This window comes from Triticum aestivum, chromosome 1A (assembly GCF_018294505.1).
Source record: "Triticum aestivum cultivar Chinese Spring chromosome 1A, IWGSC CS RefSeq v2.1, whole genome shotgun sequence".
Classification (NCBI taxonomy): Eukaryota; Viridiplantae; Streptophyta; class Magnoliopsida; order Poales; family Poaceae; genus Triticum; species Triticum aestivum.
The window spans coordinates 239094134-239166222 of record NC_057794.1 but is presented as its reverse complement, the minus strand read 5'-3'; positions in this window follow the sequence as shown (position 1 = coordinate 239166222).

Here is a 72089-nt window from a genome sequence, read left to right as displayed (position 1 = left end):
CGAAGCCTGCGTAACACTGACGACGCTTGTGTAGATGGAGTTGGCTGGGCCTCAAAGTCATCTTCTTCTTGTGCTTGTGGGTGATCAACCCATGTTGTATCCTGAGCAATTGGCGTCAAGGGACGACCAATGCTGATGAGTTCGCTGTGCGTAAGCACAGGCGATGTGTCAGGACCCCGACTCAATGCCACATCGATCTAGCATGTAACACCTCATATCACTTTGCGGCCTCACGCACGGTATCCCCACGGGTGTCGCCTTACCTTTTCCCGGGACCGTTTGCGCCTTTTGGCACATGTATACGATGGTGTCGCTAGCATCCATATGATAAAGAGCCCGGGCTGACATGGCTAGTCGTAAACCCAAAGTGGCACTAACTTACAGGGACAGGCATCCATGACCCAGCATTGAACGTGTCGGTCATCAGCGAGTGAATCTAGGCTGTAGCACTGGGCTAACAGGACTCCGGTGAACCGGGCTGTAGCGGGCTAACAGGACTCCGGTATTCATTGCGTGACATTTCCCCGAAGGGACAGACACAGGATCAAAGAAGGACACATGCCGGCCAGCCTAAGTGTTCCGGAGCAGTAGCAAGCTACCAGGGCTCAGTGGAAGCACTAGGAGACATTTCCCGGTAAGAAAGACTACTAAGGATAAACAACTAGATAGTCAGATCCCACACATAGCAATACACATTACACGTACGCATAACATGCAAGTATGTGTTGTACAACATGGCATCACAGCATAACTCAACAACTCATATAGATAAAGGCTCAGAAGAGCCATCATAGCATTATTACGAACATGGGTCACATGACCCAACATTCAGAGCAATCAAGCAACAAACGGAAGCATTACATGTCTGAGTACAGACATCTATAAATGAAAAAGGCTGAAAGCCTGACTATCTACAACGTCCGATCAAGATCGTAGCTGAGGTACAAGCTACTTGTCGAAGTCCATGAGAACACTAGTAAGACCGAAGTCTCCGCTGCAAAAACATAAATAAAGCAACATGAGTACAAAGGTACTCAGCAAGACTTACATCAGATCCTATCATACATGCATTTGTATCAAGGGGGTAATGTGGGGTTTAGTTGCAGCAAGCCAGCTTTGACTCTGTGGCTATCCTGTTCTACGACTACCAGAACTTCTTGAGGTGATATGGCGCACACGAGTCCACTAATCACCACACAATACACTACTATGGATTCATCCCCGTCTCCCTACGAGAAGGCCATCCATAGCACTCACACTTGTCTTGAGCATTTTATAGTATCCACTTCAAGTTGTCTATGTACCATGTAAGCATCCAAGAAGTCCATAACCGCGGACCCGGCTATTCGAATAGATCATGTTAACCCTGCAGGGGTGTACTTCTTCACACACGCTCTCGCCACTTACCGCCATGTACACGTTATGTATCTCGGCAACCTTCAAGCGGAAGCCTGGCGAAGGTGTCGGCCACGACCTGACTAACCACACAAGACTCTAGCCCAGGTTTATCGCCTATTCGGGTTCCATCCGCAAGGAGATCCGGCCGGGGTGTCGCTCACGGCCCCAAACGATGTGAGCAGGGTTCCCGAGCCCACCATCCGGGTGCCACTCGGTACACCAGGCCACGTGTGCCTAGTCTGTCCCAAGCCCACCCTGCCGGGTGCCACTTGGTAGAAAAATAGCACTACCTACAAACACCAGAAACTAGTTGCGACTCTTGGACAGAGATCAAGTCGGTTAATAAGTCGAGAGGGGCACTTAAGCATTCCAATGTGTGGTAGTATCGAGTCATTGGACAACATACATAGAACTCAGTGCTTAAGGACGGTTCCAGTGAGACAACCCACCATGTACTCCTACATGGCCTCTCACCGCTACCTTTACCAAATCGTGTTCACACACTTCACTCTCAGCATCAGAACATATCGTAACACTCCAATTCATTCCCAATGAACCAGACCTGACACAACTCTAAGCAATAGCAGGCATAGCATGGTAGGAACACAACATGGCTCAATCAACTCCTACACATGCTAGTGGGTTTCAACTATTTACTGTGGCAATGATAGGTCATGCAGAGGAATGGGTTCAACTACCGCAGCACAAAGTAGCAGATGAATCGTTGTTGTCCTAATGCAATAACTGAGAGCAGGAGCGAGAGAGTAGGGTTTTATCGAAATGAACAAGGGGGTTTGCTTGCCTGGTAAATCAACAAGGGAGGCACTGCTTCACGGACAGGTACTCTGGAACGTCTCCGGAGCAAGACCTATCGAGAAGGAACAGTGTCGGCAATCAATAAACAAACATATGCAACAATATGATGCATGAACATGGCATGAAGATGTGATGCTGTTTGGGCTAATGCAACTAGTACTCATTTGGTTTGAAGTCCATTTGAACCATAAGCTCAAATGCACTTCCAAAGTAGGCTCTTATATATGCCATAATGTGTTTTCCCATATTCAGCATGTATAAGTTGGTTTGTCATGCATGAAACTAGTACAGATGGATAGATTACATTTTTCTGATAATTTTTCATACATAAATTATTTTAATGTGAGCTACGGTTGAATTGTTATGAATTTTTGAAGTTTAAATCAATTTCTGGAATTTCCTGAATTATTTTAATTCCAGAAAATATATATTGCGCCAGCATGACGTCAGCAGTCAACTGCGGCTGACTGGGGTCAAACCTGACGTGTGGGGTCCACACGTCAGTGTCATAGTTAGTTAACAGGGGGTTATTTGCTTAATTAAAGGATTAGGGGGGGTCGGGGCCCACTGTCAGCGCTAACTAAACTAATACCTAAACTAAACAGGGGCATGGCCCACGCGTCAGTGACCCTGGGGGGGTCAAACCCCAGGTCAAACAAGTCAAACCCGCCGGCGGTTAGTCGCCGGCGAGGTCCGCGGCATACTTGTGCCCCGGGTTTCCTCTGTGGTGCTCCAAATGGCGCGCGGCTAGGCGCGTTGGAGAGCTAGCTCGATGGCGCGTCGGGCGGTGGCCGTGGCTGGGCCTGGGGTGGCCGGAGTCGACGACGGCGAGCTCGGCTGCGGCCGCCGGAGTTCGGTCGTGCACGAAAACGCGTTTGGAGCTCGAAGACAAGCGAAGCAAAGCGCTAGGGATGCTCTACGGGGCCTTACGAGTGTGTTGGCTCGCCGGGGTGACCAAATGGTCACCGGAGCTGCGTCGACGGCGAGCTCGGCGGCGGCGGAGGTTCGGCCTTGGTGGAGAAAGGGCTACGGCATGCGGGTGACTAAGCGGAGAGGGGGAAACGGTGGCGGAGCTCACCGCAGTTGCAGCGGGCGTCGAAACGGGCTCGGGGACGCACTGGAGACGGTGGGGCGGCGATGGGGATCCACGGCAGCCGGCGATGAAGAAGACGACGGTGTCGGCGATGGGGCGCGTCCCTGGTCACTTGGCTCGTCGAGGATGATGCGGACGACGAGGCGGAGCTTCTAGGCTCGGGCGGAGGGCGAGGGGAGGCCGGTGGCCGCGGCAACAACGAGGGGCGGCGGTGATGGCGCTCGGGTGTGCGAGGGAGAGAGCAGGGGGAGAGGAGGAGGGCGAGGGAGAGTGCGAGAGAGGTCGGGGTGGCTGCATGGCGTCTCCGGGGCATGCAGACGAGGAGGGGAGAGGGCAGGCAGGCAGGGAGGCTGGTGGCGTGGCGCGGCGGAGTGCGCACGCGTTGGGCACGCGCCCACCCCCTGTCGAGGACGAAGACGACAGAGGAGGGGCCCAGTGGGCTGGGCCGGCGCTGGCTGCTGGGCCGGCCAGGCCGCACAGGAGCTGGGCCGCAGGTAAGTTTCTCCTTTTTATTTCTTTTCTAATTTTTCTGACATATGTTTTGATTTAATTAAAATACTAAATCATTTTATCACCTTATGCCAATTTTTGCAGGAGCTAACTATATTATTCCAGAGCTCCTTAATAAATGGCATAGTTTTGGACCATATTTTATATATATAACAATATATATCCAAGGCAAATAATTATCGGATTAATCCAAATGGCCAAAATTAAATATCCATGAGCTCCTAAAATATTGGTTTGATTTTTATCTCTGTCCAATATTTTCAGAGGGCAACATGAACATTTTCTTGGACCCTTTTGGAGCAATTTTTATTTGGGGTTATTTTCAAAAATGATTCTGAGGGTTCCACCAATCCTCATTTCAAATTAAAATGGAATTTAAAAATGATGCACAACTGACTAGCTAGTCTAGGTCATACCAGACTAGGGATGTGACAACTCGCCCCCACTTGAAAGAATCTCATCCCGAGATTCAGGGGTCGACGAAAAGAAAGCGGGGTACTCCAGTCGAAGACGATCTTCTCGCTCCCAAGTAGCTTCTCTCTCGGAATGATGAGACCACTGAACTTTGAGAAACTTGATGTTCTGACGTCGGGTAACACGCTCTGCTTGATCAAGAATGCGAACCGGGTACTCTCGGTAGGTGAGGTTATCTTGGAGATCAAGCGTTTCGTGGTCCACTCCGTGGATAGGATCCGAGAAGCAACGCTTGAGTTGAGAGACGTGGAAGACATCATGAACTCGAGAAAGATGTGGGGGTAGTTCCAATTGGTAGGCAACCTCTCCTCGTTTAGCGAGAATGCGAAAAGGACCAATGTAACGAGGAGCCAACTTGCCCTTGATACCGAAACGATGGGTACCCTTCAAAGGAGTAACCCGAAGGTAAGCCTTGTCGCCAATTCCATAAGTCATATCCTTATGATGACGATCATACTGACTCTTTTAACGAGACTGGGCTGTTTTGAAATTCTCACGAATGATGCGAACTTGCTCTTCTGCCTCCTGGATCATGTCCGGTCCAAAGAATTGTCTTTCACCGGTTTATGACCAGTTCAAAGGTGTTCGACATCTTCGTCCATAGAGAACCTCAAAAGGAGCTTTCTTGAGGCTGGATTGATAGCTATTGTTGTAAGCAAACTCGGCAAAAGGAAGACATTTCTCCCAATCCATACCAAATGAGATAACGCAAGCTCTAAGCATGTCTTCGAGAATTTGGTTGACCCGTTCCACCTGACCACTTGACTGAGGGTGGAAAGCGGTACTGAAGGAAAGATGGGTTCCCATGGCAGTTTGGAAACTCTCCCAGAAATGAGAAGTGAAAAGACTGCCACGGTCTGAATTGATCTCTAGTGGAACACCATGAAGTGACACTATTGGAGAAATGTATAAGTCAGCAAGCTGACTAGCAGTGATACTCTCTCAAACAGGAAGGAAGTGAGCCACTTTGGAAAGACGATCAATGACTACGAAGATAGCGTTATTCCCTCTCTTGGTCCTGGGAAAGCCGGTGATGAAGTCCATACCAACTTTATCCCATTTCCATTCAGGAATAGCTAAAGGATGAAGGGTGCCAGCAGGTCTTTGATGCTCTGCCTTAACGCGACGACAGACGTCACATTTAGCAATGAACTCAGCGATTTCTCTCTTCATCCTAGTCCACCAGAACCTCTGGCGTAGGTCCTGATACATCTTAGTACTACCGGGATGAATCGTGAAAGGAGTTTCATGCGCCTCCTTAAGAATCAATTGTCGCAGATGTTGACTCTTGGGAACCACCAAGCGATTCACAAAGAAGACAACACCTCGATCATCCATAGAGAAACATCCACCAACTCCCTTCTTAATGTTTCTCTTAATGCGGATAACACCCCTATCAAACTTCTGGTCAGAGATGATCTGATCCTCAAGGGTAGGTTTCGCCACCAAGGTAGAAAGGAATCCATGAGGAGCCATGTGAAGGTTAAGCTTACAGAATTCCTCATGGAGAAGTGGTTGGCCTTGCTGCAACATGAGATTGTTGCAATAGGATTTATGGCTTAACGCATCAGCCATGACATTGGCTTTACCTGGGGTGTAGGTAATCCCTAGATCATAATCTGTGATTAACTCCAACCAACGTCTTTGCCTAAGGTTCAGATCCGGTTGGGTGAAGATATACTTGAGACTCTGGTGATCGGTGTAGATCTCGCAACGTTTACCAAGAAGGTAATGTCGCCAGGTCTTGAGTGCATAGACTACGGCTGCAAGCTCTAGATCATGTGTAGGATAATTATCCTCATGTGGATGCAACTGTCGAGATGCATAGGCAATCACATGACGATCCTGCATAAGAATGCAACCTAGTCCCTGTCGTGAGGCGTCACAATAGATAACAAAGTCCTTTGTGAAATCCGGTGGCACAAGTATGGGAGCAGAAGTCAGGCGTCTTTTCAATTCCTGAAAACTGTACTCACACTGTGGGGACCACTCAAACTTTTTATCTTTCTTGAGAAGTTCCGTGAGGGGTTTGGCTACTTTGGAGAAATTTTCAACAAAGCGGCGACAATAGCTGGCTAGACCAAGGAAACTTCTAACTTGTTTAACGGTCTCAGGTGGAGTCCAATCGAGAACGGCCTTGACTCTCTCGGGATTGACAGCAATGCCCTTACCAGAGATTACGTGGCCTAGGTAGGTCACTTCTGGCAACCAAAATTCACACTTGGAGAACTTGGCATAAAGGCGGTGCTCTCTAAGTTTTTCTAAAACAAGTCTAAGATGTTTGGCATGCTCTTCCTCGTTCTTCGAGTAAATAAGAATATCATCGAGGTAAACCACGACGAACTTATCTAAGTACTCCATGAAGATCGAGTTCATCAAGCGGGAGAAAGTAGCTGGAGCATTGGTAGGCCAAAGGACATGACGGCGTACTCGTACTGGCCATAACGAGTGACAAAAGCTGTCTTGGGAATGTCCCCGTTTCTGATCTTGATTTGGTGGTAGCCTAACCTTAAATCCATCTTGGAGAAGACTGAGGATCCAGCGAGCTGATCATACAGATCGTTGATTCTGGGGAGCGGATATTTGTTCTTTATCGTGACCAAATTAACGGGACGATAATCTACAACCATCCGGTCCGTACCATCCTTCTTCTTGACGAAGAGGACGGGGCAAGCCCAAGGAGAAGAACTAGGACGGATGAAACCCTTTTGCAAGGACTCATCAAGTTGTTTCTTAAGCTTGGCTAGTTCTAAGGGTGCCATCTTGTAAGGTCTTCTGGAGATTGGAGCAGTTCCTGGAATAAGATCTATGGCGAACTCTACATCTCTGTCAGGTGGAACACCTGGCAGTTCCTCTGGAAAGACATCCGGAAAGTCACGGACTACCGGGATATCTTCAAGGTCTGGAAGAGGGCTGGCATTAAGAGAATAGAGCTGACGCTTTGCAACTCTAGTGGAGACAGTGACTATCTTGCCAGATGGGTGTGTAAGCTGAACAGATCTGGTGTAACAATCAATCTTGGCATGATGAGCTGTCATCCAGTCCATACCCAAGATGATGTTAATATCTGAGGACTTGAGGGCTACAAGTGATGCAAGGAATACAAGTCTATCAACAAGGATTTCATTACCATAGCTGATTCTGGTGGTCTGCCATCTAGACCCTGGGGTTTGGATTTCAAGCGGAGTTGGCATATCACAAAATGATATGTCGTGCAAACGAGCATAGCCTTCAGAAATGAAGGAGTGAGATGCTCCAGTATCGAATAGAACTGATGCTGGGTGACAATTGACAAGGAGTGTACCAAGAACGACATCCGGATCATCATGAGCGTCTTTAGCTGAGACGTGATGCACACGTCCATGTTCAGTGGGGGCTGACTTGACACTGATCATCTTGCGTGATGGCTTAACACAGCCAACAGTCTTCTCGGGCTGGGGTGGAGCATAACTAGTCTGAGGACAGTCACGTGCGTAGTGTCCTGGCTTCCCGCATGTGAAGCAAGTCCCTGAGGTTGGACGGGGACCCGCACTAACAAGCGGTCTACCAGTAGGCCTGGGTGGAACATATGGCTGAGCTGGGGGAGGCACCACATGGGATGGCCTCGGTGCATATCCGGAAGGAAGAACGGAGTTTGGAACCCAAATCCGGCGCTTTTGAGAACTAGAACCGGAAGAAGATCCCAAATCACGGGCGTGCTTACGAGACTCCTCGTAAGTGAGCTGAGCTGTCTCTGCATTGATGGACTTGTTCACAAGAGCTTGGAATGTATCACAATGATGCAGGTGGAGATCACGACGCAACTTGGGGTTGAGACCCTTCCGGAACCTAGCTTGCTTCTTGGCGTCCGTGGACACTTCTTCTGTGGCATAGCGGGCAAGGTTCTCGAACTCTCTGCTGTAAGCATCAACAACCATCTTACTCTGGGTGAAACTACAGAACTCTTCTCTCTTGCGATCGATGAGGGCTTCAGGAATGTGATGCTCGCGAAAAGCCTCAGTGAAATCTCTCCAGGTAGGATTCTGGCCAGCTGGAAGCATAGCCTCATAGTTCTGCCACCAAAGACTAGCAGGACCTTCCAGGTGGTATGTGGCATAAGTGACCTTGTTATCTTCAGCTACGCTCGCGGAACGCAGCTTATGAGTGATGCTACAGAGCCAGTCATCTGCATCGAGTGGCTCGATGGAATGATGAAAGGTAGGTGGGTGCAAGCGAATGAAATCATGAATGGTCGCAGACTTATCGGACTGATGTGCGGTGTTCTCCTCGATACGTGCCAACAAACGGTTAGACTCACGCTTGTTCCTCTCCATTTCTAACATGAACTCTGTCAACGAAGGCGGGTCGGGAGGATCCTCATTCCTACCATCTTCATGGTTCTGGCTACGAATAATAGAACTTGATGACATCCTGAGAAACAAAACCAGGGACGGAGTCAGCATCAACTATAGACTGTAGAATGTAGGACAAGGAATTAGTATCTCTCGAACTCCTAGGAAAATTCCGGCAGCATAACGGCAGTAAAATGCTCAGAATGAGACATCCTACTAAAAATGGGGTGGTAACATACTCATCAGCATTACTCAAGGTTCTGAGATCATACTAAACAGACTACACCGGAAATACTCGAAACTGGGGTATGACTCTGATCAACCATTCCTATGGGACTACGGAGTAGTAACACGTGATCCTGATAGACGGAAGAGAAAGCCTAGTTCCTTAACCCCGTAGGAAAGATAGGATGACTCAGATCAGAAGGCCATGAGGTATAAGGAGTAAAAAGAGCCTTACGTTCCTTCCCACAATCAATTCCCTTATATAACTAAAGAATTTCTAGACTCAACTTCGACCAGTTTGGCTTGGTAATCCTACAGGCAGTCAGGCTCTGATACCAACGCTGTCAGGACCCCGACTCAATGCCACATCGATCTAGCATGTAACACCTCATATCACTTTGCGGCCTCACGCACGGTATCCCCACGGGTGTCGCCTTACCTTTGCCCGGGACCGTTTGCGCCTTTTGGCACACGTATACGATGGTGTCGCTAGCATCCATATGATAAAGAGCCCGGGCTGACATGGCTAGTCGTAAACCCAAAGTGGCACTAACTTACAGGGACAGGCATCCATGACCCAGCATCGAACGTGTCGGTCATCAGCGAGTGAATCCAGGCTGTAGCACTGGGCTAACAGGACTCCGGTGAACCGGGCTGTAGCGGGCTAACAGGACTCCGATATTCATCGCGTGACATTTCCTCGAAGGGACAGACACAGGATCGAAGAAGGACACATGCCGGCCAGCCTAAGTGTTCCGGAGCAGTACCAAGCTACCAGGGCTCAGTGGAAGCACTAGGAGACATTTCCCGGTAAGAAAGACTACTAAGGATAAACAACTAGATAGTCAGATCCCACACATAGCAATACACATTACACGTACGCATAACATGCAAGTATGTGTTGTACAACATGGCATCACAGCATAACTCAACAACTCATATAGATAAAGGCTCAGAAGAGCCATCATAGCATTATTACAAACAGGGGTCACATGACCCAACATTCAGAGCAATCAAGCAACAAACGGAAGCATTACATGTCTGAGTACAGACATCTATAAATGAAAAAGGTTGCAAGACTGACTATCTACAACGTCCGATCAAGATCGTAGCTGAGGTACAAGCTACTTGTCGAAGTCCATGAGAACACTAGTAAGACCGAAGTCTCCGCTGCAAAAACATAAATAAAGCAACATGAGTACAAAGGTACTCAGCAAGACTTACATCAGATCCTATCATACATGCATTTGTATCAAGGGGGTAATGTGGGGTTTAGTTGCAGCAAGCCAGCTTTGACTCTGTGGCTATCCTGTTCTACGACTACCAGAACTTCTTGAGGTGATATGGCGCACACGAGTCCACTAATCACCACACAATACACTACTATGGATTCATCCCCGTCTCCCTACGAGAAGGCCATCCATAGCACTCACACTTGTCTTGAGCATTTTATAGTATCCACTTCAAGTTGTCTATGTACCATGTAAGCATCCAAGAAGTCCATAACCGCGGACCCGGCTATTCGAATAGATCATGTTAACCCTGCAGGGGTGTACTTCTTCACACACGCTCTCGCCACTTACCGCCATGTACACGTTATGTATCTCGGCAACCTTCAAGCGGAAGCCTGGCGAAGGTGTCGGCCACGACCTGACTAACCACACAAGACTCTAGCCCAGGTTTATCGCCTATTCGGGTTCCATCCGCAAGGAGATCCGGCCGGGGTGTCGCTCACGGCCCCAAACGATGTGAGCAGGGTTCCCGAGCCCACCATCCGGGTGCCACTCGGTACACCAGGCCACGTGTGCCTAGTCTGTCCCAAGCCCACCCTGCCGGGTGCCACTTGGTAGAAAAATAGCACTACCTACAAACACCAGAAACTAGTTGCGACTCTTGGACAGAGATCAAGTCGGTTAATAAGTCGAGAGGGGCACTTAAGCATTCCAATGTGTGGTAGTATCGAGTCATTGGACAACATACATAGAACTCAGTGCTTAAGGACGGTTCCAGTGAGACAACCCACCATGTACTCCTACATGGCCTCTCACCGCTACCTTTACCAAATCGTGTTCACACACTTCACTCTCAGCATCAGAACATATCGAACACTCCAATTCATTTCCAATGAACCAGACCTGACACAACTCTAAGCAATAGCAGGCATTGCATGGTAGGAACACAACATGGCTCAATCAACTCCTACACATGCTAGTGGGTTTCAACTATTTACTGTGGCAATGATAGGTCATGCAGAGGAATGGGTTCAACTACCGCAGCACAAAGTAGCAGATGAATCGTTGTTGTCCTAATGCAATAACTGAGAGCAGGAGCGAGAGAGTAGGGTTTTATCGAAATGAACAAGGGGGTTTGCTTGCCTGGTAAATCAACAAGGGAGGCACTGCTTCACGGACAGGTACTCTGGAACGTCTCCGGAGCAAGACCTATCGAGAAGGAACAGTGTCGGCAATCAATAAACAAACATATGCAACAATATGATGCATGAACATGGCATGAAGATGTGATGCTGTTTGGGCTAATGCAACTAGTACTCATTTGGTTTGAAGTCCATTTGAACCATAAGCTCAAATGCACTTCCAAAGTAGGCTCTTATATATGCCATAATGTGTTTTCCCATATTCAGCATGTATAAGTTGGTTTTTCATGCATGAAACTAGTACAGATGGATAGATTACATTTTTCTGATAATTTTTCATATATAAATTATTTTAATCTGAGCTACGGTTGAATTGTTATGAATTTTTGAAGTTTAAATCAATTTCTGGAATTTCCTGAATTATTTTAATTCCAGAAAATATATATTGCACCGGCATGACGTCAGCACGACGTCAGCAGTCAACTGCAGCTGACTGGGGTCAAACCTGATGTGTGGGGTCCACACGTCAGTGTCATAGTTAGTTAACAGTGGGTTATTTGCTTAATTAAAGGATTAGGGGGGGTCGGGGCCCACTGTCAGTGAGACAACTAATTATCTGAGTTACTTAGCGCTAACTAAACTAATACCTAAACTAAACAGGGGCATGGCCCACGTGTCAGTGACCCTGGGGGGGTCAAACCCCAGGTCAAACAAGTCAAACCCGCCGGCGGTTAGTCGCCGGCGAGGTCCGCGGCGTACTTGTGCCCCGGGTTTCCTCTGTGGTGCTCCAAATGGCGCGCGGCTAGGCGCGTTGGAGAGCTAGCTCGATGGCGTGTCGGGCGGTGGCCGTGGCTGGGCCTGGGGTGGCCGGAGTCGACGGCGGCGAGCTCGGCTGCGGCCGCCGGAGTTCGGTCGTGCACGAAAACGCGTTTGGAGCTCGAAGACGAGCGAAGCAAAGCGCTAGGGATGCTCTACGGGGCCTTACGAGTGTGTTGGACTCGCCGGGGTGACCAAATGGTCACCGGAGCTGCGTCGACGGCGAGCTCGGCGGCGGCGGAGGTTCGGCCATGGTGGAGAAAGGGCTATGGCGTGCGGGTGACCAAGCGGAGAGGGGGAAACGGTGGCGGAGCTCACCGCGGTTGCAGCGGGCGTCGAAGCGGGCTCGGGGACGCACTAGAGACGGCGGGGCGGCGATGGGGATCCACGACGGCCGGTGATGAAGAAGACGACGGTGTCGGTGATTGGGCGCGTCCCTGGTCACTTGGCTCGTCGAGGATGATGCGGACGACGAGGTGGAGCTTCTAGGCTCGGGCGGAGGGCGAGGGGAGGCCGGTGGCCGCGGCAACGGTGAGCGGCGGCGGTGATGGCGCTCGGGTGTGCGAGGGAGAGAGCAGGGGAGAGGAGGAGGGCGAGGGAGAGTGCGAGAGAGGTCGGGGTGGCTGCATGGCGTCTCCGGGGCATCCAGACGAGGAGGGGAGAGGGCAGGCAGGCAGGGAGGCTGGTGGCGTGGCGCGGCGGAGCGCGCGCGCGTCGGGCACGCGCCCACCCCCTGTCGAGGACGAAGACGACAGAGGAGGGGGCCAGTGGGCTGGGCCGGCACTGGCTGCTGGGCCGGCCGGGCCGCACAGGAGCTGGGCCGCAGGTAAGTTTCTCCTTTTTATTTCTTTTCTAATTTTTCTGACATATGTTTTGATTTAATTAAAATACTAAATCATTTTATCACCTTATGCCAATTTTTGCAGGAGCTAACTATATTATTCCAGAGCTCCTTAATAAATGGCATAGTTTTTGGACCATATTTTATATATATAACAATATATATCCAAGGCAAATAATTATCGGATTAATCCAAATGGCCAAAATTAAATATCCATGAGCTCCTAAAATATTGGTTTGATTTTTATCTCTGTCCAATATTTTCAGAGGGCAACATGAACATTTTCTTGGACCCTTTTGGAGCAATTTTTATTTGGGGTTATTTTCAAAAATGATTCTGAGGGTTCCACCAATCCTCATTTCAAATTAAAATGGAATTTAAAAATGATGCAAAACCGACTAGCTAGTCTAGGTCATACCAGACTAGGGATGTGACACGATGATACCTATTGGTGCTCGATATGAGGAAGGACTACATTATCTTCAACATTGTCATGGTGACCAATGTCTTCAGTAGTGGTAGGATCAGCTGCTGGAAAGTCTTCAGTTGTGTGAGGCTCTGTGAAAGCAGGCTCATGGACAGTCAGTTGGCGCTCTTGAAGTTCAGTGGCAGGGCGAACCATGGAGATGGGTTCAACAATTAAGGGCTCTATGGGAGCAGCCCGTTCCTTCTTGGTCTTCCGCTTCTTCTTGGAGGGAGCAACATCAGAGGCTTCATAATGTTTCCTCTTTCTGGCTTCAGCCTCAGCAGTCCTCGTCTTCTTCAGTTCTGAAGCGGTTGACCTGGCCTTTGGCTTCGAGCTAGTCATGCTAGTTGGGAAGACAATGGGATCCGCTTCCTGCCTTTGTGCGTTGGGTTCAACCATAGTGGGCTTCTTCTTCTGCTTAGCAGCCATCCTAGGATCAATGCCAGGGTGCCCAAGGGCCTTGCGTTTCTCAGCCTCATTGTAGGCTTGCACACACTTGTCAGCCAAGCTCTTCATGCGCTCACGAGAACCCTGAGCTTCTGCACGTTTCTTGAGAAAGGCTTCTTTGAGCTCGTGCAGCATAATCTTGAAGTTTTTCACCTCTTGCACGCTGAGCTTGGCCATATGCTTCTTGAACTGAGCTTTCTCAAAGTCAATCTTTTGCTTCAGTTCAACGATGCGCTAAGCTAGAGCTAGCTCTGAAGCAATGGCACCATGGAAGGCGACACTGAGGCCAATTGGAAGTTGCAGATCTTCGAACCTGAGGTTGGGCGTGTCAAACCACTCATCAATGAAGTTGTGGATGATTGCCACGTCAAAGAGAGGCAGGTCATTGAAGATTTCTGCTTCTTCTTTGCTCTTGATCAGTTGCTCAAGAGCGTCATCTGCAAGATCTTCATCACTGGACAGATCAATGGCATCGTTGCGCAGAATAGCAGAAGTAGTCAGTTCTTGGCCGGTGTGTGGCAGAGGCATCTTGACTTTTTGGGGCTTGGAGATGCGTGACAAATCTTCAGACTGCACACTGTCTTCAGGAGGTGCAGTAGCCAGTGGCTTCGCCCGTGAGATTTTTGGTGCAGAGGCAGGCTTTGAAGCTTTAGGCCGCTTCAACTTCTTTGGCTTCGGCGCTGCAGGCGCTTCATCTGATTCAGCTTCATCTGCAGGCTCATTCACGGCTGTCCCTTGAACCATGATATGAGTGATGAGACCTTCCAAGTTGTAGAAGGGCCCAAGAAGATTGGGTTCAGCTTCGCGAGTTCCATCGGCACGGGGAGCAGAGGGACCAGGGTTGAAGTCTAATCCCAAAGACTTCTTGTTCTACTTCGCTGAGTTCTTGGCAAACTGGAAGTTGTGCTTGAACAGATTGTCGTCACGACACCATAGTAGTGACGATGGGTGTGCATCTGCAGGCTGTGGCCCACAGACTATGCGGGGATAGAAGCCTTGTTCAATGGCTTCTTCTCTGGACCTGGGTTGAAGATTCTTGTATAGGATGTCTCCCCATGGTCGCTTGATGGCATTTTTCTCAGCATATTCCTGGGTCACAAACCGGTATTTGAACCATTGTTCTACCCAATATCTTTGAATCCATTGGATTCGGGTCCTGCGCTGATTGTAATCCTCTTCAGGATATGTCTTGTAAAGCTCTGAGAGGTCATCAGGCAAATCTCTTGATGTTCCCCCACGACGCTGTCTGCCACCCTTCCTTACTGATTTCTCTGCAGCCATGAACTTCAAACTGAATGGCTTCAACACGTTCAAATGCTTCAAAGGCTTTCGCTTGCTGGACAAACAGGAACTGGCTTCGGGAGAATTTATATGATACTGTAAGAATTCTGCAAATGAATGCAGACTATGAGAACCAAGGGATTCTCCCACGGACATGTACCTGTGACAGCATTAAGGTGCGAGGGAAGGGGAAGAGGTCATATGCATTCTGAGAAGATTTTGAAGATAAATCAGTTTAGAAGACATTGACCTCATCGTGCGAAGACATTCACTCATAGATACGGAGTTGGTTCCAGATTTGTACGAATCCACGGATCAGTACAAGTGAGGAATCTAACTACTTTGTGAAGCATAAGTGAATATACTAGGCATATTATGAGATGCAGTATGAAGTGGATCCAACATGTGTGAACAAAAACCACTTGTGGTAGAAAGTGACGAATCTGTAGGATCAAAGGGGCAGTAAAAAGGAGGTTTTTATTTACCACACAAGGAACTGCTAGACGGAGTGGAAGATGAGGCCGAGCAGTTCGATCGTCCATGCCCTAACTTGGCGGTGGAGGACACCTACGGCGACGGCGGAGAAGACGATGTGCGCGGTCGGCGTGAAGACGGCGTCGGAGAGGTTGCGGCAGCTAAGCGCTTCATCGCCGGCGTCGTCGAGGGCTAGCGGTGGCGCTAGGGTTCGTGCGAGAGTGGAAGAAGAGATAAGGACTTTGGTGTGGCATGTATTTATAGGGACAGGGGCGGCTCGGTGTTATTACACAGGTGCCCCTGGCGATTCACATCTGAGGAACACGTGGCCATCATGCTGCATATCGGAGGTTGTTCCACGTCCCACGCACGCCTGGATTGTCGGGTGGTCGTTCCCACTTCTCCGGGTTTCAGGTGAAGGAATTAGCATTGAAAGCGGACTTAATGTTTGTCTCTGTATCTTCTGCTGACAAGGACGCAGAGAAGACATTTGACAGTTTCAAAAGAATGCATATGATTTGGAGAGATAGAGTTTGAGATAGAAAGCATAGAGAGGTTAGGGTCCGATCACATTCACTTAGTTCAAAAGATTCAACAAGAAGACATAGCTATAAGTGAATGCTGTAGAGGATAGAACACTAGTATATATATATAATCAACATAGTGAAGATAATCATGAAGACATGTTGAGATTGAAGCCAGACCAAATGTGAAGACATAGAAAATGTAACGCCATGAGTGAAACACTTCAAACAGAACATTTGGTGGTGGCGTTACCCACCGTATAGGAAGTATTAGACCCAGACACGGCGCACAATTATCGTGGCATTCCGAAGTCAAATTCCTCATTAATGTATTCACACTTAGAATGCATGTCTTCATTGATTGAAGATATACTTTACTTCGTGTGTTGCACATCTAAGTCATCAATATGCATAAGTGTTAGGATGTGTGCCTGATCACAGGACATTTGAGGATTCCAAGATATTTAGCTCACACCGTAACTTGCAAAATCTCTTCTCATCCAAGGGCTTGGTGAAGATATCTGCCAATTGCTCTTCAGTGTTGACGTGTATGATATCAATATCTTCCTTCACAACATGATCTCTGAGAAAGTGATGACGAATCTCAATGTGCTTTGTCTTCGAGTGCTGAACTGGGTTGTTGGCAATCTTGATGGCGCTTTCATTGTCGCAGTAGAGTGGCACTTGCTTCAGATGAATGCCATAGTCTTTGAGTGTTTGCTTCATCCACAGAAGCTGAGCGCAGCAAGATCCAACAGCAATGTATTCAGATTCAGCAGTGGAGAGAGATACACAGTTCTGCTTCTTTGAAGACCAACATACAAGTGATCGTCCCAGAAAATGACATGTGCCTGATGTAGACTTGCGATCCACCTTGTCACCAGCATAATCAGCATCTGAGAATCCAACCAGATCAAACTCTGAGCCCTTTGGATACCATAATCCTAGAGTTGGGGTGTAAGCCAAATATCGAAGAATTCGCTTCACAGCTAAGTGATGCGATTCCTTTGGTGCCGCTTGGAATCGAGCACACATGCAAACACTAAGCATAATATCTGGCCTAGATGCACATAGATAAAGTAAAGAACCAATCATGGAGCGGTATACCTTTTGATCGAACTCTTTACCATTGTCGTCAGGACACAGATGATGTTTGGCTGGCATTGGCGTCGTGAAGCCTTTGCAGTCTTGCATACCGAACTTCTTCAGGCAATCTTTGAGATACTTCTCTTGAGATATAAAGATGCCATTGCATTGCTTTCGTATTTGAAGACCAAGGAAGAACTTCAGCTCTCCCATCATGGACATCTGGTATTGCTCTTGCATCATATATCCAAACTCTTCACTGTATTTCTGATTGGTGCAGCCGAAGATAATGTCATCCACATATATTTGGCACACAAACAGTTCACCATCATATGTCTTCGTGAAGAGAGTGGGGTCGAGGGAACCAGGTGTGAAGCCTTTGCTCTTCAGGAAGTATTTGAGTGTGTCATACCAAGCCCGAGGGGCTTGTTTGAGGCCATACAGTGCCTTGTTGAGCTTGTATACCATGTCAGGATGTTTTGGATCTTCAAAGCCAGGCGGTTGTGCAACATACACTTCTTCTTCAATCTTGCCATTGAGAAAGGCGCTCTTCACATCCATTTGATATAGAAGTATGTTATGATGATTTGCATAGGCCAGCAGTATGCGTATGGCTTCAAGTCGAGCCACAGGAGCAAATGTTTCATCGAAGTCAATCCCTTCCACTTGAGTATATCCTTGAGCAACGAGACGAGCTTTGTTTCTGACAACTTGACCATGCTCATCTTGCTTGTTGCGGTATATCCATTTGGTGCCTATTATATTGTGCTTCCGAGGATCAGGACGCTTAACCAGTTCCCATACATTATTCAGCTCAAACTGTTGAAGCTCTTCTTGCATAGCTTGAATCCATTCAGGTTCCATGAAGGCTTCTTCAACTTTCTTGGGTTCTGTTATTGAGACGAATGCGAAGTGCCCACAGAAATTTGCTAGCTGTGTTGCCCTTGAACGAGTGAGCGGACTGGGTGCATTGATGCTATCAATTATTCTCTCAATCTGCACTTCATTGGCAACACGAGGATGTACAGGGCGAAGATTTTGCTCTTGCTGATCATTGTCATTGTTAGAGGGATTGTCTTCAGGCTGAGCATTGTCTTCAGGTTGATCAGGTGCGGAGATGATAAGTTCCTCTTCAGGTTGAGCTTCAGAGGGTATGATTTCTCCAGTTCCCATAAGTTTGATTGATTCACTGGATGGAACTTCATCTAGCACATTTGGCAGGTGCTCTCTTTGTGAACCGTTAGTCTCATCGAACCGCACATCCACTGTTTCAACCACTTTATAATGAAAGAGATTGAAGACTCTGTAGGAGTGCGAATCCTTTCCATATCCAAGCATAAAACCCTCATGTGCTTTTGGTGCAAATTTTGAAGTGTGATGTGGATCCTTGATCCAGCACCTGGCGCCAAATACTCTGAAGTAACTGACATTTGGCTTCTTGCCAGTAAGGAGCTCATAAGATGTCTTGTTCAGAAGCTTGTGAAGATAAACACGATTGATTGTATGGCATGCAGTATCAATGGCTTCAGGCCAGAATTTTCTTGGAGTCTTGTATTCATCAAGCATCGTTCGGGCCATCTCAATGAGTGTTCTGTTCTTGCGTTCGACGACGCCATTCTGCTGTGGCGTGTACGGAGCTGAGAATTCATGTGTGATGCCCAAAGTATCAAGATATGTATCAAGGCCAGTGTTCTTGAATTCAGTGCCATTGTCACTTCTGATGTGCTTTATCTTGGCGCCATAGTTGTTCATTGCTCGATTGGCGAAGCGTCTGAAGACATCCTGCACTTCAGTCTTGTAGAGGATTATGTGCACCCAAGTATATCTAGAATAATCATCAACAATGACAAAGCCATAGAGACAAGCAGTAGTAGTAAGAGTTGAGTAATGAGTGGGACCGAAAAGATCCATGTGGAGCAGTTCGAAGGGTCGAGTTGTTGTCATGATTGTCTTCGAGGGATGCTTTGGCCCTCGTCATCTTTCCTGCTTCACAGGCACCGCATAAGTGATCTTTCTTGAACTTGACGCCCTCGATGCCTATGACATGCTTCTTCTTTGCAAGGGTGTGGAGGTTCCTCATGCCAGCATGCCCTAGCCTCCGATGCCAGAGCCAGCATTCTGAAGCTTTTGCCAGAAGACATACGGCAAGTTGTGGTCCTGCTGAGAAATCTACCACGTACAAATCATCTTTCCTATACCCTTCAAACACTAGAGACTTGTCAGATTCCATTAGAACAAGGCAACGATATTTTCCAAACATCACGATCATGTTTAAATCGCAAAGCATTGAGACAGACATTAAGTTGAAGCCAAGGGATTCAACAAGCATGACTTTATCCATGTGTTGATCCTTTGAGATTGCAACTCTACCTAGACCCAATACCTTACTTTTACCAGTGTCAGCAAATGTGATGTGACTCTTGTCGGATGGACGTAAGGTTGAGTCCATAAGAAGGCTTCTCTTGCCAGTCATGTGATTGGTACACCCACTATCAATAATCCATTCTGAAGCCGCTGGTGTCGTACCCTACAGTGCAGTTAGGGGGATAGGCTTCACGAAGAGAATTGTGAAGCAAAAACATTTGACGAACCAGTGGGTTATGAAAGCTTAGATCGAGATTTGGACTGATAGGGCGAGTAGCAAGCGATTCAGGAACGAAGTACATAATAAGACCATTTGGGCATTTGATCTTGCGCCCTACAAGATGTTTAAGGTCCCCAGCAATAGCGTCAGACGATTTTGGTTTTCTGCTGGAGACCCTTCCCTGCAAAAGAGAGTTAAGCTTTCTTAGCCACCCACATCTTCAAGGGTGGCTTCGAAGCAATGAGTCTAAGTGCAGCATCTGAGAACTTTGGCTTTGCAGCCCTAGCGAAAAGTCTTGCAGGAGGACAATAGTATTCATAAGAATAAGCAGAATAGTTCTTGGTCTTATGAACATGGCGGTTTGATGAACCACACTCATATTCATAGGCCTGAGTATGGCTTCCCTGCAAAACATTTGCGTTAGTTTGACTCCGGTGAGTCCTCTGTCTGTATGAAGCCTTTGGACCGTATGAAGCCTGTGGTCTGGGGTTTGTCTTCTTCACCTGTGGTGTCATGATGACATTCACAGGAAGATTCTCCAAACACTTTTTGGGCACCCAGATCTTCTTCATAGACGATCCATTCCTGCAGTTAGTACCAATATACCTGGCAAACACTTTACCATTCTGATTCTTAAATAGTTTATAGTTTGCATCAAAGGATTCATCAATGACAATGGGGTTAGCACAAGTGAAGCCAGATAGAGTGGATGGATCTGCTGAAGGTTCCTTTGCAGCAACCCATGTGGTTTTGGGGTACTGCTCAGGTTTCCAGTAAGAGCCATCAACATTCATTTTCCTTACGAACCCAACACCCTCTTTCCTAGGGTTTCGGTTCAGGATCTGCCTTTTGAGGACATCACATAGTGTCTGATGCCCTTTGAGACTTTTGTACATCCCTGTTTCAAGCAATGTCTTCAACCTAGCATTCTCATCAGCAATAGCAGTGGTATCCTCAGCAGAGGGGTTAGTTCCCACATCAACAGTTGAAGATATTGCAACAGTAGCAGCAGTAGAACATTCAGCAACAGAAGTAGCATTATCACGCTCAATGCATTTAAGACATGGTGGTTCAAATCCTTCCTGAGCTGAACTGATCTGTTCGGCATGAAGCGACTCGTTTTATTTTTGAAGATCTTCATGAGCCGCTCTCAATTTCTCAAGATCTTGCTTCCTTTGAAGATAATCATAGGAAAGCCTTTCATGAGCTGTTGAGAGCATTTCATGATGACTTTCAAGTTCCTCATACTTAACGTGAAGATTTTTTATGTCTTAAATTAAGGACCGAGATCGAGTCATTTCAGCGTCTAACAGATCATCGCTTTTGTCTAACAGTTTTTGAATGTGTTCCATGATTTTCTGTTGTTCAGTTGCAATTTTAGCGAGTGTTTTGTAGCTGGGTTTGGAACCACAATCAGAGTCATCGTCACTGGATGTTTGATAGTGAGTAGTGCGTGTGTTTACCTTGGCACCGCGTGCCATGAAGCAGTAGGTAGGAGCGGAGTAGTCCTTGTCATTTGCATCGGTGTTGGTGATGGAGTCATTGTCTTCAGTGTTGAAGATGGACTTGGCAACGTATGCTGTAGCCAGACTCGCAACACCAGAATCGGACTCCTCCTCGGACTCCACCTCCGCCTTCTCAAAAGCGGACTCCTCCTCTGAATCCATTTCCTTGCCAACAAACGCACGTGCCTTGCCAGATGAGATCTTCTTGTGTGATGAAGACTTTGAGGAGGACTTGTAAGAAGACTTTGAGTATTTCTTATTTTTCTTGTCATCAGAATCATACTCCTTGCTCTTCTTTTTCTTCTTGTTCTCAATGTCCCACTGCGGACACTCAGAGATGTAGTGGCCAGGTTTCTTGCACTTGTGGCATGTTTTCTTCTTGTAGTCATGAGCAGAAGCTTCATCATTCCTTGAGCTTGATCGTGAAGACTTTCTGAAGCCTTTCTTCTTGGTGAATTTTTGGAACTTCTTCACAAGCATAGCAAGCTCCTTTCCAATGTCTTCAGGATCATCAGAACTGCTGTCAGATTCTTCTTCAGATGAGGAGACATGTTTTGCCTTCAAGGCACGAGTTTGCCCATAGTTGGGACTGTAGATATCTCTTTTCTCAGAAAGCTAAAACTCATGTGTGTTGAGCCTCTCAAGTATGTCAGATGGATCGAGTGTCTTGAAATCAGGACGTTCTTGAATCATCAGGGCTAGGGTGTCAAACGAACTGTCAAGTGATCTCAGGAGTGTCTTGACAACTTCATGCTTGGTGATCTCAGTAGCGCCGAGGGCTTGAAGCTCATTTGTGATGTCAGTGAGTTGATCAAACGTGAGCTGGACATTCTCATTGTCATTTCTCTTGAAGCGGTTGAAGAGGTTGCGAAGGACACTGATTCTCTGATCTCTCTGGGTTGAGACGCCTTCGTTGACCTTGGAGAGCCAGCCCCAGACTAGCTTAGATGTTTCCAAAGCACTCACACGGCCATACTGTCCTTTGGTCAGATGACCACAGATGATATTCTTGGCAGTAGAGTCCAGTTGAACGAACTTCTTGACGTCAGCAGCAGTGACACCTTCTCCAGCCTTGGGAACGCCGTTCTTGACGACATACCATAGGTCGACGTCAATGGCTTCAAGATGCATGCGCATCTTATTCTTCCAGTAGGGATATTCAGTTCCATCGAAGACGGGGCACGCAGCGGAGACTTTAATTATCCCTGCAGTTGACATAGCTAAAACTCCAAGTGGTTAAACCGAATCACATAGAACAAGGGAGTACCTTGCTCTGATACCAATTGAAAGTGCGTTATATCGACTAGAGGGGGGGTGAATAGGCGATTTTTATGACAATCTTCAAAACGTGGAAGTTTCAAAGACAAACGATAGAAATAAACCTATTACCATGCAGCGGAAGGTAGACTACACTAGGCAAACCATAGTCAAGTATTCAATGAAGTGAAAGCACAATGACTAATAGCAGCTAGGTAGTAAGGATCAGGTAGGAAGATATTATGAAGCCAATCAGAACAAGCAGTCACTCAGTGAAGACAAAAGATAGTGCAATCATACAATGACTTCACAAGGACCAACAGTAAGTAAAGGAAAGGGAAGGATGAAACCAGTGACTCGTTGAAGACAATGATTTGTTGGACCAGTTCCAGTTGTTGTGACAACTGTACGTCTGGTTAGGGCGGCTAGGTATTTAAACCTGAGGACACACAGTCCCGGACACCCAGTCCTGAACACGCAGCTCAGGACACCCAGTCCTCACCGTATTCCCCTTGAGCTAAGGTCACACAGACCTCGCCCAATCACTCTGGTAAGTCTTCAAGGTAGACTCCCAAACCTTCACAGACTTCATTCACCGGCGATCCACAATGACTCTTGGATGCTCAGAACGCGACGCCTAACCGGCTGGAGGATTCACAGTCCTCAAGTGTAATAAGTCTTCAGATCACACAGACAGGAAGACTTAAGTGATGCCTAACACTCTTTGGCTCTGGGTGGTTAGGGCTTTATCCTCGCAAGGAATTCTCTCTCAAAGGCTTCGAGGTGGGTTGCTCTCAAACGACAAAAGCCGTACTCTAACTCTGAGCAGCCAACCGTTTATGGTTGTAGGGGGTGGGCTATTTATAGCCACTAGGCAACCCGACCTGATTTGTCCGAAATGACCCTGGGTCACTAAGGAACTGACACGTGTTCCAACGGTCAGATTTCAAACACACACGACAACTTTACTTGGGCTACAAGCAAAGCTGACTTGTCCGACTCTGGACAAGATTTGCTCTCATAGTCTTCACTCGAAGACATAGGTTTTGGTTAAGCATCACTTCAATCATTCTGACTGTTTCTCTTGGACCCCACTTAACAGTACGGTGGTTCCTACGACTCAATAAAGAAGAAAAAGAACTACGAAAGATCTGAGTCTTCAAGCTCCATAGGCTTCATGCGATGTCTTCTCTTGTCATAGTCTTCAATGTGAATATCTTCACATACCACCTTTGACATCAATGTCTTCATACATTTTAGGGGTCATCTCTGGTAGGAAAACCGAATCAATGAGGGACTTCTACCTATGTTATCCTACAATTCTCACAAACACATTAGTCCCTCAACTAGGTTTGTCGTCAATACTCCAAAACCAACTAGGGGTGGCACTAGATGCACTTACAAGAACCCTTTCTTTGACTGATCCATTTTGAACTCCTTCAAAATCTTGTCAAGGTATGTGCTTTTGTGAAAGTCCTACCAAGCGTCTTGATTTATCTCTATAGTTCTTGTTGCTCAATTGAAAGTGCAACTATCCCTAGGTGGTTTTGGTAATTCCTAACAACATATAGCTCATTGAGCTAATGCTATTCCAAGATTAATATTTCAGGAAAAGCTCAATGAATGGCATGGCATGGATGAGGAAAGTGGACCCCTCAAAATACTAAGGACAAAAAGATTGGCTCAAGCTCAAAGCTCAAGATTCTACATTTTATATTTTAGTGATCCAAGATCACACTGAGTCTATAGGAAAAGCCAATACTATCAAGGAGGGATGAGGTGTTGCTTGATGAGGTTCTTGCTTCATAGTGATTAGTGATATGCTCCAAAACCCTCAACTACCTTCCCACATCCACATATGACCTAAACCAAAAGTCAAACTTGGCCCCACCGATTCTTTCTATCCGGCACCACCGAGTTTAGATGTCATAGCCACTGCCACAAACCCTAGGCAAATCGGTCTCACCAATAGGGATCTCAGTCACACCGAGATGGGGTTGTAATCTCTCTGTTTCCCATCGTAACGTTTCGGTCCTACCGAGATGAGAGATCGGTCCCACCGAGATTGCAATGTAAACTCTTTGTTTCCCTTTTGTAACATTTCGGTCCCACCGAAATGAGCGATCGGTCCCACCGAGTTTACCTGACCAACTCTCTGGTTAGCTAATTACCAAAATCGGTCCCACCGAGTTTGTGTAATCGGTCATACTGAGATTACGTTATGCCCTAACCCTAACCATATCGGTCCTACCGAGTTGCATCTCAGTCCCATCGAAAATCCTAACGGTCACTAGGTTTGCTAAATCAGCCCGACCGAGTTTCTCAATTCAGTCTCACCGAGATTGGTAAATTATGTGTAACGGTTAGTTTTTGTGTGGAGGCTATATATACCCCTCCACCCACTCATTCGTGGAGAGAGCCATCAGAACATACCTACCCTTCCAATACACATTTTCTGAGAGAGAACCACCTACTCATGTGTTGAGGCCAAGATATTCCATTCCCATCATATGAATCTTGATCTCTAGCCTTCCCCAAGTTGCTTTCCACTCAAATCTTCTTTCCACCAAATCCATATCCTGTGAGAGAGAGTTGAGTGTTGGGGAGACTATCATTTGAAGCACAAGAGCAATGAGTTCATCATCAACACACCATTTGTTACTTCTTGGAGAGTGGTGTCTCCTAGATTGGCTAGGTGTCACTTGGGAGCCTCCGACAAGATTGTGGAGTTGAACCAAGGAGTTTTTAAGGGCAAGGAGATCGCCTACTTCGTGAAGATCTACCGCTAGTGAGGCAAGTCCTTCGTGGGCGATGGCCATGATGGGATAGACAAGGTTGCTTCTTCGTGGACCCTTCGTGGGTGGAGCCCTCCGTGGACTCGCGCAACCATTACCCTTCGTGGGTTGAAGTCTCCATCAACGTGGATGTATGATAGCACCACCTATCGGAACCACGACAAAAACATCCATGTCTCCAATTGCGTTTGAATTCTCCAAACCCTTCCCTTTACATTCTTACAAGTTGCATGCTTTACTTTCCGCTCATCATAGACTCTTTGCATGCTTGCTTGAATTGTGTTAAGATTGCTTGACTTGTGCTAAGATAGCTAAAATCTGCCAAAGACTAAAATTGGGAAAAGGATAGATTTTTAATTGGTCAAGTAGTCTAATCACCCCCTCTAGACATACTTTCGATCCTACAAGTGGTATCATTGGTCTCCATTTGCTTTGATTTTCATAGCTTTTGGAAGTCATAGCCTTGGTTTCACAACCTAGGAGAGTACGGCGTCTAGCGAGGGAAATTACCACCATAGAGGTCCTTACTTTGATGGTACTAATTTTTCTAGTTGGAAGCATAAGATGAGTATGCATATTCTTGGACATAACCCCGTCGTTTGGGCTATTGTGTGTGTTGGCTTGCAAGGTGAATTCTTTGATGGGAGAGAACCGAATCGTGAAGTCACCGCGGAAGAGTTGAAGATGCTACAATACAACGCTCAAGCTTGTGATATCCTCTTCAACGGATTGTGCCCCGAAGAATTCAACAAAATCAGCCGTCTTGAGAATGCAAAGGAAATTTGGGATACTTTGATTGACATGCATGAAGGTACCGACTCCGTCAAGGAATCCAAGTTGGATGTGCTTCAAAGTCAACTTGACAAGTTCAAAATGAAGGATGGTGAAGGTGTTGCTGAAATGTACTCTAGGCTTGCTCTTATCACAAATGAGATTGCCGGCTTACGAAGTGAAGAGATGACCGACAAATTCATCATTAAGAAGATCCTAAGAGCCTTGGATGGAAAATACGATACCGTATGCACATTGATCCAAATGATGCCAAATTACAAAGATCTCAAACCAATGGAAGTCACTGGAAGAATTGTTGCTCATGAGATGTCACTCAAGGATAAGGAGGAGCTCCATAACAAGTCAAGTGGTGCTTACAAAGCCTCATGTGAAGCTCCCACATCATCAAGTGAGAAACAAACCTTCAATGAAGAATTGAGCCAAATGGTGAAGAACTTCAACAAGTTCTACAAGAATAGAAGCAAAGAGAGAAGTTCCAAGTCAAGGTCCTACAATGACAAAAGATCTTCTAGTCGAGAGCGAAACTGCTACAATTGTGGAAGACCCGGGCACTACTCCAATGAGTGTACGGCTCCCCACAAGAGAAGAGAAGATTCTCCCAAAAGAAGAAGTAGAAGAGAAGAATCACCATCAAGGGATAGAAGGAGTAGGTATGATCGATATGAACGAAGGCCCTCTCAGAGAAGCAAGGATTCAGAAAGGAAGGACAAGTCATCAAGGAGCTACACAAAACGAAGACATCAAGCTCATGTTGGTGAATGGGTATCCGGCTCCGACTCCGACAATGACTCCGAGAGAAGCTATCACTCTGACTCTGAATATACTCAAGATGAAGGTGTTTCCGGTCTAGCACTTGTGTCAACCAACTCCCACTTGGAAGATGCTTCATGGCCAAAGGTCCAAAGGTATCACACCCCGAGTATGTTGATTTCAATAGTGATGAATACTATGATGAAACGAATGACAATGATAAGGAGAAGATTGAGTCTCTAACTAAAGAACTAAACACTCTTAAGTTAGCTCATAAAACTATCTTAGGAGATCATCGAGAACTTTTAAGGACTCATGAGAAATTACGTTTTGAGAAGCTCAACCTTGAGCAAGAGCATGAGTTCTTAAGGCAATCAATGATGATCTTCACAAGAAAAGTTCTTCTTACATTGACAAGCATTTACTCTTGTCCACTTACATGCCTCAAGTCAAGTCTAGTAACAAGAACAAGAAAGATTCTTCCTCTAGTAGTAACAATAATCATGCTAAATCCAATGTTGTTGCTTCTAGTAGTTCTCTTGATTCCACTAATGATTCTCTTAGCCAAGTTACACTTGAGCAAGAAAATAGCTTATTGAAGGGAATTATAGAGAAAGGTGTTTACAAGAGCCTTGCCGGGAGTAAGCAATTCGAGGAAATTGTACGCAAGCAAGGAAGGCACCGGAAGAATCAAGGTATTGGTTTTGAACGAAAGTTCAATGCCAATGGAGTTGAGTGGGAAGAAGATCAATACCCCAAGACGAAGTTTGTTCCTCAACAAGAGAAGTATGATCCTACTTCTTTCAAAGGGACACAAGCTCAAGATGATCTTCCACCACAAGACCACAAGCAAAAAGGCAAGGACAAGCTTCTAGAGGAAATTGATGCATTTGAAGAAGCTCCTAAGGCCTTGGTCAAGTGGGTTCCCAAGACTACATCAAGTTCCACTTCATTAAGTACAACTACAACTCTGAGGATTCCCATCAAGATGGTGTGGATCCCGAAGAAGAAGAACTAGAGAGTTCTTGAGGGTGACTCTGCCAACATACTTCACTCTTATCATTTTGGCAAGAACAAGTGCAATCAACTTCCACATCTTGCACTAGTTCAAGGAGTCACAAACCCTCTTGTTGGTAAGACAAGGGACAAGGTAACCTAAAGCTTTCATAGACATCATCGTGTGTGTGCATCACTCTATGTATATGGATATCCTTGTTTATTCCTTGTGGGACTAACCCGTGTAGGTATTGAAAGTGCAACTCACTCCAAAGGATAGCCCTGAATGATCTACATCAACTTAGAGCATCCACATCTTCAACACCTACATGAAGTCGTCATCGACAAAACCCAAGGTTAGTTCATCCCTCTTAGGGGGGATCTCACATCTAGGGGGAGCTTTACTCTAACAATTGAGTTAAAGCAACTCTAATGGTGTGAACACAACAATGCTTTATGTAAAAGTGGTAACCCCACTTGTGCTTAAACGATGAGTATGACCTATGATCAAATGTTCTCATTTGACTCCTAAGTCAATATACTCATATATAGATGACCTAGTCATCGCCAATTGCTTGATAGATGCTAGAATTGTTTGTGCATGCTTTGCCACATATTTCATTTGTCATTTTATTGTGTGAGCATGTTGGTTGCATAATTTACTCATTCGAGGACATCCACTTGTTGTTTTGATTGATTGGTTTCCTTTTCTTTTGGCCAAGTGGATGGACAAGAATGCCTAAGAACCTTATCTAGCTATCTATGCTTTTCTCATCTCAAACTCTATTCATGCTGCATCACAAAGTTTGATCAAGTCAGATTCGAACCACTCTGTGTGAGGAGCACTCGGAGTCCCTGATTCGTCATAGACTTAAACTTCCAAAACTTCTTTGTGTGTTTCGGTCTGACCGATTCATCCATTTCGGTCATACTGAGATCACTAAGTCGATCTAGGTTTTCAATCTCGGTGCAACCGATTCGAACTTTTCGGTCACACCGAGTTTCAATAACTGCTTGCAGTTATGAATCTCGGTGCCACCGAGTTGTTCCACTCGGTCACACCGACAGGGTCAGGCTATATATATCCACGGGTCAAATTTTGGAAAACTTTCCGAACCTCCTCGCTCGCGCTTAGCCTGCTTTGCCTCCCTGGGTCTCCGGATCATCCTCCTCATCGCCAGCCGCCTCCTGTCGCTGGTCTCCACCGCCGTCAATGGGAATCATCCCCGCCGTTGCCGCCGTAGCAAGTTCATCGCCGAACTTGGATATGGACTTGAACTTTGTGCTGTTCTAACTCCGATTCTCCAGCACATTGCTTTGCCATGAATCTTGCCACGATTGAAACCATTCTATCCATCGAAAACACTCTGTAGTTTAGTCGTGAATTGAAAATTTAGGGTTAGGTTTCCGCCGAAACCATCTCAGACCGACCGAGTTGATGAAATCGGTTCCATCGATTTGGCTCAGGCCATTGCACATGTGATTCTTGGTCTGACCGAGAATTGCAAATCGGTGTGACCGAGTTCAGCACTTTGTGAAACCATAGCAGTCTTGGTGCCACCGAACCGTGACTCGGTCTGACCGAGTTCACTAGTTTAGGTTCCAAAAGCTGCTTCGGTATCACCGAGTTTGCAAATCGGTAGATCCGAAATGCTTTCTGTGGAAAACTAAAACTAAGTTTTTAATTCATTCTTTTGCAAAAACCTCTATACTTTGTGATGCTCATCCACTCTACCTCATCTATAATCTATTCACAGGGTCTGCTGTCAGTGTTTGCATCATGTCAGATCAGAGTGACAGTCAGAACAAGTCAGAGGAGCAGGTTCACTTGAGTGAGGGCACTAGTCCCTCTAGCAGCTTAGATGATGGCTGTAGGAGCACACCAAGCAATCTGCCAAAGGCTGCCACCAGGGCCAGAAAGAAGAAAACTTCTGAATATGAGGATGAAGATTATGTGGCAGATGAGGATGAGGCCACTTACAAAAAGAAAGTGGTTAAGAGGGAATATAGCACTGCTGCTGCCACTAAGCCTGGTATGAAGACCAAAGTACCTGCAAAGAGAATTCCCATGTCTAAAGCCAGAGCCTCTACTCAAGTACCTTTGGAATCTGAACCCAAAGAGGGTGCTGCAGAAGGGAAGAAGAGGAAAGAGAGGGTCAAGAAGACCACTTCCAGAGTGCTTGGGAGATCTTCAATCATGAAAGACTCTGAAGAAGAGGAAGAGGAAGAAGATGCTGCACCAGCACCTAAGACACAGAAGCTTATGGGAGATGCCATAAGATCAGGGACTACTCAATCTAAGCCCAAAGGAAGTTCCAAGCCAGCTACTCCAAAACCCAAAACTGCACCAAAGAGGAGTACCAGGAACATTCCAGCTGCTGAGAAAAACAAGGCCCCAATGCCTGAAACTGTTGCTGAAGAAGAAGATGATGAGACACATGTTTTGAGGAAGTTAAAGCCAAAAATTCCAGATCATAATGATGCTCATCCTGTAGCAGAAAACATGAAGATCAGGAAGGACTCAGGATTGAGGCTATGGAGAGAGTCAGATCCATATGCCATCAGAAGGAGAACTGTTGTGGACTACAGGTTCCATACCAAAGAACAACAGGATTTTTATGAGACAGTGTTGCTTGACAAGAAACCAATAGTGTGTGACATGAGATGGGTCAACTAGGAGTACATCAAGGAGAATGAAGAACATTATCGAGGAGTATATGACAGTTTCAAGGCTTGTGGAGTTGATGAGTTTGTGGCTCAGAAGTTCACAAAGTGGAATGATGATCTTATCATGCAGTTCTACTCCACAGCTCACTTCTACCCAGATGGCAAGATAGTCTGGATGTCTGAAGGCACTAGATACCAGTCAACAGTAGCAGAATGGGCTCAATTGATCAATGCTCCTGAGGAGAATGAAGATGACTTGGATGTCTATGCCAAGAAGAAGAAGGATCACAACTCCATGGCTAGCATGTACAAGGAGATTCCTGATGCAGATCTTGAGACTCACCAATTTGGATCTGTGAAACACCTGCTGTCAGGACTGCCTACTATCAATTGGATCCTCAGGCACACTCTTCTGCCCAAGTCTGGTGATCACAGGATGATCAGATGCCACTCCATCAATCTGCTACATATATTTGATGTGCCACAAAAGTTCAAGGTCACGAGTCTTATAGTTGAAACTATCAAGAGGACAGCTGCTGACCAAAAGAGAAGCTGTGGGTATGCATCACAGATCCAGGAGTTGATTAACTCCAAGATGGGCACTGGCACATACTTGTTGGACAAGGAGCACATGCCTATCTATCCAGTCTTTGAGGACAACTAAGTGGTTATGAATGAGGATGAACCATGTTCTGTGCACGTTCAAGCAAAGAGGGAGAAGGCAAAGGCTGAGAAAGCTGCAAAGATGCCAACCATGGAAGAGGCATCTCAGTATCTTCTGAAGAGCAAGCAAGATCAGCTCGGCTACTTGATTGCATCCACTCTAAGGATTGAGAAAGGGATGGCCACCCTGACTCAAAACCAGGAGAGCTTGGAAAGGATCATAGAGCATAAGTTCTATGACATGGATGTGAAGGTAACTGAGATCCAATCTGTTGTGGAGCAACTTCAGGATGATATGCAGGAGAGGAAGGGCAAGACAACCATTGATGCATTGCCAGAGTGCCTAGAGCTCCGAGATCTACTGCAGTGCCTGTTCCGGACACCAGAGCCACTTCATCTCGGTCACACCGAGATGGGGTTGTAATCTCTCTGTTTCCCTTCGTAACGTTTCGGTCCTACCGAGATGAGCGATTGGTCCCACCGAGATTGCAATGTAAACTCTCTATTTCCCTTTTGTAACATTTCGGTCCCACCGAAATGAGCGATCGGTCCCACCGAGTTTACCTGACCAACTCTCTGGTTAGCTAATTACCAAAATCGGTCCCACCGAGTTTGTGTAATTTGTCACACCGAGATTACGTTATGCCCTAACCCTAACCATATCGGTCCTACCGAGTTGCATCTTAGTCCCACCGAAAATCCTAACGGTCACTAGGTTTGCTAAATCGGTCCGACCGAGTTTCTCAATTTGGTCTCACCGAGATTGGTAAATTATGTGTAACGGTTAGTTTTTGTGTGGAGGCTATATATACCCCTCCACCCACTCTTCATTCATGGAGAGAGCCATCAGAACATACCTACACTTCCAATACACATTTTTTGAGAGAGAACCACCTACTCATGTTGAGGCCAAGATATTCCATTCCCATCATATGAATCTTGATCTCTAGCCTTCCCCAAGTTGCTTTCCACTCAAATCTCCTTTCCACCAAATCCATATCTTGTGAGAGAGAGAGTTGAGTGTTGGGGAGACTATCATTTGAAGCACAAGAGCAAGGAGTTCATCATCAACACACCATTTGTTACTTCTTGGAGAGTGGTGTCTCCTAGATTGGCTAGGTGTCACTTGGGAGCCTCCGACAAGATTGTGGAGTTGAACCAAGGAGTTTGTAAAGGCAAGGAGATTGCCTACTTCGTGAAGATCTACCGCTAGTGAGGCAAGTCCTTCGTGGGCGATGGCCATGATGGGATAGACAAGGCTGCTTCTTCATGGACCCTTCGTGGGTGGAGCCCTCCGTGGACTCGCGCAACCGTTACCCTTCGTGGGTTGAAGTCTCCATCAACAAGGATGTATGATAGCACCACCTATCAGAACCATGACAAAAACATCCGTGTCTCCAATTGCGTTTGAATTCTCCAAACCCTTCCCTTTACATTCTTGCAAGTTGTATGCTTTACTTTCCGCTGCTCATAGACTCTTTGCATTCTTGCTTGAATTGTGTTAAGATTGCTTGACTTGTGCTAAGATAGCTAAAATCTGCCAAAGACTAAAATTGGGAAAATGATAGATTTTTAATTGGTCAAGTAGTCTAATCACCCCCCTCTAGACATACTTTCGATCCTACATCAATATATAAGCAGCTTCACCGAGGTCTTTTATTGATTTTTTTAATTCAAGTATCCTTTTATGCTATCTGGAAATTCTATATCATTTCCAATCAACAATATGTCATCCACATATAATATTAGAAATGCTACAGAGCTACCACACACTTTCTTGTAAATACAGGCTTCTCTGAAAGTCTGTATAATACCATATGCTTTGATCACCTCATCAAAGCATATATTCCAACTCCGAGATGCTTGCACCAGTCCATAAATGGATTGCTGGAGCTTGCACACTTTGTTAGCACCTTTTGGATCGACAAAACCTTCTGGTTGCATCATATACAACTCCTCTTTAAGAAATCCATTAAGGAATACAATTTTGACATCCATTTGCCAGATTTCATAGAATGTGGCAATTTATAACATGTTTCGGACAGACTTAAGCACAACTATGAGTGAGAAGGTCTCATCATAGTCAACTCCTTGAACTTGTCAAAAACCTTTCGCAACAAGTCGAGCTTTGTAGAGAGTAACGTTACCATCATCGTCAGTCTTCTTCTTGAAGATCCATTTATTCTCTATGGCTTGCCAATCATCGGGCAAGTCAATAAAAGTCCATACTTTGTTCTCATACATGGATCCTATCTCAGATTTCATGGCCTCAAGCCATTTTGCAGAATCTGGGCTCATCATCGCTTCCTCATAGTTCATAGGTTTGTCATGGTCTAGTAACATGACTTCGAGAACAGGATTACCATACCACTCTGGTGTGGAACGTACTCTGGTTGACCTACTAGGTTCGGTAGTAACTTGATCTGAAGTTTCATGATCATTATCATTAGCTTCCTCTCTAGTTGGTGTAGGCATCATGGGAATGGTTTTCTGTGATGAGCTACTTTCCAATTTAAGAGAAGGTACAATTACCTCATCAAGTTCTACTTTCCACCCACTCACTTCTTTCGAGAGAAACTCCTTCTCTAGAAAGGATCCATTCTTAGCAACAAAAATCTTGCCTTCGGATCTGTGATAGAAGGTGTACCCAACAGTTTCTTTTGGGTATCTTATGAAGATGCACTTCTTCGATTTGGGTTCGAGCTTATCAGTCTGGAGCTTTTTCACATAAGCATCACAACCCCAAACTTTAAGATACGACATCTTAGGTTTCTTGCCAAACCACAATTCTTACGATGCCGTCTCAACGGATTTAGATGGTGCCCTATTTAATGTGAATGCAGCTGTCTTTAATGCATAATCCCAAAACGATAGTGGTAAATCGGTAAGAGACATCATAGATCGCACCACATCTAATAAAGTATGGTTACGATGTTCGTTCACACCATTACGCTGTGGTGTTCCAGGTGGCATGAGTTGTGAAACTATTCCACATTATTTTTTAATGAAGGCCAAACTCGTAACTCAAATATTCGCCTCCGCGATCAGTTCGTAGAAACTTTATTTTCTTGTTATGATGATTCTCTACTTCACTCTGAAATTCTTTGAACTTCTCAAATGTTTCAAACTTGTGTTTCATTAAGTAGATATACCTATATCTGCTCAAATCATCTGTGAAGGTCAGAAAATAACGATACCTGCCGCGAGCCTCAAGACTCGTCGGACCGCATACATCGGTATGTATTATTTCCAATAAGTCATTAGCTCGCTCCATTGTTCCGGAGAACAGAGTTTTAGTCATCTTGCCCATTAGGCATGGTTCACAAGTATCAAATGATTCATAATCAAGTGATTCCAAAAGCCCATCTGCATGGAGTTTCTTCATGCGGTTTACACCAATATGACCTAAACGGCAGTGCCACAAATATGTTGCACTATCACTATCAACTTTGCATCTTTTGGCATCACTATTATGAATATGTGTATCACTACAATTGAGATTCAGTAAACCATTTATATTGAGTGTATGACCATAGAAGGCTTTATTCAGGTAAACAGAACAACAATTATTCTTTGAATTAAATGGATAACCGTATTGCAATAAACATGATACACATATTATAGTTCATCACGAAGTTCTAGTAACTAGAGAACTCTGTCAATCACTATCTTATCTAGAAGATCAACTCCCACTTGATTCAAGAGATTGTAGTACCCAGACATTCTGAGCACATGCTCACTAGCTGAGCTATTCTCCTCCAACTTGTAGGCAAATTTCTTGTCAGAGGTCTCATACCTCTTAACACGGGCATGAGTCTGAAATATCATTTTCAGCTCTTGGAACATCTCATATGCTCCATGGCGTTCAAAACATTTTTGAAGACCTGGTTCTAAGCTGTAAAGCATGGTGCACTAAACTATCAAGTAGTCATCATACCGAGCTTGTCAAACATTCATAACGTCTGCATCTGCTCCTGCAATAGGTTTGTCACCTAGCGGTGCATCAAGGACATAATTCTTCTGTGCAGCAATGAGGATAATCCTCAGATCACGGACCCAGTCTGTATCATTGCTACTATCATATTTAAACTTAGTTTTCTCTAGGAACATATCAAAAATAAAACAGGGGAGCTATACGCGAGCTATTGATCTATAACATAGATATGCAAATACTATCAGGACTAAGTTCATGATAAATTAAGTTCAATTGGTCATATTACTTAAGAACTCCCACTTAAATAGACATCCCTCAAGTCATCTAAATGATCACGTGATCCAAATCAACTAAACCATGTACGATCATCACGTGAGATGGAGTAGTCTTCAATGGTGAACATCTCTATGTTGATCATATCTACTATATGATTCATGTTTGACCTTTCAGTCTCAAGTGTTCCGAGGCCATGTCTGTACATGCTAGGCTCGTCAAGTTTGACCTGAGTATTCCGCATGTGCAAAACTGTCTTGCACCTGTTGTATGAAAACGTAGAACTTATTGCACCCGATCATCAAGTGGTGTCTCGGCACGACGAACTGTCGCAACGGTGCATACTCAGGGAGAACACTTATACCTTGAAATTTTAGTGAGGGATCATCTTATAATGCTACCGCCATACTAAGCAAAATGAGATGCATAAAAGATAAACATCACATGCAATCAAAATATGTGACATGATATGGCCATCATCATCATGTGCCTTTGATCTCCATCTCCAAAGCACCGTCATGATTCCATCGTCACTGGCTTGACACCTTGATCTCCATCGTAGTGTCATGGTCGTCTCGCCAACTATTGCTTCTACAACTATCGCTAACACATAGTGATAAAGTAAAGCAATTACATGGCGTTTGCATTTCATACAATAAAGAGACAACCATAAGGCTCCTGCCGGTTGCCAGTAACTTTTACAAAAACATGATCATCTCATACAATAACGTATATCATATCATGCCTTGACCATATCACATCACAACATGCCCTGCAAAAACAAGTTAGACGTCCTCTACTTTGTTGTTGCAAGTTTTACGTGGCTGCTACAGGCTTCTAGCAAGAACCGTTCTTACCTACGCATCGAAACCACAACGGTGATTTATCAAGTATACTGTTTTAACCTTCAACAAGGACTGGCCGCAGTCAAATTTGATTCAACTAAAGTTAGAGAAACAGACACCCGCCAGCCACCTTTATGCAAAACTAGTTGCATGTTTGTCGGTGGAACCGGTCTCATGAACGTGGTCATGTAAGGTTGGTCCGGGCTGATTCATCCAACAATACCGCCGAATCAAAATAAGATATTGGTGGTAAGCAGTATGATGATCACCGCCCACAACACTTTGTGTTCTACTCATGCATATCATGTACGCATAGAGCTGGCTCAGATGACATTGTTGGGGAACATAGCATGCAATTCCAAAAAAAAATCCTACGCTCACGCAAGATGTATCTAGGAGATGCATAGCAATGAGAGGGGCAGAGTGTGTCCATGTACCCTCATAGACCGGAAGCATTTGACAACGCGGTTGATGTAGTCGAACTTCTTCTCGTTTTGACCGATCAAGCACCGAAAGTACGACACCTCCGAGTTCTGCACACGTTCAGCTCGATGACGTCCCTTGAAATCTTGATCCAGCAAAGTGTCGAGGGAGACTTTCATCCGCACGACAATGTGGTGATGGTGATGGTGAAGTGATCCACGTAGGGCTTCGCCTAAGCACTACGACAATATGACCGGAGGCGTAAATTGTGGAGGAAGGCGCCGCACATAGCTAATAATTGTTGTTGTGTGTTCTAGCGGTGCCCCCTCATATATATTGGTTGGAGGGGAGGAGAGGCAGCCAAGGGGGCACCTCAAGTAGGAGGAATCCTACTTGGGTGCCTCCCAATTCGGCCTGCCCCCTTCCATATTCATCCGGAGGGGGAAGGAAGGAGGAGGGATGAGAGAAGGAAGGGGGAGGACGAATCCCTCCCCTTCCTTTCTCCCTTCTCCCCTTTCCTTCCCCCCTTATTTTGGCCTACATGGGGCGCACCAGCCCCTTAGGGGCTTGTCTGTCCCCCTCTTGGCCCATTAAGGCTCATGTAGTTGCCGGGGGGATGCGAGGAACCCCTTCCGGTGACCCGATATGCACCGGTACCCCCAAAACACTTCTGGTGTCCGAATACCATCGTCGTATATATATTAATATTTACCTCACGACCATTTCAAGACTCCTCTTCATGTACGTGATATCATCCGGGACTCCGAACAACATTCGGTCACCAAATCACATAACTCGTATAATACAAAATCGTCATCGAACGTTAAGCGTGTGGACCCTACGGGTTCGAGAACTATGTAGACATGACCGATACACCTCTCCGATCAATAACCAACAATGGAACCTAGATGATCATATTGGTTCCTACATATTCTATGAAGATCTTTATCGGTCGTACCGTAATGACAACATACGTTATTCCCTTTGTCATCAGTATGTTACTTGCCCGAGATTCAATCGTCGGTATCTTCATACCTAGTTCAATCTCGTTATCGGAAAGTCTCTTTACTCGTTCCGTAATACATCATCCCGTAACTAACTCATTAGTCACATTGCTTGCAAGGCTTATCATGATGTGTATTGCCGAGAGGGCCCAGAGATACCTCTTGGATACTCGGAGTGACAAATCCTAATCTCGATCTATGCCAACCCAACAAACACCTTCGGAGATACCTGTAGAGCATCTTTATAATCACCCAATTACGTTGTGACGTTTGATAGCACACAAGGTATTCCTCCGATATTCGGGAGTTGCATAATCTCATAGTCAAAGGAATGTGTATTTGACATGAAGAAAGCAATAGCAATAAAACCGAACGATCAATATGCTAATCTAACGGATGGGTCTTTTCCATCACATCATTCTCCTAATGATGTGATCTCGTTCATCAAATGATAACACATGTCTATGGTTAGGAAAATTAACCTTCTTTGATTAACGAGCTAGTCTTGTAGAGGCTTACTAGGGACACGGTGTTTTGTCTATGTATCCACACATGTATCAAGTTTCCGGTTAATACAATTCTAGCCCGAATAACATGAGACGTCTAGGGACACGCGTCTAAAGTGTCCCATAAGTCCTCCTCCAGAGATTCTTGCAAAAGTAACAAACGGAGAGAAGAATCAGGGATACATAGTTTGTTAGCTCTCATAAGATAATCATCTTTGATGTAATAGCATTCCCAAGATGTATGCGTCAAGCATTTGGCATAAGGAATACCAAAAGTAGGATCATGCACATGCAAGTATTTTATGTGCTCAAAGCCAATGACATTCAATTCAAGTTGGGTAACAAGCATGCATCTACAGTAAAGTGCATCTGCCACAACATTTTCTTTGCCTTTAATATACTTTATGACATAAGGAAAAGACTCAGTGAATTCACTCCACATAGGATGATGCTGGTTCAACTTAGTTTGAACCTTAAGATATTTAAGTGTTTCATGATCGGTGTGGAGAATGAACTCATGAGGACGGAGATAATGCTCCAAACATGCAAGATTCTAACTAGAGCATATAGCTATTTATCATATATGGGGTAATTGAGTTGCGCTCCGGAAAGTTTTTCACTAAAGTAAGCTATGGGGCGCTTCTCTTGCATTAGCACACCTCCTATGACATAACTGCTAGCATCGCAATGTATTTCAAATGGCTTATCAAAGTTTGGTAAAGCAAGCAAAGGAGCATGTGTAAGCAAATTCTTAAGCTTATTAAATGCGGTATCTTGGGATGGTCCCCAAACAAAAGGTGCATTTTCTTACTCAAAGCATGCAAATGGGATGCAATAGTGCTAAAGTCCTTAATGAATCTACGATAGAAGCCGACTAGGCCAAGGAAACTTCGCACTTGTTGCAAGTTGGTTGGTTGAGGCCAAGTTTTAATAGCATTTATCTTACATTCATCTACATGAACACCCTTAGAAGACACAGCGAAACCCAGGAAAACGAGCTTATCAACACCAAAAAGGCATTTGTCCATATTAGCATAAAGGCGCTCTTTTCTAAGAGTTTGCAATACGGTTCTAAGATGGGTGACATATCTTTGAGAGATTTGCTAAATACAAGAATATCATCGAAATAGACCACAACAAATACGCCGATATATGGGCGAAGAACAAAATGCATCACATGCATAAAGGTGTCGGGTGCTTCGGTAAGCCCATTGGCATGACCAACCATTCATACAAGCCAAACTTGGTTTTGAAAGTGGTTTTTCCATTCATCACCTTCTTGGATGCGTATTTGGTAGTAGCCACTTTTAAGATCAATTTTAGAGAAAATTGTGGCTCCGCTGAGCTCATCTAGCAGGTTGTCTAAGCGTGGAATGGGGTAGCATTATCTAACAGTGATAGGATAGATAGGACGACAATCGGAACACATGCGATATGTACCATCTTTCTTGGGAACAAGGATTATGGGGACGACACATGGGCTCAAGCTTTATCGTACATGGCCGCTGTCGATGAGTTTTTGTACTTTCCATTGGATCTCCTTGGTTTCCTTGGGGTTGATGCAGTATGGAGACTTGTTAGGGAGAGGTGCTCTGGGGAGGAGGTCGATGTGGTGTTCGATGCCTCGTAGTGGAGGTAGGCCCGGAGGTAGCTCATCGGGGAATACATCTTGGAATTCCTTCAATAGAGAAGATAACACTAAAGGTAGATTGTGAGAGGTGTTAGTTTTAGGTGCCTCGTCCTTGCACAATAGGACACAGTGCATAACACTTGATGGGTTCTCACACACTTCTCTCATCTCACTTTTGGTAGCGAATAGCACTAGGTTTTTCTTGTCACTCATCGTGGAGGCACTCAATTTGGGCTTGTGGCGCCCACTATTTGTGGTGGTTCGCTCTCTCATTATTTCCTCCACGGTGGTGTGTCGCTTGCTTGTCGGCGATCACTTGGCTTGAAGACATAGGTCGTAGCACGTACTCCTTCCCTTTCATCTTGAATCTATAGTGATTTGTTCGCCCGTTGTGGATGATGCTGATACGTCCATTTTGCATCATGCTTTTATATCGATATTTATTGCATTATGGGTTGTTATTACACATTATGTCACAATACTTATGCCTATTCTCTCTTATTTTACAAGGTTTACATAAAGAGGGAGGATGCTGGCAGCTGGGATTCTGGGCTGGAAAAGGAGCAAGTATTAGAGACCTATTCTCCACAGCTCCAAAAGTCCTGAAACTTCACGGAAGACGTTTTCAGAATATATAAAAAATACTCAGCATAAGAAGTTCACCAGGGGGGCCACACCTTGCCCATGAGGGTGGGGGCGCGCCCTACCCCCCTGGGTGCGCCCCCCTACCTCGTGGGCCCCCTGGTGGCCCTCCGGTGGCCATCTTCTGCTATATGAAGTCTTTCGATGGGAAAAAATAACAAGCCATCTTCTCGGACGAAACTCCGCCGCCACGAGGCGGAACCTTGGCGGAACCAATCTAGGGCTCTGGCGGAGCTGTTCTGCCGGGGAAACTTCCCTCCCGGAGGGGGAAATCATCGCCATCATCATCACCAACGCTCCTCTCATCGGGAGAGGGCAATCTCCATCAACATCATCAACACCATCTCCTCTCAAAACCCTAGTTCATCTCTTGTATCCAATTCTTGTCTCCAAGTCCAGGATTGGTGCTAGTAGGTTGCTAGTAGTGTTAATTACTCCTTGTAGTTGATGCTAGTTGGTTTATTTGGGGGAAGATCATATATTCAGATCCTATATGCATATTAATACCCCTATTATTATGAACATGTTTATGCTTTGTGAGTAGTTACGTTTGTTCCTGAGGACATGGGAGAAGTCTTGCTATCAGTAGTCATGTGAATTTGGTATTCGTTCGATATTTTGATGAGATGTATGTTGTCTCTCCTCTAGTGGTGTTATGTGAACGTCGACTACATGACACTTCACCATTATTTGGGCCTAGAGGAAGGCATTGGGAAGTAATAAGTAGATGATGGGTTGCTAGAGTGACAGAAGCTTAAACCCTAGTTTATGCCTTGCTTCGTAAGGGGCTGATTTGGATCCATATGTTTCATGCTATGGTTAGGTTTACCTTAATACTTTTGTTGTAGTTGCGGATGCTTGCAATAGAGGTTAATCATAAGTGGGATGCTTGTCCAAGTAAGGATAGCACCCAATCACCGGTCCACCCACATACCAAATTATCAAAGTACCGAACGCGAATCATATCATATGAGCATGATGAAAACTAGCTTGTTGATATTCACATGTGTCCTCGGGAGCGCTTTTCTCTATATAAGAGTTTTTCCAGGCTTGTCCTTTGCTACAAAAAGGATTGGGCCACCTTGCTGCACTTTATTTACTTTTGTTACTTGTTCCTCGTTACAAATTATCCTATCACAAAACTATCTGTTACTACTTATTTCAGTACTTGCAGAGAATACCTTGCTGGAAACCGCTTATCATTTCCTTCTGCTCCTCGTTGGGTTCGACACTCTTACTTATCGAAAGGACTACGATAGATCCCCTATACTGTGGGTCATCAGATGCCGCGGTCAAATTTCCATGGTCGTCCAAGTAGGAGGTGGAAAACGGACATAGGAGCAACATCACACTCCAAAGTGTCTTCGTATGCTCCGATTTTGAAGGGACTTGGACCATGTGTTCCACTTGAATTGTGCTGGAGTCGCTAAGCCATTGGACTTTGTAGGGATGCGGGTGCTTCATCTTGACCAATTGGAGCTTGGGGCATAGTTCTTCACTTGCCAAGTTATGGCAACTTCCTCCGTCAATGATGACCTTCACGGACCTTCCATTGATGCTCGCCTTGGTGTGGAAGATATGACATCTTTGGTCTTTGTCTTGTTGGTGTTGAAGAGTCAAGACTTTGGAGACAACGAGAGCGGGGCTCAAATCTTTGTCGCAAAAGACTTGATCATCGTCATCTTCATTCACTTGCTGGTGCATAGACACATTCTCAAGGGCTTCCATTTCGCCTTCACTCATGGAGTCGTATATACCGTCGTTGTTGAGGATCATGGTACGCTTGTTGGTATGCTCAAAGGACTTGTGGCCTCTGAGCCGCATGTGAAGCATTTGATGGAACTTGTCTTGATGGTCTCATCCGTTGGAGTTGTAGATGATGAAGCTCTCGGCTTGAAGTTGCTTGTAGTAGGAAGATGACTTGAGGTTGTCGAAGTTTTCTTGTAACTTGACTTATCGTCGTTGCTTGTAGAAGGTTTAGTTGAGGTAGGAGTCGGTGTAGTCATTGAAGCTTGATTGTATGAGCCATATGTCTTGGAAGAGTACTTGGCATACTTGAAGTCACCTTGCACTTGTCGCTCCGCTTTAGTAGCTTGATGCACTGGCTCGATGAGGTTTGAGTAAGGTTGGAAGTCAGCGACTTTCTTGATAGGATGATTGGGTCCATTCAAGAAGCGTGCCATAGTTTGCTCATCATCTTCTGTGACATTAGCTCGTATCATGGCAATCTCCATTTCCTTGTAGTACTCTTCAATGGGTTTTGTTCCTTGCTTGAGGAGTCGTAGTCGCTTGAAGAGGTCGCGGTTATAGTATGTTGGCACGAAGCACACTCTCATGACATCCTTTATTTGATCCAAAGTTGTGATTGGTGGTTCACCTCTTATTTCTCGACGCTCAATGACTTGTTCCCACCAAATGAGGACATAGTCTTGGAACTCAAGGGATGCCATGGCGATCTTCTTCTCTTCCTCATAGTTGTGCAAACGGAAGATCTTGTCAACCTTCAATGCCTAAGAAAGGTACTCTTCGAGATCATTGCTTCCGGAAAACTTGGGCATGGTGAACTTGAGTTTGCCATAGCGTTGCTCTTCACTGTGTTGGGGTCGAGGGTGATGATGTCCTTGACAAGGAGGATTGTCTCCCTCAACTTGCTCTTTGTGTGGAGGATTCTCATTGTCTTGTTGCTCTTGGCGAACTTGTGGTTCTTGTCAACCGTGTGGAGGAGCTTGTGGAACTTGTCGGTGCAATCGTGCTTGATAGTTCCTTCTTGAACTTCTTCGCAAAGTGCTTCCTCTTGTTCACGCGTATTTCGGTTTCATGCGGCGACGACACGACTTGAGTCTCGAAGGGCATGTTGCGACTCAAGTACTTGAGCTTCTCGCCGTTGTTGTTGTTAACGGAGAGCTTCGACGTCTTGCTCGTCTTGGTGTTGGCATGCTCGCTCTTCCTCTTGTTGGTGTAGGCGTTTCCGTTCTTGTGCTTGCGCCAAGGTAGCTTGATTTTGGCAATGTCGATGTTCTTGCGCTAGAAGTTGCTCTTGATGGTTGGTGTCGTGAAGAGGATTGCAGTTTGTGTGACGGTCTTGGCGCGCGGCTCGACGTAGAGTGTTTGATGTCGGTGTACTTGAGCCAGAGATGGTGTCATCGGAGTGTTGACTCGAGCGGCTCCGTCTTCAATATGATGAAATGGCATAAGAGCGGTTGACCAACAAGGCACGAATCTCGTCCATTCTTGCATTGTTCTATTGTTTTTGTTCTCCGAGCTTGTTGTCGAAGTAGTCTCTTGTACGTTGCTCGGAATGTCGCAAGTCAGTGGTGATATTGTTGATGCAGTCGCTCAATGCTTGTTGTTCTTGATGCAATGCTCTTTGTGAGCCGAAGAGGTGGTTCTTAGTGACGAAAGTGTTCGGGGCCTCTTCTTGCTCGATGAAGAGTGGGTTGGTAGAAGTAGTTGGCATATCCATCATTTCAAGTAAATGTGTGAGTTGAAGAAAGGAAGAACAATAGCAAATATACCTTGGCCGATGTTGAGAATGGATCAAAGATCACTCAATGATGTAACAAGGAAATAGCACAATTGGTACCGTATCTCGTCAATCTCTCACACCTACACAAATAAATCCTTTGGTGTAGCTTGGTTAGGATGGTGGCACAAAATTTGATGTGAATGTTAGCAACACTCAATAATGTTGAAAAAAGATTCACAAATTTGCAAATGCAACAAGTAGACCAATAGCAAGATATGGTACAATGAAACAAACACACGGATAGATAGATGGGGTTGTGCAACCAAGGAGCGAGCCAAAATGTGGAATCCATGAAAATGCTCTTGTTGCACAATGCTAGAGAGACGCTAGCTCGATTACACAATAGGAGGATACGAGACTTGTGCACAACCTACTAAGAGAAATGCAACGACTTCTATCACAAGTATGTTGTGTATGGTGTTCCTATGATATGATCCAAGATGATCGAGTATGACAATCTTAATGTAGTATGATGCTATGGTTCTCGCTTAAAAGCTCTTTGCTTATCTTTTCCTTTTGCTTAAAATCTTGTTTGGCTCTTTCTCCATTGAGCTCTTTCTTTGGCCTCTTATGCAAAACTTCACGAACCAAGATAGCAATTGCATATATGCGATGAGAACCTTGTGACACAAGATATGATACCAAGATATGTATACTGATATGATATGGTATATATGCAATGGGAACTATGATCACTAATGTGCACAAGTAACGTTGCCGGCAATACTCAAAGGCTAGTCTCGATAGGAAAGGTACGCAAAATGGGCTATGTGGTTATCAATGCAATGGCAAGGAGTAGACAAAGATGTCATCGAAGTTACCATCCTTGCTTACGGTTGAGGGTGTCAAAATTGTGGAGCGATTGTTGTCGATGACGAGTCCGCGGCGAAGATGAGCGACGGTGGTGCAGATGTCGAACCGTCCCGTTGCCGAAACGTGTTTGGAAACGGAAACATCAACTCAAATTCTCAAAGAACAAAATGTGTCAAAATTTTGGAGTTGGGAAATGGGGTAAGCTATGGTGGTTGCGGAAAGCGGTGGTGGTATGCAAGTGCGTATGCGGAAGTGGTAGAGGAATCGGGGGTTGCGTATGCGGAAGTGTGGGCGGTGGCTGAAAATTTTCAGGCGAAATTTTAGTTTCATCAGGAAACGTCGAACGTCCGGTGATGGTCGGACGACCGGAGGTTGTCGGATGTTCGGTGCCTGGTCGATTTCGGGCACATGATGAACTTCTAGGGTTCGTGGCGGAGGGGCAAAATTGGACGAATTTGTGGATGGAAACGGGGAAAAAGATGGGGGAAAGCTAGATCTACCTGCTACACACAAATCCATGGATCAAATCCAATAAAACTTCATCACAACAACAAATCACAAAAATTTTGGGGATATTTTTGGTGGGGAATTTTTGAATTTGGGGAAGAACACAACAAAACAAGGCTAGAAAACAAGGATAGGAGCTCCAAATTCGTGATCAACTAAGGCTCATCATACCAAGATGATGTAGGGTGGAAACCCTAGGGCCGATCTTTCACGATTGGGGCGGATCCTATGAAGAACACGAGGGGAAACACGAGGGGAAAACGAGAGGAAACACTCAAATGAACGAGAAATGATCACACATGTTCTAGATCCATGAACATAATGAGTGATAAAAGATTCAAACGCAACAAAGGACGATACAAAAGGTCTTCTCCGTAAGGAGGTCTTTAGGGGTCTTCCTATGATGGGGTCTTGAATCCACTTGGGGGATCTTCTGCGTAGAGGTCGTGAACTCTGATGGAGAAGGTATCAAGTGGATGAGCAAAGCTCTATCTCTAAAATGAGCTAATCCTTTGCTAACCCTAGAAAGAGGGAGGAGGGGGAGTTTATATAGTCCAAGTGGACGAAGGGGTACATGGGCCTCAGTCCAAGACGCTGTCAACACCCAGGCATCAGACGTCCGACAGCTACCGGTCGTCCGGTGGCTCGCGAGGGTCCGGACATCCGGCACTTGTCGAAAGTCTGAGGTTTTGGCTCGGGATGGTCGGTGTCGGATTTCCGGCCGGCGTCGCACGCCCAGGCGTCGGTCGTCCGGTGGTCGCCATACTTCTGACGTTTTGGTTCTTTGATGGTGGTGCCGGTTGTCCGGAAGGGCTCGGTCGTCCTGGAGCCATAGTGTGTCGGACGTCCGGTCGGTGTCGGTCATCCGGTCGCTGGAGCGTACGCAGGCTGGGACTTGGCTGGCTGGCTGAAACTGCCAAGCGTCAGACATTCGACGAGTACCGATCATCCGATGGCTGTAGATTCCTGGTAGCTCTTCCTCTTGGTCCTTGTACTTGTTGCCCTCGCCGTCTTGTCCGTTGGGTGTTGCTGTCCCGTGGTTTCCTCCAAGTACCTGATCACACATAGTGTTTTCACTTGAGGTAGTAGCCATGTCTCACATGTAGAAAGTGGTAGTTCGGAGAGGAGTGAGTTCACCTTATCTTTGATAGCCTTTGCTCGAGCTCTTGTCATTGGTCCAAGTGGTGTCGTGGGAGACATAGGTAGGTCCATGGGGATGACCAAAGGATGCTCCGCATCAAGGTGTCTCCAGAGTGGTATTCCTGCAAAAAGAGCAAACACAAGCGACATCGGAAGTACAATAGTTAGCGCCCACAAGGCGTCCATCAAGGAAGTATGAGTCCGTTCGGCAAGATTGTTCATGACAAAGCGCATGAAGCTTATCAAGATGATATAGAATGATATGCAGAGCATTCATGGGAGCAAAAGCATTTGTTGCGCTCACAAAGTCATGGTAATTGGATGGTGCACAAAGCTAAAAATTCTACCATTGTGCAAAATGATGTCATAGTGAGACGGTTAACCAATAGCATGAATATGGCAATGGATGCTCAATATGATTATGTTGTCATGCAATTGATGGTGGACATTGTGATCATTATGTATGAATATGCCATCAAGGAAGATCGCAACAAATTTGCTAAGGAAGTGCACAAGCTCATATATCATGGATGACATAGAAATACAAGATGCAACAAGGCAATCATAATGTGAGCCAATCCATGCATAAGGTGCAAATTTGTTATGGGTGTTGTTGTACCATAGCTCGATGTCGTGGCACTCCTAAACTTGAAGGTCCATAGGGTCCATCTCCAATGTCAGTCCTCCATCCAATATATGTATCATGTAGACGAGAAGAAAGGGACAACAATGAAAGTATGGCCCATCCAATATGCATATGTGAGGATGACTCAAAGGAGTTCACCTTATGAATGTTCTCGAATATGTTGGAGTTGCACATCATGTATGCCTTCACATAACAAATATGTCTCATGGCGACACCGCCTTGTGAATCCTCCAAGACGAAAGAACATGACAAACACTCGGAAAAACAAATGAGGTTAGCGGAAATGCAAAACCAAACATTCGTGTGGTGAAATACCCAACAAGTGTTTTCATCATTCTTATCATAAGAAAGTACAAGGGTGTAGGGCATGGTATGTAGGCATAAGATAGTATCACAACCAAATACATTAAGCGCAATCAAACAAGCATGCTTCACAAATAATGTGTCCAAGCCTCCAAGATTAATAAGTATAGAATTGTTGCACTCACTACAAGTGAATATGAGAGATGCGACTAATGGAGACAAGTGACAATCATCAATGTAAATCATGTGATAGGCATGAACATATATGTCATCAACCCAAGAAAATGAGCAATTATGTATCATGGGTGGTGCGACAAAAGCAAGCAATCATACAATACTGGAATCAGCTTCTTTGCCGTCCGCCAGTTGACGGCAAAGAGCCTCTTTGCCGTCCGCTTCCACGAAGCGGATGGAAAAGAAAGGGCAGATGGCAAAAATGCTATTTGCCGTCAGCTGCTTCTTTGCCGTCGGCCAGCTGACGGCAAACAGCTATAAGGTAGATGGCAAAGAGCCAGGTGGGCCCCATAGGGCACGATGTGGCTAGGTCAGATTCTTTGCCGCCCGCTAGCGGACGACAAAAGAGGCGACTACTTTGCTGTTTGCTGGCGGACGGCAAAGTTAGTCCTTTGCCGTCTGCTTGCGGACGGCAAAGACGAGACGTGAGCCAGCCCTAACGATGGCCCTCGTTGCCGTCTGCTAACGGACGGCAAAGAAAGCCCACTTAACGGGCCGAGCCGTCTCCCCATCTCTCTCTTTCTCTCCCTCCCTCCCTCCCGTGCGCCCGCCTCTCTCCTCTGTCGCTGCCGCCGGCCATCCCCGCCCTGTCGCCCCGTCGCCGCGCCGCGCCCCGCCGCGCCCCGTCGCTGGAGTGGCCTGCGCCGGGCCGCCCCGGTGCTGGACCCCTCCCCGAGGTCCCTGCGCCACCCCGCCCCGCTAACGCCCTCCTCCCCGCGGCCCCTGCGCCGCCCCGCCCGACCGGCCGACCTCACCGGAGCAAGAGGTAATTTTTTCTGTTTTTTCCTGTTTTTTGTTCTCTATTTTCTTGATTTGTTTTAGGTTAGTGCAAGGTTTAATTAGGTGTAGTTTTGAGTTTTTAGGTTTAGGTTAGTGCTAGGTTTAGGTGTAGTTTTGAGTCTTTAGGTTTAGGTTAGTGCTAGGTTTAAGAAGAGGAAAAAGGAGGAGGAGAAGAAGAAGAAGAAGAAGAAGAAGAAGAAGAAGAAGAAGAAAGGAAAAAGGAGAAAGAAGAAGAAGAAGAAAAAGAGGGTTCGTCGGTGTCGATGGTACCCTAAGTAGCAAGTATCGTTAGTGCGAGGTACATGTGGCCGTCGGTGTCGAATACTACATCCACGTCCCACAAGTGACACAGGGGTTCTGCGTCCAGCAGCAACAGTTCTCGGCGTCGATGGTGGTCGAACACCATTGCAAATTTGTCTGACAGCCTCAGAGATGACGATTGAAAGCTAAGTGTTGAAACTTGAAACACCCAAACTAACTCAAGTCGGTTTGGTTGTTTGAAATTTCAAAACTTGGCTTTAATCCTCATCGCAGAGGCTGCCAGACAAATTAGCCAAGGTGTTTGCCTGTCATCGGCCACCAGAACTATTGTTGCGGGATGCCGGGCGCCGGCTTCACTTGTGGGATATGGATCTAGTGTTCAACGCCGACCGCCTCATGTACCTTGCACCGATGGTAGTTGTTATTTAGTTTACCCGGGGACGAGTGGGTTAGAGGGTTCCTCGGTGTCGATGGTACCATAAATAGCAAGTATCGTCTGTGCGAGGTACATGTGGCCGTCGGTGTCGAATACTTTCTATGTTACTCATCTTTCGATTTAAGTATGCAGGTATTTCGTCGCTGCGAGGGTGTAGTGTTCGATGAGCTCCGCCCCTGCGTTCGTTGGTGAGCACAAATGACATCTCCTCCTCCCCCCTTCATTTTCTTTGTTCTAGTCTTCGTGCCGATGAAACTTGCTAGCTATAGGTGTCAATCATCCGTATGCGTAACCACTATGCGTCTCCCGTTCGAAAGGGTTACATCTATAAATATGCATGCATTTGCATATTTATAATCGTGATTCTTTCGAATTGTCCAACGTTATCCATGCACAGCCCGAGTATGTGTAGATTGGGTTCGTTTTCCCATATGCTCACCTCCGGATCCGATGCAAAATTTCGTCAGTGCCTCCCTGTTGTTCTCCGGGTACACATTCTCTCCGCTTATTGCCGAGACGTGTATCAGGAGAACAGCGGGGAGGTGTTGCCGAAATTTTGCGTCGGATCCGGAGCAGAGCATGGGGAAACGAACCCGATCTACACATACTCGGGTGGGATTAGGACCTATCTTTACCTATTAGCGTGTAGGTTGCATGGACGTAATAAAACTAACAAACTCCATTAACTGATGGATATGGTTTGCTTAATTATGTATATATTTCTTGTGTGTCCAGTAGGAAGTCAATATGAGTGATCGTGCATGGAGTCAGAAAGTTTGGACCGAGGAATGGTTAACAAAAACCAAGGGGTTTGTTAGAGCCGCATTTGCAAATGGCCAGGAATTTAGTTGGTGCCCCTGTGCCCGTTGCAACAACTATACAAAGAGGGACGAGCTTGAAATGAGTAAAGACCTACAGAAGTTTGGTTTTACGCCTGGTTACACGGTCTGGACATTATATGGTGAGTCTGCCCAACGTGCCAGAGCCGAGGTTCGTCGTTGCACCGATGAGCATGGTACCGGGACCACACACATGGTGCAAGACTTTGATGATGGTCAGGACCCGGATGAGGAGATGGAGGAATCTGCAAAGGCCTTCACTAAAATGTTGGAGTCCTCAAAACGTCCTCTCCACGAGCACACTGAGCTTTTTCAGCTGGATGCCATCTCACAAATAATGGCTTTGAAGGATCAATTCAACTTGGGCAGAGAATGCTACAACGGGATGATGACAGTATTCGGCCGATTTCTACCCAAAGGCCATGTGCTACCTCCAAACCTGTACTAGTCAGACAAAATCCTCTGTGCTCTTAAGATGCCCTATGAGAAGATACATGCCTGTGAGAAAGGATGTGTCTTATTTAGGCTTCAGTATGAGGACTTGAACTATTGTCCCATTTGCAATTCTTCCAGGTATGTTGTGGTAGACAACGGTATGGGTGAGAAGACACAGACAGATGATGGCCAGATAGTTATATGCCAATCGTACCAAGACTTCAACGTCTTTTCATGGTCGAAGAGACGGCCAGACAGATGACATGGCACAAAACAGGCAAAAGAACCGAACTAGATGCAGATGGGAATGTGATGATGGTGCACACATCGGATGGTGAAGCGTGGAAGCGCTTTGATGCATTACATAAGGAAAAAATGGCAGATCCAAGGCATCCTCGAGTCGCCGTCAGCACAGATGGGTTCAGTGTGTTTGGTCAGATGGCAACCCCATACAGCTGTTGGCCCGTGTTTGTCATTCCACTCAATCTCCTCCCCGGGCAGATTATGCAATGAAAGAATATTTTCCTGACGTTGGTAATTCCAGGGCCCAACTATTCGGGGAAGAATATGAATGTGTACATGCAGCCGCTTAAGGACGAATTGCAAGAAGCTTGGGATAATGGGTTCAAGACATACGACGACTTTAGCAAATAGAACTTCATAATGCGTGCCTGGTACATGTACTCGACGCATGACTTGCCGGCGTATGCGCTATTCGTTGGCTGGTGTGTGCATGGAAGGTTCCCGTGCCCCACATGCAAGGGAGCTCTTGAGTTTCGTTGGCTGACGGCAGGGCACAAGTATAGTTGCTTCGACTTGCATAGACCGTTTCTACATCCTGGCCATAAGTTCAGGAAAGACAAGAAGAACTTCATCAAAGGTTGAGTTGTCAAACACTCTGCACCACCTGCGTTGACAGGCCAACAGACCCTAGATTAGCTAAATGCTCTCGAGCCAGATCCAGAGCGTCCAGGGTATTTCAAGGGGTATAATAAGGAACATGCCTGGACTCACAAGACATGCTTCTAGGATCTGCCTTACTTCAAAGACATCCTTTGCCCACACAACATCGACGTGATGCACACTGAAAAGAGTATCGCCGAAGCCATTTTTGGTACATTGTTCCGCATAGAGGGGAAATCAAAGGATAATTCTAAGGCTAGAGTCGATCAAGAGGAGCTATGTGATAGACCGTTACAAAACATGAAAGAACCGAAAGGAAAGGGGATCAACTGGATGAAGCGAAAGGCATGGTTCAATCTTGGAAGGCCAGCTATGAAGGAAATTATTTTGTGGGTGAAAATGCAGTTGATGTTCCCCGATGGGTATATAGAAAATCTAAAGAGGGGAGAGAGTCTTCAAAAATTGAAAATATTTGGTCTAAAAAGTCATGATTGGCACATATGGATTGAGCGGATAATGCCGGTGATGTTGCGTGGCTTCATCCCTGAGGATGAATGGCTAGTACTGGCAGAGCTGAGCTATTTCTTCCATGTTCTTTGTGCGAAAGAACTATCACCTGGCCTCCTAGAAGAAATGGAACAGTTGGCGCCGGAGTTGATATGCAAGTTAGAGAAGATCTTTCCGCCAAGCTTCTTTAATCCAATGTAACACTTGATTTTGCATCTCCCGACCGAGGCACGATTGGGGGACCCATGCAAAATCGTTGGTGCTACTCAACTGAGAGGATGCAGAAGACGCTTCGAGCAAAATGTAAAAATAAACGTAGAATAGAAGCATCAATGGCGGAGGCATTCATCACTAAGGAGGCGGCAAACTTCGTGACCGCACAGTACGAAGCCAAAAATTGTCATTTGCATAATCCGAAGCCTCGGTACAATGCTGACGAACCTCAAAAGGGTCAATCCAACTTCAGCCTATTCAAAGGGAATCTCGCACCAGCCGGTGGTTGGAAACCAGTAAGGTTGGATGTTGAAGAATTGCGGACCATTTCGCTGTATCTCTTCAACAACCTAACAGAAGTGCGACCGTACATCGAGTAAGGTCTCGGTACATTGTTTCACAACTTCTAATTCCTTTGAACTGCTCTTATTCCTGGATATTTGATGCAGTTGATATGTCGTCATATTCTCGTATGGAGCCGTGATCCAAAAGGATTCCGTCGAAGAGTATGAGCTTCTGGCAAAACAAGGAGCCGAATTTCCCGGTTTCATCTCTTGGTTCAAAAAATGGTAATTTCCATTAGACCCTTTCTTTTCTTTGGCTAATTTGCGACTAATGCAACAATCCTTTCGTATTAAACTTGTAGGCTAATTCAGAGATTATGGATGCCGAATTGAGACAAGTAGCTAATGGGTTTGACTATAAGGTCCGTTCATTTGACAAATACGACATCAACGGGTATCACTTTCGTACCTATGGCAAAGAGCTATCTATGGCCGACCGAAAGTCTACAAATTGTTGTGTCTCTGCTATCGACGAAGGAGGTATCGAGTATTATGGAAGAGTTTAAGCAATTTATGAACTTGAATTTTATGGTGAAAACCCACCAAACATCATAGTCTTCAGATGTTAATGGTTCCAGCCGAGGGAGACTAGAAGGACTCATGAACATATAGGGCTAGTCGAAATCAAACAAAGCACCCATTTGGATGTTCCCGATGTCTATATTACGGCTCAACATGCAACCCAAGTTTTCTATCTACCGTGGGCCTGTCAAAGTAATCCAAATCTCAGTGGTTGGGACGTCGTTTATGAAGTGCCGCCACGTGTTAGACCACCTCCCCCAATGAAAAGGATTATGAACCTCACATTAACCAAGACACATATGACGAAGGAGAATTCTTCCAAGAAACACGTCTTTCCAAAAAATGTTTCAAGAACCGCTCTACTCCACCCAGAACATTGAAGTAGACAACGATAGTGAATCTGACTTCACCCCTGAGCCGGAACAAGAAGAGCCGGAAGAAGAAGAAGTTACTGCTGCAGATGACCTGTCAATGCTTGAATGATTATGTAAAGGTGGCCTTCCACATGATGATGCATTTATTAATGATGATGATGAGCACGTCATTACCGGTAGTGATGATGATGATGCTTTTATTAATGATGATGAAGAGCACGTCATTACCGATAGTGATTATTAGGTATTCAATTTTTTACGTTGTACTTGATTTATATAGTTATTTGTATGATTGTATGATTTATATAGTTGGTATTTATAATTTTCTTACTTTGTATGATTGTTTCTTATACATAGTGCCATGGTCTTGATGTCTGTCCCGGTCGGCCCTCGCCCGCTTTATGATTCGGATGTGGTAAATTATCTTTCATAACTATTTGTTGCATTTCGCATTTATGACAATTATGGCCATCAATTTGACATAGAGATATTTTAATCTAGGAGGTATGTGAACCGGAATTTGAAACGGACCCTCTTATTGAGAAGTTAAATTTAGTTGAAAAAGAAAATGAGTATTTGAAAGAAAAAAAATTAAAATAATTGAAGAAGAGAAGATGACATTGGAGTTGTATGTTGCCGATGTCATCGATGATCACAAGATGAAGATGAATGCAATGCGCTTGAAGATGGATGCAATGCGCCTGAAGCTTAAGAAGATTAGAAAATATGTCGTTGGATCAGTTGTTACCTTTGTCATCGATAATGAGGCTTGGTATCATTATGCCGTTGGATCAGTTGTTACCTTTGTTGCGATCTTCATCACATTTGTTGTGATTAGGGTAAGTTTTCTCTAGTGTTTTGCTTTACAAATGGATACTTAGCTTATTTTCCTCCTAAATGGCATAATTACCTAAGTTAGATAAAAAATGAGCTATACTTAGCTTATTCAATTCATTTATGACATACTTAGCGTACTTAGGTAAAAAATGGTATGATAATCTTTGTTAGCTCCAAAATGATATAGACTTAGTTTATTTTCCTCGAAAATGACATAATAACCTTACTAAGCTCCAAAATGACCTATTTACCTACCTTAGCTCTAAAATGACCTACACTTAGCATTTTTACCTAGCTTAGCAATAAAATGACATTTTTACCTACCTTAGTTAGAAGAAGAAGATAAAGAAGAGGAGAGGAGAAAAAGAAAGAGAAGAAAAAAACTTCTTCTTCTTCTTCTTCTTCTGACTAGTCTTCTTCTTCTTCTTCTTCTTCTAACTTTCATCTTTCTCAATTTGCAGATTTGCTTTACATGAGGAAGCTCGGATTCATGGAGTGTACTATTCTTGTGGTGCTTCCTTGTTGTTTATGAAAACTTGTTTGGATATGTATGTCTATATGGATATGTTGTTGGAAATTTGTTTCTGGTTATGTATATATGGATATGTTGGACTTTGTTGAACTATGTTGTTGGATTGGATGAAATATGTTGTTGGGCATGCTGTTGGATATGTTGGATATGTATGCATGTATATCTGTGTTTGAAACCATGTCTAATTAATGCGATTTAAATAAAACAGGGGATATATAGCCTCTTTACCGTCCGCTAGCAGACGGCAAAGAGCTTTGACGTACGCTAGCAGACGGCAAAGAGGACACGTGGCAGTCACCTATGCAAACTGGGAACACTGGCTGCCTATTTGGTCATTTTGCCGTCTGCTAGCGGATGGCAAAGTGACCAGCTATGCCGTCCGCCAGCAGATGGCAATGATTCAAACCTCTTTGCCGTCTGCTGGCGGACGGCATATCTCGACACGTGGAAGCTTCCCAGTGCTACCTAGTTGGGCTCTTGCCGTCCACCAGCGGACGGCAAAGATCTTTGACACTTTGCCGTCGGCTGGCAGACGGCAAAGATCACCGTTAACCCCCTAACGGCTCTCATGCCACCGCACTGCCGTGAGCTGTCTTTGCCGTCTGCTAGCCTCGGATGGCGAACGACGTAATCCTTTGCCGTCCGTTTCTAAGAAGCCGACGACAAAGAAGGCCTTTGCTGGCAGGCGTTCATCCAGACAGTTTGCCGTCCGCTAGCGGACGTCAAAGATGTTTGTCGTCTGTGATCTATGCCTTTGCCGTCCGCCATGGCGAACGGCAAAGAAGCTGATTACAGTAGTGATAGTGATCAAGTCATGTAAGCTAGTAGTGCGAAGATGCAACATAATAGAAGAAATTATGGTAAACAAGTCATGTGTGCAAATAGTGGGCATACATAATGCACATGACATAGCACAAGCATGAAAGCAAGATATGAGCAAAGAAGGTTCATTGCATTGGCAAGAAGTCCTATGTAAATAGCAATGGAACATCATGACTCTCCCAACACAAGAATCAACAATAGCATGTGGCACATGGTAAACATGACAATAGCAACTAGTATCTCCACCAAGCATGCAAATACACATAGAAGTAGGATAATGGTGAATCATTTGTAAATGCAAGCAAGGGTCACAATTGCATGGCAAAATCATAGAAAGAGGTGTATCATGCAAAGTGAACACGCTATGATGGGCATAAAGTAACAAGTGATATATAGCCCATAGTCGTGTGAGATCCAAGTAGAAGAGATGCACATAGTCCTTGCGTGAAGGGAACGGTGGTAAGGATAATCCACGGGATCCCAAATCATTGTTGCTCTCAAGAGCTCATTTCGTCAACTCATGGAATTGTGAGGTTGAAGAGTGTTCATAAGTACCTACACAAAATGAAGACAAAGGGAAATTGTGTGTGCATGATATATGTACACACCATCCATTAGATGCATACGTGCATGTGTTGGTTAGCACAACATATCCAATGCTCAAATAAATGAGATGCATGATATAGAAACATGTCATCCATCATGAGAGGTTTGTTGTTATGTATAGCATAACGGAGACTCAAATTTTGTAATGCATCATGTGAAATACCTAGAGCATTGTTATGAATAGTATGCATATGGTGCACGCAATGGATGCAATCATGCAATATACAATAATTTTCATGGCATGGCATGTGAGATGAATTGCATAAATTTTGCAAAGGTAGCATAGCAATATCATCGCAAGAGAAGCAAAATCCAATAACCATGATCTCGTCATTTATGCCATAAGTGCAAATGGGATTTATTTTAATGGTGCATGCATAGTTACTATGTTGAGATTTTAATGATGCAATATGGGAGATCTCACTCATAGCATATGACAAGTTTAATGGGTTGTCAAACATGACGTGACATATAGAATTTTCACATGATATCCTATGGAGCATAGCATCACAACTAGGCAATTCAACATGATCATCATCATATTCACCATAAATGGGTGGCATATCTAAGCATGTAGAAGGCATAGTATGTGGTGAATCCATAAGGTGATCACATCATGCAAGCAATCGATGTCAAGATAGTCCACTAGTGGGACAAGTGAAGTACCATCACCTATGTTACCTTTAGAGCTCCGCTCATGTGTTTTAGGTGAGGTGGCAAAAAATTTCTCTTGATTAATAGCTTCATCAACTTGATGGTACCATGTGGGGGGTGCGTCATCATCCATCATGGCCATTGGTTTGCCCATTGGAGGTATGGACTCGTCGAGGATTGGCGCTTTGTCTTGTTGGAGATCTAGCGCCAAAGAAGAAAACACACTAGGAGTAGAGGGTAAGTCGTTAGAAATCATAGTGGCCTCACATGCCGTCTCAACTACCTCACTCACTAAGTGTTGTGGCTCACTCAATCCCGGTAAGATGCTCTCACTCATATGGTTGGTGGAGTCACTCAAATGGCTCTCAACCTCACATAGGATTTGTGGCATTCTCTCATGTGTGGGGATAGTGGTGGTCACACTCATCCTCTCATAGGAAATGCACCCAATGTCATATATGGTGGACTCACTCATCTCACTCATCGGCTGGTGGCTCTCCTCACATGGCAATTGGGGTATCTCATCATATGTGGGTGTCGGAGAGATGTAGGTGCAAATGCTTCCATGCTCAACTCTTATCGCCGCCTTGGTTGAAGGAATAGTCCCACGCTCAATCTCCTCATCCATAACGGCTCCAAAGATGAATGCCGTAGGGAGTGGCAAATCATCACTCTCCTTCGAGACCAAAGATAGTGTCTCATGTGCGGTCTCGTAGCTTGAATAAGAGTATGAGTCCCATTGGGGCGTCGCCTTCATGTTGTTGAAGAGGTTCGTGCTCGTCACCGTGCTCGAAGGGGATGGCCCTTGCTCGACTGTCTTGTCATTATCTTGTATGAGGACCATATGATGTGGCATATCATAGCTTGTCTCCATGACTGAAGCGAGTTTCCCATGCTAGGCCATCTTCCTTGAGGGGCTTTCGAAGATGGAAGTGTTGCCCTCACTTGTAGGTGGTCTCCTTGGACTTGATGATGTCTATGTAGGTGTACTCATGGTAAGTAGGCGAAGATAACGTATGTCCGAAGGCGAAGATGCCTTGAGAACACTTGGCAAAGATGCCAAAGTGGTGGTGGTATCCATAGCTTCCTCTTGGTGGTGCTCGTCTCGCGGTCTTCTCTTGTGCTCATGAAGCTTGGCCATAGCTTGATGTAGAGCTTGTTGAGACTTGTAGGTTTGCGCGTGTCGAGCATCTTCATGTTGATGGTGTCATTGTCGTGCTTGAGCTCATTGTAGATGTTGTTCATTGTTGTCATGCACATGTTGCTTGGAGTTGACTTTCCCTTCATGACGATGTAGATTACGAACGTGATGGTGGTCGCGATGGAGATGTGGACATGGATGAATTGCGCTTGCATCGCATGGGCGCTCCGAAGATGATTGACTTGCTCGCTGCCGCCTTGAAGATGACAGAGGGGAAGAACGATTGACAAACAAGGCCCGAATCTCCTCCATCCTTGCATCTTTCTCCTCTTTTTATGTAGAAAGCTTGTTGTTGAAGTAACCTCTTGTATGTGCTTCGGATTGTCGCAAGTTGATGGTGAGGTTGTCGATGCACTTGCGCAAGGTAGATTGTGCGCCTTGCATTGCTCGTTGTAGTTCTACGGTGTGAGTGATGGTGACATAGTTGTTTGCGCCATTGTTGTCGTGGAAGACCGGAGATGAAATGCTTTGCCTATCCATCACAAGACTCGAGCAAATGTGAGTGGGAGAAAGAAAAGAACTAGACCAAATGTACCTTATCCAATGTTGAAAATGGGTCAATGATCACTCAATAGTGTAGCAAGGAAATAGCACAATTGGTACCGGATCTTGTCAATTCTCACACCTACACAAGTAAGGCTTATGGAGTAGCTTGGTGAGGATAGTGGCACAGAAATTTGATGCAAAATGTTAGCAAGAGTCAATAATGTTGGAAGAGATTCACAAATTCGCAAGTGAAACAAGTAGACCAATAGCAATGAATGGCACACAGAAACACACACACACACACACACACACACACACACACATAGATAAATGGGGTCGTGCAACCAAGGAACGAGCTCAAAATGTGGAATCCACGGAAAATGCTCTTATTGCACAACTGTAGAGAGACGCTAGCACGATTGAACAATAGGCGGATATGACACTTGTGCACAAACTATAAGAGACAAAAATGCAACGACTTCCTATCCCAAGTATGCTATTATGCATGATTCCTAGTGATATGATCCAAGATGATTGAGTATGACAATCTTATATGCAATGTGGTATGATGCTATGTCACTTCCTTACAAGCTCTTTGTTCACTCTTTTTCTTTTGCATAAAAGCTTATTCCTTTTTTTGATATGGCCACTTATGCGAAATGCACAAACCAAGATAACAATTGCGTATATGCGGGAACAATCTTGTGACACAAGAGATGATATGATGATACCACGATGAGGATACCAAAATGATATGTTATGTATGCAATGGAAGGTGTAGATCGATCATCACTAATGTGCACAAGTAACATTGTCGGCAATACTCAAAGGCTAGTCTCGATAGGCAAGTGACGCAAAATGGGCTAGGGGTTAACAATATTATGGCAAGAAGTACAATGATGAGATACCATGATACCAAGATGATACATAGGTTACCATTCTTGCGTATGGTTAGTGTTGTAGGGTGAAACCCTGAGATGGATCTTTTCACACTTGGAGGGGGAAAAGGGATGAACACCAATAACACAAAGAGGAATTCACTCCAACAATACCCAATCACACATCCACTAGAATAGAAAACACATAGATCCACAAGATTACAAGCACAATCAAAGGAAACAAGCACTAGGTAGAGTTCTTCCCACTCCTAAGAGATGAGGTCTTGATGATGGTAGTCTTCTCCAAGAGGAGGTCTTGAAATCCACAAGTGGATCATCTCCTAAGAGGCCTTGATCTCCAATGGACTGGTAGAATGAGAAAAGCTCTCAAAATATCTCACATATGTTTTTGCTAAGTCTAACCATAACCCTAGGTACGGAATATATAGGCTTGGGGGTGAGATGGATGAAGTGGAGGCCCAAAAAGCCGAAGTCAGCCGGCCATCCTATAGGGCCCGTGCGCATGGGGTAAGTTGGGCCCGTTGATACGTCTCCCACGTATCTATAATTTTTGATTGCTCCATGCTATATTATCTACTGTTTGGACATTATTGGGCTTTATTATCACCTTTTATATTATTTTTGGGACTAACCTACTAACCGGAGGCCCAACCCACAATTGCTGTTTTTTTGCCTATTTTAGGGTTTCAAAGAAAAGGAATATCAAACGGAGTCCAAACAGAATGAAACCTTCGGGAACGTGATTTTCTCACCGAACATGATCCAGGAGACTTGGACCCTACATCAAGAAACAAAGGAGGAGGCCACGAGGTAGGGGGCGCGCCTACCCCCTAGGCGCGCCCTCCACCCTCGTGGGCCCCCTGTTGCTCCACCGACGTACTCCTTCCTCCTATATATACCTACGTACCCCCAAACGATCAGATACGGAGCCAAAACCCTAATTCCACCGCCACAACTTTCTGTATCCACGAGATCCCATCTTGGGGCCTGTTCCGGAGCTCCGCCGGAGGGGGCATCGATCACAGAGGGCTTCTACATCATCACCATAGCCCCTCCGATGAAGTGTGAGTAGTTTACCTCAGACCTACAGGTCCATTGTTATTAGCTAGATGGATTCTTCTCTCATTTTGGATCTCAATACAATGTTCTCCCCCTCTCTTATGGAGATCTATTCGATGTAATCTTCTTTTTGCGGTGTGTTTGTTGGGACCAATGCATTGTGGGTTTATGATCAAGTCTATCTATGAACAATATTTGAATCTTCTCTGAATTCTTTTATGTATGATTGGTTATCTTTGCAAGTCTCTTCGAATTATCAGTTTGGTTTGGCCTACTAGATTGATCTTTCTTGCAATGGGAGAAGTGCTTAGCTTTGGGTTCAATCTTGCGGTGTCCTTTCCCAGTGACAGTAGGGGCAGCAAGGCACGTATTGTATTGTTGCCATCGAGGATAACAAGATGGGGTTTTCATCATATTGCATGAGTTTATCCCTCTACATCATGTCATCTTGCTTAAGGCATTACTCTGTTTTCATGAACTTAATACTCTAGATGCATGTTGGATAACGGTCGATGAGTGGAGTAATAGTAGTAGATGCAGGCAGGAGTCGGTCTACTTGTCTCGGACGTGATGCCTATATACATGATCATATCTAGATATTCTCATAACTATGCTCAATTATGTCAATTGCTCAACAATAATTCGTTCACCCACCATAGAATACCTATGCTCTTGAGAGAAGCCACTAGTGAAACCTATGGCCCTCGGGTCTATCTTCATCATATTAATCTTCCAATACTTAGTTATTTCCTTTGCTTTTTACTTTGCCTTTTATTTTACTTTGCATCTTTATCATAAAAATACCAAAAATATTATCTTATCATATCTATCAGATCTCACTCACGTAAGTGGCCATGTAGGGATTGATAACCCCTTATCGCGTTGGTTGCGAGGATTTATTTATTTTTGTGCAGGTATGAGGGACTTGCGCGTAGCCTCCCACTGGATTGATACCTTGGTTCTCAAAAACTGAGGGAAATACTTACGCTACTTTGCTGCATCATCCCTTCCTCTTCGGGGAAAACCAACGCATTTCTCAAGAGGTAGCAAGAAGGATTTCTGGCGCCGTTGCCGGGAAGGTTTGCACAAGTCAAGATTTGACTCCTGACAACGAGCCATTTCTGGCGCCATTGTTGGGGAGGTTCACGCAAGTCAAGATTTGACTGCCGACAACGAGCCATTTCTGGCGCCATTGCCGGGGAGTCTACGCAAAAGTCAATATACCAAGTACCCATCACAATCCTTATCTCTCGCATTACATTATTTTCCATTTGCCTCTCGTTTTCCTCTCCCCCACTTCACACTTGCTGTTTTATTCACCCTCTCTCTATCCTCCCTCTCTTTCTCTATTTGCCTCCTTTTGCCCGCTTGCTTTTTGTTTGCTTGTGTGTTGGATTGCTTGCTTGTCATGATGGCTCAAGATAACACTAAATTGTGTGACTTTACCAATACCAACAATAATGATTTTATTAGCACTCCGATTTCTCCTCTTACTGATGCTGAATCTTGTGAAATTAATACTGCTTTGCTGAATCTTGTCATGAAAGATCCGTTTTCCGGCCTTCCTAGTGAAGATGCCGCTACCCATCTAATTAGCTTCGTTGATTTGTGTGATATGCAAAAGAAGAAAGATCTGGATAACGATATTGTTAAATTGAAGCTATTTCCTTTTTCTCTTAGAGATCGTGCTAAAGCTTGGTTTTCGTCTTTGCCTAAACATAGTATTGATTCATGGAATAAGTGCAAAGATGCTTTTATCTCTAAGTATTTTCCTCCCGCTAAGATCACCTCCCTTAGAAACGATATTATGAATTTTAAGCAACTTGATCATGAACATGTTGCACAAGCTTGGGATAGGATGAAATTAATGATACGTAATTGCCCTACTCATGGTTTGAATTTGTGGATGATTATACAAATTTTTTATGCTGGATTGAATTTTGCTTCTAGAAATCTTTTAGATTCGGCCGCGGGAGGCACTTTTATGGAAATCACTTTAGGAGAAGCTACTAAACTCCTAGATAATATTATGGTTAATTATTGTCAATGGCATACTGAAAGATCTACTAATAAAAAGGTGCATGCGATAGAAGAAATTAATGTTTTGAGTGGAAAGATGGATGAACTTATGAAATTATTTGCTAGTAAAAGTGTTTCTTCCTATCCTAATGATATGCCCTTGTCTACTTTGATTGAGAATAATAATGAATCTATGGATGTGAATTTTGTTGGTAGGAACAATTTTGGTAACAACGTGTATAGAGAAAATTTTAATCCTAGGCCTTATCCTAGTAATCCCTCTAATAATTATGGTAATTCCAACAACAATTCTTATGGAAATTATAATAAGATGCCCTCTGATTTTGAATCTAATATTAAAGAATTTATTACTTTGCAAAAGAATTTTAATGCTTTGATTGAAGAAAATTTGCTTAAGATTGATGAGTTGGCTTGGAACGTTTGAGGGAGTCCTGGATTAGGGGGTGTCCGGATAGCCGGACTCCTGGACTATGAAGATACAAGATTGAAGACTTCATCCCGTGTCCGGAAGGGACTTTCCTTGGTGATACAGATATGTGGATCTCCTACCATTGTAACCAACTCTGTGTAACCCTAGCCCTCTCCGGTGTCTATATAAACCGGAGAGGTTTAGTCCGTAGGACGAACAACAATCATGCCATAGGCTAGCTTCTAGGGTTTAGCCTCTCTGATCTCGTGGTAGATCTACTCTTGTACTACCCATATCATCAATATTAATCAAGCAGGACATAGGGTTTTACCTCCATCAAGAGGGCCCGAACCTGGGTAAAACATCGTGTCCCCTGCCTCCTGTTACCATCCGGCCTAGACACACAGTTTGGGACCCCCTACCCGAGATCCGCCGGTTTTGACACCGACATTGGTGCTTTCATTGAGAGTTCCTCTGTGCCGTCACCATTAGGAAGGATGTCTCATCTCGTCTTTAAAGATGGCACCGTTGCTAAGGGAGCTTTGGCTGTCGGCCAGACTCTCAGGCTAGGTGGTTTCCTTATGACCACCCGTTCGGCTGCTGCGCCGATGATGACCTCTCGGGTCATCGAAAGCAATCTTCACGTCAGCTCGGAATTCACCGAGAAGCTAGATCCAATGGAGCTCTCTTCCCTAAACGAGCTCTTGGATCGCTTCGCCGCCCTGGGAGTCGCTACGGATTACGGCCAGATTGGGTCTAAACCCGATCTGAGAGAGATTAACTCCCCCCAGGTCACCCATCATGTTGCCGTGGTAGAGGGACAGTGCGGCGACCCTTCATCTATCTTAAGGACTAGATATGTCTGGATTCCCGATCCCTCCAAGTCAGATACCCGCGGAGGGGAGGACATCACTCAAGACCTGAACTTAAAGTCAGGTGACGGGCTAGATTCATTGGACAGCATCCAAGAATCCAAACTTCCGAGTTCGGAAACTCCTTGGCCCCTGGGTCTCAGATTGGGTGAGGTTTCGGATTTGATTCCACCCATCCACCCTTACATAAGCAATCTATCCCAAATTAGGCAAGAGCCCGAAGAAACAGTACATCATTACTGGGCCAGATTCCTCCTGGTTATGAACAGGATAAAGGACTGTCGCGAGGAAGACGCAATTTTATTCTTCTGCAATAATTGCACGGACAAGGGAATCCTCAACGCCATAAGTCGTCGTGATATTACACGCTTCGCTGACTTGGCGTCCATAGTACGAAAGTACTGTGTGATGGAAAGCGCCTGGAAAACCGAAATAAAATTTTGGGACAATCCGGCCCTTAATACAAACCCAGTCCGAAACAAAAGGGTGCATCATCGCCAGACACCCGGGTTCAATACCAAAAAGCAAAAGCCCTCTACAGGGCACGGAACCGTACTGGAAGGATGGCTTAATGGACCCTGTAAAATCCACGGTGCAGAGGGAGCCACACCAACTACAGGCTTAGAGCATGTTGGATACTCCGGCAGGTGGCAAAAATTGGTGAAGATCTTCTAATTCCAGAAGCCACAGAAAGCCACCCCAGAGAAAGCCGTACGGTATTAACAGTCTTCGAGACTTTCGCATCAAATAATATGCGAAAAAGAACACTCCGCGACCTTGCCAAAGTCTACCAAGTAGCAACAATAAACCCATGGAGTGACACGACTATTACTTTTAATGCCAGTGATGAACCTAAATTCCGAACAGCCCGAGCACCAGCCGCATTGGTCCTCAGTCCAATAGTGGATGGCTTTCGTCTTACCAAGGTACTCATGGATGGCGGCAGCGGATTGAACCTCATTTATGAGGAAACCCTTCAAAAAATGGAAATAGACTGGAACCACATTGAGCGAAGCAGCAAAACCTTTAGAGGAATAATCCCCAGTCGGGAAGCGTGTTGTACAGGAAAAATCACACTAGATGTGGTGTTCGGCATGCCGGATAATTACAGGTCCGAAGAGGTCACGTTCCAGGTGGCCCCGTTCAGTAGTGGATATCACGCTCTGCTAGGGCAGGAAGCGTTTACAGTCTTCCAAGCAATACCCCATTACGGGTACATGAAGCTCAAGATGCCCGGGCCTAACGGAATCATCACTCTTGTTAGTGATCCGGACATAGCACTCCGCGCTGAAAACAAGACAGCTGCACTGGCCCTCGAGGCGCTATCCGAAGCCCTAGCGGCTGAGGAACTGACTGCGCTGTGCTCCACGGTAAATAGGGATGATGTGATACTCGATAAAAGATCCAAGTCCACCTCCTTTAAACCGACGGACGAAATAGTCAAATTCCAGGTCCATCCAACGGACCCCAATAAAACAGCTTCCATCGGGGCACAGTTAAACCCTGATGTAGACGCTGCACTGCGAGAGTTCCTACGAGAGAACTGGGACATTTTTGCCTGGCACCCTTCAGACATGCCAGGAATCCCACGCAGGCTGGCCGAACACAGCTTAAATATCCTAAAAGGATTCAAGCCAGTCAAACAGGCTCTTCGGCGTTTTTCCAAACCTAAGAGACATGCCATGGGAGAGGAACTAGCCAAGCTATTGGAGGTCGGATTCATCAAAGATATAAAACATCCGGACTGGCTAGCAAACCTGGTGATGGTACCAAAGAAGGAAAAATCTTGGCGCCTGTGCGTTGATTTCAAAGACCTTAACAAGGCTTTCCCAAAGGATCCCTTCCCTCTCCCTCGCATCGATCAAATTATCAACGCTACAGCAGGACATGATTCGTTGTGTTTCCTCAACGCATACTCCGGCTACCATCAAATAAAGATGGCAGAGTCAGACCAAGTCGCAACGGCATTCATCACACCATACGACTCATTCTGCTTCAACACAATGCCCTTCGGGCTCAAAAACGCCGGCGCAACATATCAGCGCATGATTCAGACATGTCTGGCAAACCAGATTGGCAAAACAGTGGAGGCATACGTAGATGATGTGGTCGTTAAAACAAGACATGTTGAATCTCTAGTAGACGACTTGAGGCTAACATTCGATAACCTCCAAACATACGACATCAAGCTCAACCCGGAAAAATGCGTTTTCGGCGTTCCAGCCGGAAAGCTCTTGGGCTTCATTGTATCTAGTAGAGGAATTGAAGCAAATCCAGCCAAGATCCGAGCTCTGTCACAATTGGATATCCCGAAGGACCTCAAACAGATAGAAAAATTAACCGGATGCGTGGTGGCTCTAAGCCGCTTTATCTCCCGCCTAGGAGAAAAGGCCCTACCCCTTTACCGCCTCCTTCGGTGCACCGAACACTTCGATTGGACGGATGCAGCCACGACCGGTCTCGACGAAATAAAAGCCATCTTGGCAACAAACCCAGTCCTGGCCGCGCCAAACATTGGCGAACCAATACTATTATACATTGCAGCAACCCATCAGGTCGTAAGCGCAGTGCTCATCGTCGAACGAGAAACGGACGGACACAAATTCCCCCTTCAAAAGCCGGTCTATTACGTGTCCACTGTCCTTACTCCATGCAAGTCACGGTACCCGCATTATCAAAAGATTGCGTACGCGGTATTTATGGCATCCCGGAAGCTACGACACTACTTTCAAGAGTGTTCAATAACAGTAGCCTCGGAAGTGCCACTTAACGATATTATAAACAACCGCGACGCGACGGGCCGAATTGCAAAATGGGCCATTGAGCTCCTCCTGTTTTACATAACTTACAAGCCACGGCGAGCTATCAAGTCGCAAGTTTTGGCCGACTTCGTCGCAGAATGGACGGAGGCCGAACTCCCTAAAAAGTACGGCACATATTCAAACTAGGTCATGCACTTCGACGGCTCCAAAATGTCGGCCGGTCTAGGGGTTGGCGTCGTTTTGACATCCCCCACAGGAGACACAGTTCAATAGGTACTCCAGATAATGTACACAGACTCCAACAACGCAGCCGAATATGAGGCCCTTTTACATGGTCTCCGGATGGCAGTATCCATGGGCATTCAACGCCTAGAGGTGCGCGGGGACTCGAACCTCGCAATATCCCAAATAAATGAAGACTTTGATGCCAAGGATCCAAAAATGGCAGCTTATCGCAACGCCGTCCTAAAAATGTCAGCTCGGTTCGAAGGGCTCGAATTTCACCATATAGCCCGGGAAAATAATCAGGCGGCAGATGTCCTGGCATGCATCGGCGCAAAACGCGATGTAGTCCCCCAACATTTTCTTGGAAAGGCTGTTCAAGCCGTCCGTAGTATGGGAAGGGGAACCTGGCAATAACAGCCCGGACCCAACCGCACTGCCCAACACCGAACACTCTGACATAATTGGAGGCTCTGCCAATGAAATAACACCTTCAGCCCACGTAATAATGGCTGTCATCGCCCCGTGGACAGAACCATTCCTCGCCTACCTTACCAGGCAGGAACTCCCTGAGGACCAAAATGAGGCATGCTGCATAGTGCGGCGATCTAAAGCCTATAAAGTCCATGAGGGAGAGCTTTATAAGAAAAGCACTACCGGAGTCCTTCAAAGGTGCATCTCCGAAGAGGAAGGGCGGAACCTCCTGGCGGAAATTCATGCGGACTCGCCGGACATCACGCTGCAGCTTGGTCCCTTATAAGCAAGGCCTTCCGTACAGGCTTTTATTGGCCGACGGCCCGGGCAGACGCCCAGGACTTAGTCCAATGATGCGTCGGTTGCCAGCTTTTTGCAAACCGAAGCCATATGCCACCCACCGCCCTCCAAACTATCCCCATCACTTGGCCCTTCGCGGTCTGGGGGCTTGACATGGTTGGACCCCTTAAAGGCGGAACCCACAAGAAAAAATACTTACTGGTCATGGTGGATAAGTTCACCAAATGGATAGAAGCCAAGCCTGTTAAGACGGCCGAATCTGGACCGGTGATAGACTTTATATCCGGGGTTGTACACCGTTACGATGTCCCCCACAACATCATCACTGATAACGGCGCGAACTTCACGACCGATGAGATAAAACTATGGTGCAAAAACATGGGCATCAAGCTCGATTATGCTTCCGTCTATCACCCACAAACCAACGGCCAGGTCGAACATGCAAATGGTCTTATCATGAGCGGCATCAAATCCAGATTACTGCGGTCCCTTAAGGAATCTAATACGCACTGGGTAGAGGAGCTCGACTCCGTAGTCTGGGGGCTGCGGACCACGCCGAATCGCACCACCGGATACACACCATTCTTCATGGTGTACGGCGCAGAGGCAGTTTTGCCCTCAACATAATTCATGACTCACCTCGAGTGCGCATGTACGAAGAAAGAGAAGCCGAGCTCGATCGGCATGACAGTTTGGACGCCTTGGAGGAAGAGCGTGACGTGGCAAAAGCCCGTTCCGCATTCTATCAACAGCAGGCTCGAAGATACCAAAGCAGAGAAGTACGGGCCAAAAATTACAACATTGGCGAATTAGTTCTACGCCTGCCGGACAAGAAAAAAGACAAACTCAAGCCCAAGTGTGAAGGTCCCTTCATAATCGACCAAGTCCTAACTGGTGGAGCGTACCGCCTGTGAGATGCATCGGATAACCGACTCGAGCCGAACCCATGGAACGCAGCCCGTCTACGAAGATTCTATGCCCAGCGCCGGACTCTGTGTTCGTCTCCTTCCTCTGTCCATTTTTTATATACTTTCTGTCTTACATTTCTCTCCTTCTCCTCTCTCTCTCTCTCTCTCTCTCTCTCTTATAGCCTTTAAAGGCTCATAAAGTGACGCGCTATTCGCGCTCATTAAACCTGGGGCTTCTTTGAACAGAAGCTTATTTATACGGGCTTCATGCCCAACACATGTGTCATACTTCCGCATGTACCTTTTATTCGCCATTATATGCATCGATATGACTTAAGTTTTGGCCAAGATGGGTTGCCTGGCTCCTGTGCTTACCCCTACGTTCCCGATTGTTTGGCTGGATGGTAAAGGGAGCACCTCTGCGATTGTTACTGTCGGTTACCCCCAGATGTTTTTCCTGCGTCTCTTTTCACAGAATGGACATGCACTTTAGGGCATGCCTCCCAGGGAAAGGAATCCCTAACGGAACTATTCTCCCTGGAAGATGTTTCTTACTAACCATGTAATATAACATAACTAGTTGGGCACTTGTCTGTTCAAGCACTAATGACCCCTACGCTTGGTCTCCATGCATACCCCGGTTCTTATATAACCGCGAGGGTATTCGGACACACTCTGGACCGTCAGGTCCTGAGGTTGAAGTGAAAAGGTCGGCCATGACAAACGATCTACTATCCGGCTAGAAGGCATTACACATGTCAATTAAAATTACATAGTCAATCTGACTGATTGTATTCCTCTTCAATACCATCTAACAGGCTGTATAGTTTACAGTCATGTTGGGAATACTTTGCGGCCAACTCTACTTGGCCGTATACTAAGCTCATAGGGATCTCCTTCCCATCGGGCCCTACGGGTCCGACCTCGGCCATGTGGTTTGGGTCAGCCTTCGTGTACCGCGTCTTCATCATGGCCCAGGCCTCCCTGGCGCCTTGACGGCAGGCCGACATCTTCCACAATCGGAAGCGCCGCCGCGCTCCCTTCAGCTTCTCTACAAGCTCTCCAAGGCCTTCGGGCATGGAGACGGATGGCCACAAGGCCTGGGCAACGCCTTGCATCACCTGTCGAACTCGCTCGTGCAGTTGTGAGAGCTCGGGAAGAAGGTCACCTATAGAACCGGGCATTTCCTCTGCAGGACGACCTGTCAGCATAGCTACAGACATTACTCTGTTAGTCGACTTCCTCATCGAACTTTTTTTTTCAAATTTCGTTTAAGCACTTACTATATATGCCGCATCGAAGCCGCTGATTCTCCTTCACGGAGTCCAACAGCTGGGCACAAACGTCCTTCAGTTCAACGCCTAGCTTGGTGTTGGCATCTTGGAGATCGTTCTTCTCCCGCCTCACCTTTGCCAGCACGCTCTCACCAGCCTTTAGCTGGCGTCGGAGTTGTTGCACTTCCGGATTTAATCCGGCGCCATCTGCAATTTCATTTGTCAGATTTGCACCCACGTCACACTTCGCAAAATACTTATCTTTCGAAGCGTATATTACCAGAGGGGGTCTCCTTGGGCTCCCCTGCCGCGGCTAGTGCGGCCTCAAGTTGGGCTTTGCACTCTTCCAGCTCCTGGGACAGTAGGGTATTCTTTTCTGTAAGAACCTGCATAACAAATGATCCTTAAAATAGTTATTCTAACTTTTCAAGTCTCGGGGGCTACTAGTATATATATAATTACCAAAATTTTCTTACTCGTATGTCTTTCACATACTGCTCCGTGGCTCTGGCTAGACCATTTTGAGCGGCACGGAGGTACGCGTCTCCCGAATTGAAGGCATCCAGTGCCTCTTGGGAGAAACAAGCGTCGCGAAGAACTGTCCGGCGACGCCTGTGGTTCATGGCACTCTCCACCTCGGAATTGGTGGCAGACAGCATGTCCGCATCCTCCGTCAGAGGAGCGTCCGATGCACGCCTCGTGTTCGCCTCCGCTTCCGGACCAGGCTTTGGAGCCTGGCTAGTGGAGGCGTGATTGGCAGCCTCTCCGGATATAGTCCGGCGAGGTCTCTTCGTCCTGAAGAGAGCACGAGCGTTAATATGCCTCGAAGGAATAACACCTGGGAATAAGGTGGCGCACTGTACCTTTGCGCCGGTGCCTCAGTCCGGACTGCACTTCTTTTCAGCTTGCGGGGCCTTGCCGCCCCTCGTTGGCTAGTCACCGCAGGCTCGGCCTCCCGTCTCAAGGACCTCCCCTGCAAAACACAGTTGTCATACAGCAATCGAAAACACGCGAGGACAGAACCCTTTTCAAAGTGCCGGGACTCCGGTCTCAGTTACCTGTGAGGCTGGGAGTAGCCCTGGATAATCGGCTGTAATGGCCACCAAGGCGTTGTCCTTGCTCAATTGATGAAACACTCCATCAATCAGCTCCACAGATAAGTCCGGATCCTCTTGAGAGGCCGGGTCGAGGGACCGTCCCGGATCCTCGGGTTGTGGAGGAGGGCTGTTTATTTCTTTAACAGCCTGTCGCAGTTCCTGTGTTGAAGTCGTTAGACTGAAAATTTAACAATGGGAATATAAAACGGATGGGCAAGTAAAAGTGTCCACTTACCCAACTTGGGGGATTGTACATAGAAAATCCACCCCGTGGGTTAACGTGGAGAAATTCCTCCTCTTCTCCCTTGTACAAAGCGGACAAGGTCTTTATTAGAGCGGCAGCCGAATCCGGCCCCTTACGGCCGTAGCGGGTGGCATCGTCCTCCCCGTTGAAGTCCCACATGGGGCGGCCTCTATACTGAAGCGGCCGCACCCCTCGCATGATGCATGCGGCCATGACCCCGATCATGGTCAGTCCGGAATGAGCTAACAATCTTATCCGGCCCATAAGGTAAATAACGTCCCTGTCACTTTCCCTCTGAGGGCTCCGTGGACGCCAGCTTAGGCGCTTCTTCGGGGGAGCACTGTCGAACTCAGGGAGGCCGATCCGGACAGGATCCGGCAGCGGGACGTCCTCTATATAAAACCATTTCGAAGGCCAGTCTTCGGACGCCTTTTTTGGGGTTCCGGATAGATATCCGGTCCCGGCGATGCGCCACACCTCGGCTCCGCCCACTTGATATATTGACCCCTCCTTAGAGCGGGCCACAAGGAAGAATAGCCTTTTCCACAGCACGAAATGAGCCTCGCAGCCCAAGAACAGCTCGCAAAGGGCTATGAAGCCCGCGATATGCAATATGGAGGCAGGCGTGAGGTTGTGCAGCTGGAGGCCATAGAACTCCAGAAGCCCCCGGAGAAACGGATGAATTGGAAATCCGAGCCCTCTTATTAAGTAAGGGGCAAGGCATACCCACTCTCCTTTGGAGGGATTGGGTGCGCTCTCCGCTTGCTCTCCGCCATTATAGGTGGCAAGTCCGGCTCGAACCGGGACCATATAGGCCAGGGGGAGAAATCCCTTGGTCTGGAGCGTCACTAGCTCGCTGTGCGGGATGGAGCACCTCTTCCAATCTCCAGGCAGAGGGCTGGAAGGGCAGGATGAGGAGCTGCGGCGGCTGGCCATGATGGAATGGACCTCTGTCGGATACGCTCTGATGAATACTCGCGGAAGGGAGAAGGTGTGGTTTGGATCTAAATCCTCGTCCCCTTAAATAGGCGGCTCATTCACGTGGCTAGGGGTGTAAATATAAAAAACACCTTGACTTTTCGTATTCGTTTGACATGTGGTAAACGGCCATTATTGGGCGTAGAAGCCAAGGAGCACTACATTTACAAGAAACCAGACACTGTTCAACAGGTACACGGAATTTGGA